Source organism: Chelonoidis abingdonii, chromosome 1, assembly GCF_003597395.2.
Source record: "Chelonoidis abingdonii isolate Lonesome George chromosome 1, CheloAbing_2.0, whole genome shotgun sequence".
NCBI classification, from domain to species: domain Eukaryota; kingdom Metazoa; phylum Chordata; order Testudines; family Testudinidae; genus Chelonoidis; species Chelonoidis abingdonii.
This window is the reverse complement of record NC_133769.1, coordinates 202010428-202082327: the sequence shown is the minus strand read 5'-3', so window position 1 is coordinate 202082327 and position 71900 is coordinate 202010428. Positions and strand designations below refer to the sequence as shown.

The 71900-nt window shown below is 44.2% G+C and overlaps 2 protein-coding genes across 5 annotated transcripts; one reads left to right on the top strand and one right to left on the bottom strand.

The window, feature by feature from the left end:
* Positions 1-12141: 12141 nt before the first annotated feature.
* LOC116828284 (trifunctional purine biosynthetic protein adenosine-3-like) lies at positions 12142-56323 on the bottom strand. Its single transcript, XM_075063803.1, has 21 exons — positions 56179-56323; positions 53199-53294; positions 49426-49600; positions 47262-47373; positions 46474-46542; positions 45412-45537; positions 42036-42123; positions 39164-39249; positions 38125-38293; positions 34788-35019; positions 34557-34651; positions 33485-33636; positions 28813-29011; positions 28085-28336; positions 27574-27726; positions 22171-22374; positions 21022-21171; positions 18187-18320; positions 14773-14914; positions 13095-13210; positions 12142-12423 (listed from the first exon to the last, which is right to left on the bottom strand). Exons 1-21 carry the CDS (start codon positions 56321-56323, stop codon positions 12142-12144), a joined length of 3177 nt encoding a protein of 1058 aa, XP_074919904.1.
* An 8745-nt stretch (positions 56324-65068) lies between these two features.
* DNAJC28 (DnaJ heat shock protein family (Hsp40) member C28) lies at positions 65069-70996 on the top strand. Of its 4 annotated transcripts, none has more exons than XM_032786413.2 (2): positions 65069-65146; positions 69629-70996. In XM_032786413.2, the coding sequence occupies exon 2, from the start codon at positions 69664-69666 to the stop codon at positions 70801-70803; it is 1140 nt and encodes a 379-aa protein (XP_032642304.1). In that variant the 5' UTR covers positions 65069-65146; positions 69629-69663; the 3' UTR covers positions 70804-70996. The 4 variants fall into 4 exon arrangements, with proteins under 4 accessions (XP_032642304.1, XP_074929694.1, XP_032642305.1 ...); XM_075073593.1 differs by having other exon boundaries at positions 65128-65146; positions 69641-70996; XM_032786414.2 differs by lacking the exon at positions 65069-65146 and adding an exon at positions 65311-65615 and having other exon boundaries at positions 69641-70996.
* Positions 70997-71900: the final 904 nt, after the last annotated feature.

Below are 71900 nucleotides of genomic sequence, written 5' to 3'. Positions count from 1 at the left end.
TCATAGGGGATGAAGCCTTAATCAAGGGCCGGAGGCCAGTATAGGGGTTTAAGATTGCAAGGACAAGACCAATTCTTTTCGGTCTCAAGAATTACCAAAAAAAGTTAAACCTGAACAAGACAGATTTTACAGGGTTGAAGAAGTTCTAGCTGGGGAAGGGAAAAGGGTTTCTGGTGAAATAGTTGGGTCAGCCCACTAAATTTAAGAGGTGAGTGGAAACCTCATCTCACCTCTCCAACCTTGTAGATGTATGAGGAGAAAAGAAAAGAGCTGTGGTGACTTTTACATCAATCCAGTGATGCCAGTTTGGGGATTTTCCACAAAACCCTACTTTGAATTTATACAGTTTTAACTATCTCCCAGGGGCCTGGGAGGTGGGGTTAGTGGAAATACAATCTGAAACAGCATCACCAAACAAGCCTTTTGAAATAACCTTTGGGAGCTAAGAATGGGCATTTCTTCCTGCAATGAGGCTATTAATCATCCATACCTGAATTGGTGGATTATATGAACAAAGCTAGGGCTAGCCAAGCTGAACAGCCAGAGGTGCTCCCAAGCTACGACATAGGGGTAGAAAAGTTAGTTAAATCTCCTGGTGGGGCTTATGCATTTTCTAGCATTGTGGCACTAGCCTAGAGTTTGGAGGAGTTGTTCCCTGGTCCTAATGTAAATAAATAAATAAATAAATCCCATTTTCCTCCAATGTTAGAGGAGGTTAGAACTTTTTATTGATACGTGGACATTGCAGAACACCAGTTTGTGCAGAAATTCTCTGTACCAGTTACTTCCACTGATGAGGACACTGTTTATCATCATCGCATATGACAAACCACACTGTATCCCTGTGAGCAACCATCACATTTTCTGGGGTGGTGATGTCATAGACAGAGCAGGACATCTCGTTTCACTTTGGCAAGGTGATCATCAAGCTGCGCCTGTCCCCCTGAAGTAAAAACAGAGTAGTAACCCTAAGAATTTATAGGGAACGCCCCCACCACCATAAACCAAAACTTACAAAGGCCAGACTGAATATTCCCTTCCTGGATATCATGGGGCACCTGTGATGTACAGAGCCAGCATGGGGACAGTATTCCATAGTCTCTTTTGAGAAGGGGGCTAGAGATTATTAACCCCCGTGTAAAAACAGCTGCTCAGAATACAGCCAGAAACGTGGGTAAAGTCGCATCTCCTGAGCTGTTCTGGATAAAGTGGGTATTCCAGCCACGCAGATGGGATTGGGCTGATACACTTTTACAAGAGCTGGCTTAAAAGAAAATGGAAGGTGTGATACACAGGGCTCCCAAAATCCTTTTTTAAAAAAAAAAACAAAAAACCCTCAAATGCTGGTTTAACCAGAAGTGAAAGGCCAAGAGGAAGCTGGGGCAAAGAGGAGGCACTGTTCACCAGGTAAAAGCTTTAAATCACCACGACTTCTGTTCACTGGAGGGGCTGAAGAATGCAGCAAATTCAAACTAGAGTCATTCTAAATAGTCCCGCAGCAGACCAGCATAGGAAAAAAATAGAGATGGTGCCTAACTATATATATCAGCCATTGCAGAAGCTTCCTGGTTGACTTTCGACAGGAATGGGAATAGGTTACATGGATTTGAATACATTACCGTATCTTTCTGTTGCAAGATTGATTCCATCTTTTACAAACCCAATGGGGAGCCCAAGGTGGGACTAGTGAATTACCTCAAGGCCTCCATTTTCAACCAGCTGGATGTGACTATGGGAGATAGCCTTTACAGCATCGATGCTCAGTTACAGTGACAACACCCTTGCCACACGATTTTTCATGAGCCTGTTTTACAAAGACATCTGGAGAATACGAAATAGAGCTGATGGTCATGAATGAAGGGTTTAGGAGGCAGATGAACCGTTCAGCTCAGAGCAGGAAGATAGCTGCCCCAGCAGCTTTACACAGTTACCTCTCTTTTCAAGATAAACTTGTAGAATGGCATGGATCTGAAAATTAAACTGACACACAGCAAAGAAACTTTCTACTTAAATGTGTGTACTCAGAGTTCACAAGGGTCTCCTATTAGACAGGTTTGAGCTCTGTCAAAACTTCCTCCATATAGAGTTCAGAAACAGTGATCCGTGTGTCCCTGCAGTTCTGGACCATCGTTGCTTTTCTGATTCTCAAAATATACACAGGTCATTAAACTGCCTTTGTCAGCTTCCAAGAGCTCCATCTCCCTCTACTAACTTTTTTCTTCAGCTGTTCAGAACTCACTTTGCTGTGTCTTTTCACTAGTCTTTTCCTGAAAAGGCTACAAGCCACTTTTCTTTCTACCATACTTGCTTTTGCTGCTCTTGGCACTTACTGGCAATTCTCCAGTCACAAATTGCACACACTGCCGCTATGTGTCAGTGCTGGGATTAACTACACCGCTGCCTCCTGTGGTCTGCTCAAGGACTTCTCTGTTGGTCTCAGGCCTCCAGCCATCACCTCTCTGGGGGTGGGGATCCTCTCCCTCAAGGCCGGAGATTTAGGTTTGTAGTCATCCTGCAATTCACTGTGACTATCGCAGCACATCTTACCTTTGTCTAGACTTGCTGGTTGCTCCCTCAATGGCAGATGGTGTTCATCCATTTTTTAAAAAGTGCTTGCATGTCCTTTGCACACCAGAGACTAAAGGCACGGTGGTATCTGTTTCTTCTGTTTCTCCCCCTGCTTCCCTACACACTTGTATTTATGTCTTCAGCCTAATGATCAACAACATTTAAGTTAATAATATTCCTTAACTGTTTAAACTGCATGTTTACAGAGACACACTGTCACAGGGTCTGCACAGCTTCCCTCCCTGTTGTGCTCCGTGCTTAGGCTGGCCAAAGAAATGGGTCCCGACGCCTCTCTCAGGTATTTCACCCATCTCTTTTTATTTACAGTGCTTAGTGCAATCCCAATTCGCCCGACACCGATCCCCCACTGACCCTTCCCTGGGTCTCTCACCCTTGAGGCCTCCTGCAGCCAGTAGAGACAGAGCTGCAGTCCCCCTGTCTTCTCCCCTGGCTAGCCTCCCACTGAGCCTCTCCCTGGGCTTATATCTCCTCCCAAGCACCAGCCCAGCTGGTTTCCCTGAGCCTGCCCTCGTTAAGGCCTGCAGCTAAGCTCCTTGCTGAGTGTCTGGCCCCCCAGCCGCTTTGCCGAGAAGCAGGGAGAGGGGAGCCACCCCTTTAGCAGCGCATCCAAGGGGTTTATCTTGCTGCCCTGCCACACGCACCTACAGCCTGTTCAAAAACAATATAAAACATATGCACAGTTAAAATGGCATTTTACCTTGCCCTGGTGAATTACAGCTTGAAGTTGCTGTTTCCCCACTAAACGGGTCACACCACAATAGAGAGAGAGAGAGAGAGAGAGAGTGTGTGTGTGTGTGTGTGTGTGTGTGTGTGTGTGTGCACACGCACAGCGCTAGGGATCAGATACAGTCAGAATTATACAATATACCTCACAGTCCAGCAGCCATTCCAACCCAGATGCTTTCTGTTGTAAGGAGATGGTCTCCAGTAAATACGACTTATCCCCAGGCACCTGTTTGTTTCAATCTAACTTTAACATCTGTACTTAGCATGTTTTGATACTTCAGTTCTTAATAGATATTTGATTAGGGTATATGATGAATTTATGCACCCCCACAGCTGTGGGTGAAAAACTGTCTACACAACAGGGCTGCTTTGGGGTTTTAGTTTCCTGTTTCTAATTGAAATAGAGCATTACAGCACCTTCTTACATTATTAAACACTAAACTGTCCTCCACTGCAACTTTGACTATTACTATATCCCCCTTCCTACTGACTCTGAAGCTGACAAAATGTGTCTTAGAGCGTTTTTTAGGTGTGGGTTGTTTTTTTTTTGTTTTGTTTTTTGGTGAGTAAACTTTTTGTTTTTTAGAGAAAACAAATCAGAAAGACACACTAGCACACACAGATCTTACATGCTCATGTCGTCACACAGGCTCAGTTAGCACTATCACTGTAGCCAGATGCCCCATTTCAGCTTCACTCGCAAACACCCTGTTTCAGGACTGGGCAAAAACAATTTTGGCCTAATTCTTCCATAGCCACAGATCTATGCTGTCCAGGTTCTGGGGCTCTCTAGAAAGTCACTGCTCAGCTGTTGAGAGAACCCACCCAGGTACGGCCCTATTTTAGATTTACATAGGTGCTGTCAGTTCCTATCCACATTACCCTCCTCAGTCCTTTCAACATTTTCTATTTTAGTTACCTGCAACTTGGCTCCGTGACTCGAATTGTTTGGCAGAGATGCCTCAGCCTTGTACGACATGTCCTGCCCCCTTCCAGTGGTTAAAACAGCAGCCAACCCCCCAACATTTCTGGGCGTGCTCTGGGTTCACAGGGTCTAACTCGAGCATGAGGCAGAGGTGCTGGAACAATCTGCATAGAAGGGTTGTTGAAAGCCATTGAACCAAAGTGTAAACCTTGTATATGATAGAAACCACTTCAAGTCAGGAGATGCTGCAGCACCCCTAGTTCCAGCATATATAGCGTGAGGCTGCCTGTTAGGTCATCAGGTTGCATTCTGGAATCTCCAGTGGCAGCTAGGCCAGAGGGCTCCCCGTGACCTCCCCCCTCCTCCTCAAGTACCACTGGAGCTAAAGTAAATAGGTCTTGTGGGAGTGGAACTGAGCTCTTTAAACAAGATGGCCTCCTTCACATCTCAAGGGCTTCTAGGGTACTGCTACCAACTAGCCAATGATTAAGCACTAGAGGACAAATTTCCAGCCTCGTTGCACTCTATAGTTGGTCGGGGCTTAGAGGTCGCAACTCCTACAACCTCCAGTTGACACTCACACCAGAGGGCCTACAGGACCAATTGGTGGAGAGGTACATGGACAGGTCACAAAGAGTCTGGCTTAACCCAGGAAGTAAAAACAAAACACTTTAGTGGATGCCCACGGGGTGGGAATCAGGAGACATGCAGAGTAGGGTTTCTAGCTCCATCTCACTACTGATCAGTCAAGGAGAGAGTCAAGCCACTCAAAGACTCACCTGCAGCTCATTCTGTAAGAGTGCACAGACAGTTTGACAGTAGATACTAAGACTGTTCTAACATATTAGCAGAAAATAATAGGTGAAATTCACCCATGCTACACATGCAATCTATAGGCATCAGAGGGTCCAGGATTCAGTTCCCTGTTCTGCCACAGAGTCCTTTTTAGGGTGAGCAGATATCCTGATTTTACAGGGACAGTCCCGATTTTGGAGGCTTTTTCTTATATAGGCACCTATTACCCCCTACCTGCTGTCCTGATTTTTCACACTTGCTATCTGGTCACCCTAGTCCTTTTTGATCTTGGGCAAGTCACTTGAGGTGAGATTTACAAAGGTATTTAGGTGCCTAAAGAAGCAGATGGCTTTTCAATGGGAATTAGGTGCTTAACTAGCTTTAAACGTCTGGCAGTGAGTGCCTCAGTTCTCAATCTGCACAAAGTGGGCATTATACCTCGCAGGGATGGTATGAAGAAAAATAAATTAAAGACTATGAGTTTCTTGGATACAATGGCAAGGGGGGACAGAGAAGTATCTGAGATACATAAATAAGAGTAAGGCTCCAGTTATAACTGTGTTAGATTTGAATATGTTCAAACAAGATTATACAATTCAAAACAATATACAGGACAATATTACTATACGGCTGCAGTACCATAAGAGAACAGAAGCAATAATCATGTGAGTTTATCCTGTGTCTATCAAAAGCATTTGCCAGTTGTCCTCAGCATAATCTGGGAGAAAGGAAAAGCCTAACATGAAAACAGAAGTTCAATGTTGTAATCATAACAATAAAACTCCCATCATTTGCTATATCGAAGCCATAAATGTCTTGTATGTTAAAGGTAGACAAGAAGTAACTGTAAGGAATAGTTTTCTTTACCTTCTCCAACTACCAACTCCACATTCACCACAGTACAAGCATGAATACAAAACTTGAACGAAATACCCCCTGCCTCGTAATGTAAATTATAATGGAGTTTGTCGCAGGCTTTGGAATATCTCACTAGAGCCAAGAGCCTGACCTAAGATAGGCCCCTAAAAGTACAGAACATGAAACTCAATTCCAAAACAAAAGTGTTTGTTCACTGAACCTTCGGGGATATAAATGTCCATGTTCTGATCTAATCAATCAGTCAGTGGCTCCTTCATCAGAAAGCTCAATTCTAGCTGTTTCTTTTTCCAACTACTCCAATAATTTCTTGGCTGACTTACCTCCCCACTGATTTATTTTACTTGCACATGGCCCTTTACTCTGACAGAGTTAAAATAAGGCTCCTACTTGGGCAAAGTGTTTAGTTAAAGGAAGAAGCCCATACTGCCCAGCCCGTCACTGGCTTGACATTGTGAAAATGGAGACTCAGCTTCCATTGCAAATCAAGTCTGGTGACTCCTTTGTCACTAAAATGGTTACTTACTTGTACAGTGCCTGATGTTCTTCGAGATGTGTGGTGCACAAATGCAGTCCACTGTAGACAGATGAATGCACTAGGCACACCTCCAATTCCTGAAGTAGCAGGGAAGGTGAGAGGGGTGTGGAACGTATATTTGACCAAACATCTAGAAGAATAGGTACAAAGCATTGTACAGGAAAGTAACCATTTTTAACTCCTTTGAGTGGCTGTGCACATAGTCATTCCACTGCAAGTGATTCACCAGCACTTTCCTTACAGATGGTGGAACTTCAGACTACTTGGAGATGGCCAAAGTTGGCATTGTCTTAGAAAGCCTAAGTAATGGCACAGTGTGTGGAGAAAGTATATACAGCGATGACCATGTTGCTGCTTTGCAAGTGACCACCACAGGACTGTTGCTCCAAAAAGGCTAGCCAAGTGGAATGAGCCTTAGTGGAGCGGACTGTTATCCTCAGTAGAGGCGAGACCTTCACTAGATCTTAGCAAAGACTGATGCAGTCAGAAATCCAATGTGAAATTTGCAGGACTGTAACAGGTAACCCTTTAATCCTTTCAGTATATGCTACATAAAGTCTAAGGGCTTGGCTACATTAGAAATTTCAAAGCACTGCCCCGGCAGCGCTTTGAAGTCACTGCCCCGGCAGCGCTTTGAAGTGTGAGTGTAGTCAGAGCCGCAGCGCTGGGAGAGAGCTCTCCCAGCGCTACTTGTAAACCACATCCCTTATGGGTGTAGTGTGCAGCGCTGGGAGCTGTGCTCCCAGCGCTGCCACCCTGATTACACTGACACTTTACAGCGCTGCATCTTGCAGCGCTCAGGGGGGTGTTTTTTCACACCCCTGAGTGCGAAAGTTGCAGCGCTGTAAAGTGCCAATGTAGCCAAGCCCTAAGAGAGGATCCAAAAGACTTTTTGCAGTCCAGGTAAAGTGTCAGAGCTCTCCGAACATCCAAGGAATTAAGCTTTTCTTTAACCTTGGTAGAATGAGATTTCAAAAAGAACACTGGAAGATGAATGATCAAGTTGAGGTGGAATGCAGAGACTGCCTCAGGCAAAATCTTAAAGTGTGGCCAAAGCGAGGCTTTGTTTTTGTGAAATACTGTGAAACCAGGGCGCGCTAGAAGTGCCGGGGGCTTTGACACCCTCTTTGCAGGGATAATTTCTACCAGAAAGACTGTTTTCATTGATGGCAGTGGCAAGGATGTTGTTGCCAAGGGCTCAGAAAGGTGGAATCCATCGAACAAGATAATACCAAATGCAGGTCCCATAAAGATACCGGATCAGACATAGTAATCCTTATCCATGGGTTACTCTAAGTAAATCAATCAATCTAGAAACCAATGGGGTAATGAAATGCTGTTACCAAAGTGTTGTAATTACTGTGGGAATACAGGGAAGCAGGACTATGCTCAAACTGTTCCAAATGAGAGGAGTCACCTTCAGCTGAAAGGATGTTGTTAAGCCAGGGGGTTGAATGCCAGAGGCCTGTGAAAGTAAGAGGGGTGGAGATAGGAATCCCCAGCCAGGAGGCTATACACCCTCATCAAGGGCCCTCCCTAGCCTGATTTAAGCTGTTCCTCCCTCTGTTCAAATAATAGAGCTAAATAGGCTTCATTAGGAGCCTCTTTGTTACATTAAATACCCAATCAGAGCTGAAATCAGTTGTGGTAGGACTGTTTCTGCCTGCTAAGAGCTAAAAATCACTGAGCGCTGAAATCATTTGAGATGGGGCAATGTTTCTGCCTGGCCTATAAAGAGCTGAAAATTACTAAGAGACTGATGTACAGATGTCACAGCAGTGACAGCAGAGAGGCAGATGGCAGCAGAAGGTGACTAACAGTCAGCTGGTAAACAAGTGGCCGGTGTGGCGAAGAGGTGTGATGAATGACCAGCAGGGTGGCTGGTGGAGAGGCATGGTGAGCAGGCGGGCAGCAGCAGAGAGCTGTGACAAGCAGCCAGTAGGGCAGCTGATGGCATGGAGAGAGCAGGCGGCCAGCAGGGCACAGTGAGAGCAGTGAGCAGGGTGGCCGGCAGAAAGGGGCAGCAAGCGAGTGCCCAAGCAGCAGAGCGAATAAGGTACCTCTTTATCCCACCCAAAATTAGCACTTTTCCTCTAAGAAGTTGCCTAATTTTTTTTCCATATCCCTCACCTGTCAAGTAGGAACCTAATTTTGATCTGACTGGATCTGTCCTTGGTGGTAGAATGCCTAGTGATAGCTTAACCCCCGGCCCTTGCTTCAATTCATATAGGGTTAATTTGTGAAGTTCATGGTTTTCTGGAATCAGATTAACAATCAAAAGGAGATACTGACAAAACTAGATTTCCCTTATAAACCATTGTTATTTTCACACCTTGAATTCTCTGGTTCTTTGCTTTATGAATATATATATGTGTGTGTGGATAGTGTTGTGGTTAAGAGAGCCGCCCTTTGATACGGGAGATTGCCCTTTGATACGAGAGACCGGGGTTCAAATTCTGGTTGGTACCCAACTTTCCAGTAGGGGTCCTTGGGCAAAAGACCCCCTAACGCTTCACCTGCCTACCTCAAATATGAGAGTGACACGAACTAGGCGAGTCATGACAGCTTGGACGTCGCCCGGATTAACAAGGTCCGCACCAGATGTTGAGGAACCAGGACAATCTGACAATACGTGGGCTACTGGAACAAATCATTCATGGACAAGACAAGAGAACCTGGAATTGATGGAATGCTACTACAACAGTAGACCTAATGAGAGGGGATATATGAAACGTATGAGGGGACTATGGATGGACAAAAGACCTACATCCACACTTTACTGAGAAACAGCTAGTTACCCAACGCTTCAACATAGTAAAGAGGAAGCTGCTCTCACAGCTTGAGATAGACCAACTCCACATTACATCCCAGACTCAAGAAGACCTGGAAGAACAAGTGGATGTGCAGCCCACACCTGAAGCTGAAACTTCACTGCCACCCCCTCCATTGCAGAGCACAGCAGCTGATATGAGGCATAAGATCATGGAGAAACTAGCTACAGTCAATCCTCGAGACCGATTACCAAGGCTCAGTGGAGAAGTACCATCAGATAGTATGTTAGAAGATGCCAATAGAGCCCTCATGACAATCCCTACTACCACCATAACTCAAACCAATGAACTGGTATACGCTACAGCCTCTGTATCCTGGAGATGCTTGGCTACACGATCAAGAAGAACAACAGTATGTACCCACCCTGGAAAATGAGGTTGGAGGATAAGATCAAGGCGACTCGGAGAGAAGTTAGTCAGCTGTGGAACTACAGAAGGGTGTAGAGATTAAGGATAAGACTCGGCTACTGAAAAAATACAAGGGCCTGACTCCATCTGAAGCCCTAGAGACTGCTAAACAAAGGCTCACAGCACTGGCTACCAGGCTAAGGAGATACACTAGAGAAGCAGAGGCCAAAAAAGTAAATGCCCTGTTCTCCAAAGAACCATCCAAGGTGTACTCCCAACTGCAGTGCAACAACACAATAACAGCAGAGCCACCAGCAGCAGAAACTGAACAGTACTGGGAAGAACATATGGGAGAAAGAGAAGACTCATAACACCAGTGCAAAGTGGCTGCAGGACCTGAGAACAGAGCACAGCAATCTCCCAGAACAGAAACCAGTCACCATCACAGTAGAAGACATCCAGCAGCGGGTCAAGAACATGAAGAGCTGGACAGCACCTGGACCAGACATGATCCACACCTACTGGCTAAAGAAACTAACAGCAGTGCATGAACGCCTAGCAGCACAGATGAACCAGCTGCTAGCAGCAGGCTCCCACCCAAACTGGCTAACACAAGGAAGGACAGTGCTGATCATGAAAGACCCCTGCAGGGAACAGAACCGTCCAACTACCGGCCAATAACCTGCCTCCCCACAACATGGAAAGTCCTATCAGGCATCATAGCGCCAAGCTACAGGACCATATGGGCCAGTACATGAGCACAGCTCAGAAGGGCATTGGAACAACACCAGAGGCTCAAAACACCAGTTGCTCATAGATAGAGCAGTCGCCCAAGACTCAAGGTCTAGACAGACAATCTGAGCACAGCCTGGATTGACTACAGGAAAGCCTACGACTCAATGCCGCACACGTGGATCTGTGAATGTCTGGCGCTATACAAAGTCAACAGGACACTAAGGACCTTCCTCAAGAACTCAATGGGACTATGGAAGACAACACTGGAAGTCAACTCAAGGCAGCTTGCACAAGTGCCATCAAGTGCGGCATATACCAAGGTGATGCACTGTCCCCCGCTGGTGTTCTGCATAGGCTTAAACCCCCTCAGCCAGATAATCACAAGGACTGGATACGGGTACAGGTTCAGGAGTGGAACTACCATCAGCCACCTCCTCTACATGGATGACATCAAGCTGTATGCTAAGAATGAACGAGACATCGACTCGCTAATCCACCTGACGCGGATCTACAGTGAGGATATCGGGATGTCATTCGGACTGGAGAAGTGTGGCCGGATGGTAGTGAAGAGAGGGAAGGTAGTCAAGACTGATGGGGTGGAACTACCAGCGGGCCACATAGCAGACATACAGACCAGCTACAAGTACCTTGGCGTCCCACAGTCACATGGAAACCACGATGAGGAGGCAAGGAAGACAGCAACATCCAAGTATCACCAAAGGGATAAGACAGGTCCTGAAGAGCCAGCTCAGTGGGAAGAACAAGATCCACGCCATCAACGGATACGCCCTGCCGGTCATCAGATACCCTGCCGGTATAGTGAGCTGGCCAAAGGAGGACATGGAGGCTGCCGATGTGAAAGACCCGGAAGCTCCTCACAATGCACGGAGGTTTCCACCCCAAGTCCAACACCCAGAGACTGTATACCAGCCGGAAAGAAGGCGGGCGGGGCTTGGTGAGCGTCAAAGCCACTGTCCTGGATGAAACCCGGAACATCCAGGAGTACATCAGTAAGATGGCCCCCAAAGATGAGCTGCTGAGAGAATGCCTGAGGCAGCAGCAGACATGGGAGGAAGACCAAGCAGAAGAAGTGCCATGGCAAGACAAGACCCTGCATGGGATGTACCATCGACAGATAGCTGAGGTGGCTGACATTGGGAAATCCTACCAGTGGCTGGAAAGGGCTGGACTAAAAGACAGCACTGAGGCACTGATCATAGCAGCACAGGAACAGGCACTGAGCACCAGATCCATTGAAGCAGGGGTCTACCACACTAGAGAGGACCCAAGGTGCAGACTGTGCAGAGAGGCCTCAGAGACAGTCCAACACATAGTGGCAGGATGTAAGATGCAGGCAGGAACAGCATACACTGAACGGCACAACCAAGTGGCTGGCATTGTGTACAGGAACATCTGCACAGCGTATGGTCCAGAAGAGTGCAGTGCTAGGAACAGCTAAGATACTGCGCAGAACCCTCAAACTCCCAGGCCTCTGGTAGAGGACCCGAGGTTGAGGAAGACACATACCACCCATAGGGGTGAGAGGGGAATTTTATATATATATATATATAAAATATTCCTTTAACAAACAGCTGAACATGCATGAACCCAACATGTGGTAATTTAGGTTCCAACACTGATTTAGTAAAGGAACTGTAACTTTAGATTGGGGAAGATATATCTCCGGTTCTGAATGAAAAATATGAAACCGGTCTGCCTGAAATCAGGATAGAAGAAACAACAGACAGAGAAAAACCAGTGAGCAATGAGTAGAACATTCATGCATTTGACTGTAGCCTACTGTACTGCTGTGGCTTCAGAGTAGTAGTGGAGGAAATGCAATCTTGCTTTTCATGATGAGTCAAGCTTTCGGTTCCTTGTTTCCAGCAGGTTTTACCATCTGCTCCTAGTCGCACCACTCCACTGGCCACCAGCTGCAAAGCAATGGGAAAGGCCCGGCACTCTGCTTCCTTCACCCTTTCCAACAAGGTCTCCTCGGTATCATCTGTGTTCACAGAGACAGGCTCCTGGAGAATTATTGCTCCTGTATTAGCTTCCTCCTAAGTGAGAGATATTTATAAATCTGTTGTTAGGAGAAGATGGCTGACAGCATCCAAAGTAGCAGAAAGGCCAAGGTGGAGGATGTGGATGGTGTAAAGGGCTTGAGATTTGACCAGGAAAAGGTCAGTAGGGACATTTTCAGTAGTGTGGAGATGGCAGAAGGCAAATTGAAGGGATGGATTCATTGCATCAGTTGCAGACCACACATTTGATGAGTGGAGATAAAAGGGAGAGATGGGGGTTATGTCAGAGATGCAGAAAGATAGTTGATGGATAGTTTTTCAGGATAGAAAAGACTGGGACATACCTCTATCGTGAAGGGAAGGAGGGTGAGGGAGGGAATGAGAAGAGAGCAATAGAGATAAGGCGATCTAAAGGAATGGATCACTTGGGAAGGGCATCAGTGGGATTATTCACATGCATAGGGTAAAACATGCACTGGGTCTTTAATGGACTGGGGCACATTTTTGCACATTCCTATTCATAAACTAATCTTCCTACAGAAATTTAACTTCCAACTCTTCCTATTTTATTGGTAATAATTCCAGTATTTCCAGGTACAAGTTCATTACACTGATATTATCTGGATAACATTTATGCATTTGTTATTGTGATACAATAATCATTTGCCTAGAGTTAGAATAATTCTTAGAAGCAGAACACTACTTACAAGTATAAAATGTACTGTACAGCCAGTGACTTTGACTCCTGCTTGTAGCACCTGCTTATGCGCATTTCCTCCTTTGACTGAAGGTAATAGTGATGGACAAATGTTCAAAATTTTACCTAAAAATCATTTAAAAAAATAGAACAAAAATTTAAGCTGAAATTCTTTTAAAATAAAAAACATAGATGATAGTCAATTAATAAAATATTTGTCAGCAAGAGCTCATTCCACAATCTGGAAGGCTCCAAACAGCAATCAGAACTTACTAAGGTGCACAAGGGTTAAAATGCAAAAGCAGAGATGCTGGGGCTAGGATCTGAGGAAATCGTTTAGGAAATATTACATTTCCAGGGCCAAGGATAGCGAAGTACAGCTGCTGCTGCAAGCCGAGCAAAATGAGGTTTGAGATAAAGGCAAGAGTAACTTGTCCTCCATGGTCACAGATAGGAGGAAGGGGTCAGAAGGTTCCCTCTACCTCCTAAGTTGCATACCCAGCTCACAACTCTGTGCACAAGGGGAGCTGGGAAAGAGAGAGACCACTCTGTAGGGATGCTATTGTGCCAGTGCAGAGACAGCAGTAATCTTCAGATGGGAAAGTGTGACACAGATCACTCCCCTGGAGGCAGGGCTGGGAGGAGATGTCTGAGTAAAGTCTGAATAAAAAGGGAGTAACCTCTCACTGAGGCCTGAGGAATTGGACGGTTTTTAACAGGACAGAGGGGTCGATGGCTAGAGAGTGTGCATTCCCAGCCTCTGTGACTGGAACCTTGGTCTCTATGAGTGCATCTCCACTGCAATAAGAACCCCACAGAACTGAGTCTCAGAGCCTGGATCAATTGATTCGGGATCATGGGGCTAAAAATAGCAGTGTAGACTTTCAGGCTCAGGCTGGAGCCCAGGCTCCGAAAACCCCCAAGGAGGAGGGTCTCAGAGCCTGGACTCCAGCCCTAGCCCAAACATCTACAATGCAATTTTTTGCCCCATAGTCCAGGTCAGATGACCTAGGCAGGGTAGATATACCCTGTGGGTCAGATTCTAATAGCCTGATTCACTCTAGGCTCCATCATGGTTATACCTCAAGCCCTGGGTAAGGGGCAGTGCATTGTTGTGCTGCTCATAGAGCAGCTCAGGAGGGACTTGAGAATTCAGTCTCACTCCCAGTTCCCCTGCTACTCTTGGCAAAGAGTAACTGCCCCAGGTCTATACCCAGCACAGCGTGTGCTCTTTGATGCACGGGCACAGCTATGCCACTAGGTGCATTTCAGTGAACAGAACCAACCCTCCACCTGCTCCCCAGCCCTTTTCAGCCACCAGCCTGGGGTGGGAGGAACTTAGTGACTCTGGGGACCCTGCTTTCCTTCCTCTTCGCCCCTCTGCCACCCCAATACCCAGGGCACAATTTAGCTCTTTGGGTAATATCTTACCCTTTGCAAAGTCCCATTGATTTGAGTGAATGAATTACATGAATGAAAGCACAGGATACTCCCCACTGATTTAAATACAACTGTATGCAGAAGACGGCGCTACTCAATATGACAAAAGGTGTTAGAATCTTGCCCTGTAGTGGTAATGCTGTGTGCTACTGGATAAGCCCCCAGACTCCTGAATGGGCCACAAGCACTGATATTTTTCATGCCTCTTTTACAGCTATTACTAACAATTGTTTATTCTCATTTCTTACCATACCACTTTCTGATAAAAGCACTGGACAAAATTCTCATAAATCCTGCGAGACAGATCAGTTCAACAGAGAATTCTTCAAGGACTCTGTCAATTGTGTGGTCAAATTCAGAGCGGCTTCCGTACAATTTATGGTCAATTACCTAAAATATTAAAACAACCAAAGCCAAAACACTAAAAGGTGACTCAATGTGTAAGAATGAGGGTAACTACTTGGAGAACAAAGGAAAATCAAAATGGCCCATGCCAAAACATACCAGTATTTTTAAAAAGTTATTACAGCCTTGCTAGTGCTCATGTGTACTATCAATCGGTGTTTGCAATTCACAGAATCATAGGAAGCAGAAATGGAAAAGATCTATATCATCATCTAAGTTCACCTGCCAGCCAGTGCAGCAGAATTCCTTAAAAGGGAGTTTTCTAGTGATTTTTTCATGTAAGAAGATATGATTGACAAAGTTCTTACTCCTATCCTGAATCCAGATGCACATGAAGAATGCATATGAAGTTAACAGATTTATTTTAAAACAATGTGGTTTCACCAAAAGCAGCACCATCATTTTACAGCCATTGACTTGTGTAACAGGGAGTGTATTTTAAAAGACACTGGACTGATCAGACATTGTGTGTAAGATGAGCGAAGATCGTGTTCTTCCCTACTCCAGACCAAAACCCAGATACCCAAGGAAAGTGTTTCAATTCATAGATTCATAGACTCTAGGACTGGAAGGGACCTTGAGAGGTCATCGAGTCCAGTCCCTTGCCCTCATGGCAGGACCAAATACTGTCTAGACCATCCCTGATAGACATTTATCTAACCTACTCTTAAATATCTCCAGAATCTCCAGCATGGAGTATTCCACAACCTCCCTAGGCACTTTAGTCCGATGTGTTAACTACCCTGACAGTTAGCGACTTTTCCTAAGTCCAACCTAAATCTTCCCTTGCTGCAGGTTTAGCCACCATTGCTTCTTGTTTCTATCATTAGAGGCTAGGTGAACACGTTCTTTCCCTTTCCTCCTTGGATGACACCCTTTTAGCATACCATGAAACTGCATTCGATGTCCCCCTCTCAGTCTTCTTCTGTTCTCTAAACTAGAAAGAACTGGTGTTTCTTTCAGCCTTCCTTCATAGGTCAATTTTCTCAAGCCTTTAATCATTTCTTGTTGCCTCTTCTTGCTGCACCCTCCTTCCAATTTCTCCACAATCTTTCTTGAAATGTTGTTGCCCAGATGGACACATACTCAGTAGGCCTAACAGTGCGAGTAGCGGAAGAATGACCTTCTTGTGTCGTTGTTTACAACCACCTGTTATGCTCCAGCATCATGTTTGCTTTTTTTGGCACGCTTCACACTGTTGATCCTTTGTTTGTGGTCACTATGACCCTTAGTAACTTTTTCTGCATACTCCTTCCTAGACAGTCTTTCCCATTCTGTCTGTGTTGAAACTTGATTGTCTCTTCCTCAGTGGAGCACTTTGCATTGTCTTTATTGAATTTCATCTGGTTTACCTGCCATTTGTCCAGATCATTTTGAATTTTGACCCTGTCCTCCAAAGCAGTTGCAATCCCTCCCAGTTTGGTATCGTCTGCAAACTTAATAAGCGTACTTTCTATGCCAACATCTAAGTCTTTGATGAAGATATTGAACAGAGCCGGTCCCAAAACAGACCCCTTTTATCAAGTTTAAAAGACCACTTTTATCAATACAGGTGATGGAGCAGTGTTCCTCGTCCCCATGAAAACCTTTTGAAGGCCCTTAACGCACATTTTTCAGACATGAGCCTATAGACTGTTGGAGAAAATTTAAGGTGCCTCCAGTTTAACAGTTTGGGGGAGCTAGCTCAAACTTTCAGCTGCATGGGAGAACCACTAAATGCTACTATGTCCTTCATTACTGTCTGGGCATAGCTGTATGAACAGAGCATGGTTCAGGATCTTAAATTTTATTATAAGAACATGTTTTTGGCTCACTATGTTTTAAGTCAGGAGTCTCTAGATCAGAGGTGGGCAAACTACGGCCCACAGGCCACATCCGGGGCCCTTGGGACTGTCCTGTCCGGCCCTTGAGCTCCTGGCCTGGGAGGCTTGCCCCCAGCCGCTTCCCGCTGTTCCCCCTCCCCCTACAGCCGTGGCTCACTGCGCCGCTGGCACAGTGCTCTGGGTGGCGGAGCAGCAAGCTCCTGGGGCAGCGCAGCTGCAGAGCCCAGCCTGAACTGGTGCTCTGTGCTGTGCGGTGTGGCTGCCTGTCCTGGGGCTAGGGCAGGGAGCAGTAGGGGTTGGCTAGAGGGCGGGGGAGTTTGGGATGGTGGTCAGGGGAAAAGGGTGTGAACAGAGGTCGGGGCAGTCAGAGGGCAGAGAACAGGGGGGTTGAATGGGAGCAGGGGTCCCTGGGGGGCAGTCAGGAAGGAGAAGAGGGGTTGGATGGGGTGGCAGGGGACAGTCAGGGGTGGGGTGTCTGGGGGCAGTCAGGGAGAAGGGATGGTTGGATGGGGCAGGGATCCCAGGGGGGCTATCAGGAAGGAGGGCGGGGTGATGGGGCAGGGGGTCCAGGGGTGAGTGGGAGACAGAGAGTGGGGGGGGGTGGATGGGGCAGGGGTCCCCAGCGGGCCATCAGGGAACGGGGGAGTTGGATGGGCAGGAGTCCCAGCTGTCAGAAGGCGAGAAGCAGGGGCAAGGGGTTGGATAGGCGTCGGGGGCTGGGCCTTCCCTAACTGGCCCTCCATACAATTTCAGAAACCCAATGTGGCCCTCAGGCCAAAAAGTTTGCCCGCCCCTGCTCTAGATGGTATCACTATTTTCATTGTGTGCAATTCTTTCTACTATATGCCTGTTATGCAATTGAAATCAATGGGACTCCTTGGGCAGTGAAGTTCTGCTTAATAATAACAACAACAACAGAATCAGACTCATTTGCTATTGAAAGTAATTGGGGATGGTGTGAGAGACAGGAGGTCTTCTTATGCAGATATTCACTACATGCTCAAGAAGCCAATGGATAAATGCAGCATAGGAGGGGAAAGTGTGCAGATGCAGTCCAAAAAAATGATGCTTTACGGATTTCTTCTTCCTCTTTTCAGTTAAAGGTGTAAGCTGCCTGGGGCTCAGCAAAGCAAGCACACATCTAAAGTCCCATTGATTTCAATGCACACACTTCAATCCTTCACTCAGTTGGGGTCCTAATGCCCATTGAAGTTAATGGAAAGATTTCCACTGATTTCAGTGAGCATTGGATCAGGTCCTACAAGATTCTGGATTTGATCATAGCTATCTGATGTCATTGATGTATACTTTTAGCTAGCAACTTAACGTAAGTTTAAATAAATGTGGGGCCAGAATTATTAGTGAAAACTTGTTCCAGATTTGTAAAAGCAGTAGCTGTTTCTCTGGTGACTGAAAGGAAATGGATGTCCTTACCCTGGTGGGAATCCCAGCCCGGGCTGCATTTCTCAATTCTTCCACATCTCCAGACTTATTAGAGATGACAAGAGCTATCTGTACACAGCTTGCTGGTTCTCTGGCATATGCGATAAGTGCCGCAAGGTTTGTACCTCAAATTAAAAGAGAAGAACAAGTCTTATAAACAGGATGCTGAAGACTTTACTCACTTTGTGAATTAACTGGCCCTGGACTAGCTGCACTGGTCGATGCTACGGCAGTGTCGGGCCACCGTGCCTTCCTCCCGCAGCAGCAGCAGCAGGAGTGTGGGTGTGGGAGGGGGCTCAGGGCAGGGGGTTGGGTCATGGGAGGGGGTGAGGGCTCTGGGTGCCGCTTACCTTGGGGCACTCCCCGGAAGCAGGGCTATTGCTCAGCTCCTAGGTGGAGGCATGGCCAGGAGGCTCTGCACACTGCCTCCACCTGCAGGCACCTCCCCTGCAGCTCCCACTGGCCATGGTTCCCAGGGAATGGGAGCTGCAGAGCCAGCACTCAGGGCAGAAGCAGCACACAGAGCCCTCAGGCTGCATCCCCCCCGCCCCCAGATTTAGTCAGGGGTATATAGTACAAGTCATGGACAGGTCATGGGCTGTGAATTTTTGTTTATTGCCCGTGATCTGTCCATGACTTTTCCTAAAAATACCCATGACTAAAATGTAGCCTTAGCTATCACCCTTTGGGGGATGAATGCCTGCAGCATCATAAAAAGCAATAATACAACCGGCTTTCCTTTTCAGGGCTCCAAAATTGGCATAGATATTGTAACAATCTCTGAACAATAAGTGACCAGAAGAGCTCAGACACATTAATGGGCAAAGCCTGTCCCCTCATCCAGAGGCATAGAGGGCCAGTCTTGGAACCTAGGGAAAGCTCACTACAAAGTACACAGAGTCCAGCTGCAGATGTGCACCGGGAAAGAGTAGGGTGGCAGGAGGTACTAATGTTATACAGATTACTCCAGCTACTATGCTTTATTATTTAAGGGGAGGATTCACCTCCTTTCCCCATGCCTAGCAAAGTTACTGAGTGAGGGCACTGGGGATAACATCTGCTCCTAAATAAACAACAGTTAGGAGTGTTCCATGTTGGCTGTTATTGAACAATGCCTTGTTTTCTTCATATTTTTGGCAATCTCCTTTGAATTCCTGTTTTCAAAGAGCTTTGAGTCCTTTTCATGTTATCCTATATTTCACCCCTCTGTAATGCTACACATTCTGGATTTCCATAATATGGAGAAATCTTGCTAACCACGTTATCCCCTTTTACTATTTTTATATCATTTTAAATATTTTTCAATTTTTATATGTGAAATTTGTGCCAGGTAGACGACCTTCAAGATCAAAGTCTTGTTTATCCATACAACAGGAATACCACAGCCGTAGCCAGTATAAGCTTCTCCCCCCACTACTATAGCAACATGTTTCAGACATGACCTGCTTGGAGGGAGCCTCTCTGGGGTGCAGGCACAGTTCAGTCTCCGTGTGTATTCAATCCCTGGCCTCTTTTGAGGGTTTGTCTAGACTTGAAATGCTACAGTGGCACAGCTGGGCTGCTGTAGTGCTTCAGTGTAGACACTACAGAGATAGGAGGGGTTCTCCCATCACTTTAGTGAATTCACCTCCCCAAGAGGCAGTTGCTACATTGATGGAAGAGTTCTTCCATTGACCTAGTATTTCTACACTAGGGGTTAGGTTGGCTTAAACTACATCACTCAAGAGTGTGGATTTTTGTCACCTCTGAGTGACATAGCTGGGTTCATCTAATTTTCTAGTGTAGACCAGCCCTGAGAGTGACAGTAGGGGGACCAGCTATAATGCCAGCTTTGGTGGTGGTGGTTTCTGTCCACTGAGAATCAGACAGAGCACTACTTCAGTTCACCAAACAGCCATTAGATAATAATTTGTGGTCACTACGAACATGAGTGTTGTTTGATTTGGCAAGGTAGTGACAATGTGTTACCGTCACCTAAGTGATCTAATCCTTGTATGTTTCATGAAAGTGTTTGGATGCATTAAAATACTATCTGCTTTAACAAGCATGCAAATGGAAAAAGACTAAAGAATTTGTGGATTAGCAGTATGCAACAAAATCAGTTGCCTTCTGCATGCCCCCTTGTAGTCAAGGGTGGCTCTGTGGTCCCCTACCTCAATTTCCCCTCTTCAATACTCAATAACTAAAAAAAAAAAAAAAAAAGAGACTCTCACAAGTCCAGTAACAGCCCATCCAGGGATCTGGTTTTATTAACAAAGTTCCAAACAAACACAAAAAACTCTTCCATTGAGCCTTAAGCTGTGCCCCTCCTCCTCGAGGTATTGTCTCTTCCTTTGTCCTTGGAGACAATGGAGAAGACAAGGCCTGGCCTGCCTTTTTGGCCTTCTCCCAAAAAAGAAAACAAATCTTCCATCTGGGTCTTTCTACCCAGCCCCAAGTTCCTTCCTTGGGGACCACTGCAGGAAACTTCTCTTCTTGTAGATTCACTCTGCAGTCCCCCATTGGCTAGATCTCTTTTCTACCCTCCCAGAAGGCTGCTTTAGTGTAATGACTGGCTGTCATGTGACTAATTCATTCTCTCCATCTGGGATGGCAAGACAACTGTGTCACATGTAGTCTAAGACTTATCTGCTGATAGAAGGGCCACCCACCCTGTTTCACACAAGTAATGTTTTTTAGTGGCTAGCACAGAACATCTTTTTGATCTTGAGTCAAATTCAGTTCGGGTTTAAGAAGGTACAAGTGTATTGAAGTAAATGGAGATGTAAATGCTTATGGTGGGGCTGAATTTGATGTCATCCTGTGCACTTAAAAATGCAAACTCACCTGTTCCAGAAATGAGAACAGCTACTTTCACTTTGCTTTTTGGGGGCTCAACATGCAGGTGACGATCCATATCAGCAGCATTCTGCAGAAACTGGGATCTATTTAACTGCAAGGCTTTAAGGAGATTCTTGACTTTGACATGAGAAGATCCTTCAAAGTAAAATATCAAAATACTTTTCTATTTAGAATCAACTAAGCAAACCTATCAGTTATAATTTATGCTAACATCAACACTTATCCAATATTTGAAATATAGAAATGAATAATTTAACTAATCTCATTAAGTTCATGTGTAAAGTTACTCACATGTAACAGTTTGCAAGACTGGGACCTAAAATAGTAAAGATGTATTAACAGATCTCTTCCATCCCATATCAAACCTTTCTCTTAGTCGTCCCCCACCCCACCTCGTACTGCCCTACAGGGGATGCTAAAAGTGATCTCAACTGAACCAAAACTTCCTTGTATCTCCCTTACTAAAGCTGCTGCTTGCGGATCATAAAGGGCCTGGTGAAAGTCTCACTGCATGCACACCCAAGTGGATGGAATTACTTAACGGAGAGTCACCTAACTAGGGATGATCTAGCTACCACTTGGCAGATCCACAAGCATGTAATAGAAGCCTCCTTCTACCCACCAAATTTGCACAAAATAACTGCTGCTATTGTCATATGGGAGTTTTGTTGACAACATGTTCGTAAAATATGACCCAAAGAAATATGATTTTATTGCAGTCATAACATAAGTAGTACTTATATGCCTGTAAACACTAGGGAGATTTGCCTCAAGTCTCAAGCAGTTTTACAGGAATATCTGTCCAGTGACTTAGTAAAGTCCATCTCTAGTAGCAAATTACTTCTCACTTGATCTATACTGAAGAATGAAGGACCCAGTTCTGCAGGGTGCTGAGTTGAGGAGACGTGCATGTGAAAGCATGTTGTCTCCTAATAAGTGCTCAGAACCACCAGGAAATAGACCCTTAATGATCTACTTTGTGTTGGTTTACAACTTAAATAGGGCATCTCTAAGGGCCTGGTCCAAACCCCATTTAAATCAATGAATGGCTTTTCATTATTTCAGTGGACGATGGATCAGGCCCTAATGAATGGAATTCCATTTTTCTTATTTGAAGTTAAGAGGCCTAGTAACCTGTGTGGCTTGGGACTATATTTCCAATCAGCCAGGCTTCCTCATGCCTCTGTACATCCTTCAGAACTTGCTGAGCCAGCTCCTTGTCTGCCATCAAGACAGCACCGATCCCGCAATTAAACGTTCGGGCCATCTCCTCTTCTGAAAGGTTTCCCTCTGTTTGGAGCCAGGAGAAGATTTCAGGTATTTGCCAACTATAAGCATCTGAAAGTGGTTGGAATGTTTATAGATCAGCAAAAGGGTTGGATATAAACCATTGTATAATCGATAATATCCTCTACCTTTTAAAAGCATTGGGCAGCTAAACTTCCTGTGCAACTCGCATCAAAAGTTATGGGAACTATTGAACAGCCTATTGAAAACATACTGCTGTAGATGAACCATGATAGAGCAAAGAGACATTTGTCCCAGGTCAGTCAGAAACCTCAAGCCCCAGGGCATTTACACCCACCGTGGAAAGTGCAGGGGTTGCCTTGTGCTGTGCAGATGGCTCAAAGTGACTGATTCAGAGAGCAGGGGAATTTGCTACTGACCATTGTTTCCCAAATTTTTAATAGGCAAACCATCACTGCACCTTTTTTTTCTTTGTGACACACCATTACATTTGTGCACCTTCCAACAGGGCCGGATTAACCTTTTGTGGGCCTGGCACCAAACATATTTGTGGGCCCCCATGGAGGCAATGGAGCATGGCACGGGGACGTCAGTCCCCGGAGCGAGGAGCAAGCCAGAGGCAATGGGGCATGGCATGGCATGGCTGGGGCACTATTTACAAACCGGCAGTTGCCAGACACACAGTGGCCCACCTAACCCTGTGCTGCCAGCCTGCCCCTTTCCCTGGGGGGCGGGCCCATGCTGTGCCACACAGCCCCCCCACCCAACACCGCAACACCTTCCCCCACCAATTCCCTATGGCTAGAGTCTCCTGGACCTGCTATGCCCAGCACCTCCCCCAGCTCCCCCCAAATGCACAGCACCCTGCACAACACCACCCTTGCCCAGTGCCTCCCTGCCCACAGCCTCACCACCCCGGCCATTCTTAGGATTTATGGAGCCTGTAACGAGGTGATGTGGCTCCCCTCTTCCCCAGGGAGGGTCGAGCCCCGTCAGTCACCTATAGGGGCAGGGCCACTGAGCGGTAGTCCCGCACCTCAGAGGGTCAAGCGGCGACCTGGAAGCATAAAAGCTGGCCCTCAGCCCTCAGTTGGAGCCCAGCCGCCATCAGAAGCAGACCTGCCAGCAGGTGCTCGTGACTGGGAAGTTGCTGAGGCCCGAGGCCGGTGCCCTGACTGGCCAGAGCTTCCCCGCGCTCTCTACGACGAGGAGCTGCCAGAGCTGCCCCGTCCCTGCTGCTACCCTGAGGAGCCCCCGGAGCAAGCCTGGCCGGACTTCCCGGGGGAGCTGCCGGACCTGCCGCCCAGCCCTGGCTGGGAGGAACCTATGGTGCTGGACTTCCCAGGAGCTGACACCATGGACCAGGTAGGCACGGAGGGGAATAGTGGAAGTAGCCCGGGGGCAGCCGACTCTAGTCAGGCTGCAGATGTACCGATACCAATGTCAGTGTGTTGCGGTCAGGATCCCCACTGACCACCTTCAGCGGTGACAGCCGCTACCAGGGCCCCGGGCTGGGATGCAGTGGAGTGGGTGGGCCTGCGTTCCCCCTGCCACCCTTCCCCGGGTGGCAGAATCCCCCTCTCCCCGGCCTAAGGAGGCCATTTAAGCGAAGCTGACATAACTGTGTGTTTGGTGCCCCGCCTGACCCAAGGGCTGGGCCCCCTTTGACTGTGCCACTGCTCGGTCCTGCCCCAAAGGGCCCGAGCTACCTAAACTATTGACAGCTCCACCCTGAACCAGGAGGGTCGGAGCTGATATAACTGTGTGTTTGGTGCCCCGCCCGAACCAAGGGCTGGGCCCCCTTTGACTGTGCCACTGCTCGATCCTGCCCCAAAGGACCCGAGCTACCTAAACTCTTGACCACTCAACCCTGAACCAGGAGGGTTGGAGCTGGTATAATTGTGGGTTTAGTGCCCCGCCCGAACCAAGGGCTGGCCCCCCCGTTGACTGTGCTGCTGTTCGGTCCCGCCCACAGGGCCCGAACTGCCCGAACTGTTGACGGCAGCCCCGAGGACAGAGGCCCTTGGACGACGGGTCGAGGCCGGTGTGGCTCCCCTCCTCCCCAGGGAGGGTCGAGCCCTGGCGACACCGCGTTACAGAGCCATACACAGTATTATTAAACTGGTGCCCCTATTCCCGACTTGGGGCACAGCCACCATCACCCTTGCCTGCAGACCCCCAGAAGACACCCCCTGCCAAATGCTGACACACACTGAGCTTCGTATGCAGCAGATGCTGTGGCAGCCTGGGCTCGCAGCCCAGAGGGGAGGGACGAGGCACCAAAGGATACTGAGCTGCCCAGCTCACCTCGCAGCAGCGGAGAGTCACAGTTCCCCGCAGAGACCCCTGTACCCTCTTCCTCACGCAGAATGCGCAGGTGCATTTGGCTCTGTGAATATGGCCCCTGCCTAAGGAGACTGCTGGGTGTGCTGGGTGTGTGGGAGCCAACCTGCTCTTACCTGCTGTCCCGGTGGTGCCCCAGATTTTCAGGTGCCCTACGCAGCTGTATATGCCTAAGGACAGCCCTGCCGAGCACAACTGCCATGGACCCCCTATGGAACCTCCATTCCCTAGTGCCCCAACACACAGCTCTTCCCTGCCACCTCACAGCCCAGCACCCTCCAGAGACCCACATCCCACCCCCTGCCTCCCGGCCACACTCACCAGCACTGCTTGGAGGTGATTGTGTCTGCCAGGCTGAGCCAGCAGCGCAGCCAGAACTGGTCCCGGGGCCAGGAATCACTCTGGCCCCTCAGGAGTGGTGTAATCAGCCAGGCCAGGGCCTGCTCTGCCCGGGCTCCCTCAGGACCTACTTGCCTGAAGGGGCCCAGGCAAGCAACCCCCCATACTGTCACCCCGCACACACCTGGCTGAGACTGGCCAGGCTTCTGCACCAGTCCTAGGCAGCTCAGCTCCGGGGAGACAGGAGGGGCCCCCAGGTGTTGGGAAGTAGAGACTGTCCAGAGCCAGAGGTGCACTGGGGTCTTGCCAGGGGGTAGAGAGGAGCAGAGGGGTGGGGTCAGGGGGTGGAGAAGTGTCCTTGGCCTGAGGAGCAAGTGGTGGGTGGTGGGGAGCCAGCAGGCTGACTGGTCTCGGGGCGCAGTGCAAGCGGAGCAGACTGAGGCCCCTTCTGAGCATGGGACTGGCTCCATGGAGCCACTAGCGCCATTGCAAACCTGGCACTGCTGGTAACCCAACCCAAATACTGGCCCCGTGTGGACAGGAGGTAGGAAAAGGGGGGCTAGAGGCCAAGCCCAACCCACACTGACACGGTGCCTCCTGTCTCACAGGGCTCAGCCTGGGAGGGATGTAGCATCACTCAGGCTTGGGGAGTAGGGTGACCAGATGTCCTAATTTTATAGAGATAGTCCAGATTTTTGGGTCTTTTTCTTATATAGGCTCCTATTACCCCCTACTCTCTGTCCTTATTTTTCACACTTGCTGTCTGGTCAGCCTACTGGGGAGAGACAGCCAGGCCAAACCTGAGTGGCGCTGTGACCCCATGCCGGGTCTCAATGCTTGGGGTGGGGAGCTGGGCCCAGCCCCGCAGGAGAGGTGCCACTGCTGCAGTCAGAGTGTGAGGCAGGGCCATTTTCCAACCCCCCGCCCCCAGGTCTCCCCTCTACATGAAGCTGGACAAGTGTATATTTACCTAGGGCCTCACGACTCATCTAAACCTTCTATCAGGACCCACCATTTGGGAAACACTGCCATACACTTTATGACGGGTAACTGTGTGCACTGAAGGGTGAATTGGTGCACTGCTGCTGAGCCAGCCGTCAGCATACTTTGTAAAGTTCATCAGCATCCTACTGATTTTCCCAAGGCTCATCAGGAGCACTGTAATGGTTGTCATAGCCTGCTGTGCCCCTCTCAAGTTCCTATTTGAACACTTACTAACCTTTAAAACTTGACTGTAAAAGTTCAGAAGCTTCGTCCTGTGAACCATATTGCAAATAGTGAGAAACCCAACAGACCTAATTTTATTTATCTCCTACTGGCCATTCTCAAGCTGAGATCTGGCAAAAGTGTTTTAGATAGAATATTCTAACTGTGACGAATACCGTTTTTCAGTGTTTTAATTTACAAACTTGTCTAATTAGCTCCAGCTTTGCTAGAACATTTCTCTATTGACAAGCCTCCCTTGCAAAAGTATCTCCACGGGAAGAGAACTAGAGACTTTTCTTTTTTAATGAGTTTGTCTCCTGTAGTCAGTTGATGGCCTATTTTTAAGCTGACAGAGCCAACATGCCATTCTGACATAATTATATACATTTCTAATAACTTTCAAAATTAGAATTTTATCATCTAATCTTAGATCCTGGGCACAACTAAATGAAAACAGTAAACTCGGGTTTTCATTTCTTTCCTTTCTATTTTCATTCTACTGAAGGACAGAGAATGAAGTTAGAAGACTTTGTCGACTCTGCTGAACACCTATATTTTTAATATCTTGTAATTTATAGATGCTTTGGTCAAGTTACTTAAAATCTGAGAGAAATTTTATCTCAGCTACAGACATGATGTGTTAATGTTATGTCTGATGTTCAGTTCTGTGGACTTTTGTCTGGTGGCCAAGATCAGACTTGTAATGGAAACCGAGATGCGTCCTTATCTGTGGAGAAACTACTGCCTTTCCATAACACTGTATTAGCTATATGTAGACTGTATCCCAAAGTGTAGCATTTCACTGCCTTACCAAGCTTTTAACATGTCAATCTGAAGCAGAAGCAGAAGCAGAAGCTGTCTTCATGAATTCTTAGTCTCCTCCTAGAAACGGATGCTCCTTAACAGCTACACATTTTGCTGAAACTTATTAAAACTATAAACACAAACATTTTAAGCAAGACATTTATAGACCATGGCCCCGCTTTTTGTGCCCATTAAGCCACTCAGAGGTCCAAGTACCTATAAATCAGGGTAAGGGTATGTCTACATTGCAAAAGAACAGCTGCAGCAAGTCTTAGAGCCCAGGTCTACAGACTCAAGCTCACACTACAGCACTAAAAATAACATTGTAGATGTTCCTGCTTGGGTGGGAGTCTGGGCTCCAATACCCAGCATGGGGGGCAAGTCTCAGAGCCTGGGCTCCAGCCCAAGTAGGAATGTCTACATTGCTAATTTTAGCACCGTAGCCTCAGGCTCTAAGATTCACTATTGGGATTTCCCCACTACGACCTTTGTGGAATATACACATACTTTAAATCTCCTAAAGACCAGGCTTAAAAAAAAATCAGGTCTATATTAGATGTCATTTACCGATAACAGAAAAAGTTCTTTTCAACTTACCCAAAATTACACTAAATGCTTCAGGTAGAATTCTGGGAATGCTTTCCAGTAACCCCCCACCAGTGATAGGGGCAAAGGCCTTCACATGCCTTGAATGAAGGACAGGCAACAGAGCCTTGCTGTAGATTTTGGTTGGAGTTAGCAATAGTTCTCCTGTAATCATAAAAGTTTACAAAATCATTAGAGATGAAAATCAGTGCAGAAGCACTTTTATCAGGCAATACAAGAAATGATGCTTTTATCAGCATTCCTCTTGCTATCTTTGGGACAGAGAACCTATCAAGAGTAGCGTGGGAAGACTGCAAGCAGTGTTGCCACACTGTGGGGAAATGGATGAAAGATCTCAGAAACCAAGGAACTGGACCATGGGCCTAAAACTGAGCTGGTGGCAACCATAACTAGGAAATTCAATCTTGAGGTCTAAAAACTCTGCCAGTGTCTATTTAAGAAAATAACTGAACTGGATTCACTTCCAGGAAGGTTCACCTTTAAAAAGCAGATATTATTATACCTAATGGCTGCTCGCCACATCCACCAGGTACTGGAGACGAGTAGTGTAGGGAAGACATTAAGAGAATCTTCCTTACAAGGTTAAAGCCATGACTGTGAATCCCAGAAGAAGCTAGTCCAATGACGACATCCCCCTCAGCAACTCTCTTCGGCTGCAGGAACATTTGGCCTCGTTCCACTGCACCAACTGCAAAGCCAGCGAGGTTGTACTCTCCAGGCGAATACATGCCTGGCATTTCAGCAGTCTCTCCTCCTAGGGGAAGGGAGAAAGCAGGCAGCACTAACTGTAAACACATCCACATTTCATTTCTAATGTGGAATCAATGACAGTTTTCAAATTGGGGACGTATTCAATGTTGCTAGGAAGACAGGCACAGTTTAAACTGCACGTTTCTTATTTCAAAGGACCACTGAAAAGCTTGTTAAGCTGAGAGTTACAAAAATGAACAGTGGGAAGGGGGAAAGTATTACCTGAGCATTGATTTCTGGGGAAAAAATCAAAATGGTGCCTCCTGGGTTAGGGAGGGGAAGTTCTATTTGTTCATATTTCTATTTGGAGAGGTAATGGACATTTTTTTAGTACATTAAGAATCCAGCGCCTCAAATTTAGCTCCCATTTGCACCAGAGTAAGTGAAAGAGGAGAATCAGGCTCAGTGTCTGCGTACTAATGGCAGTAATAATTTTCTATCAGAACCTTCAAATCCCGTACAGGAAGTGAGTGCTCCTACCCAAGAGAGTGCATTCTGCCTTTTTACAAGCTTCAGCTATTCCCGCTCTGACTGCTTGAGCCACTTCAGCGTCAAGTTTCCCACAGGCAAAATAGTCGAGGAAGAAGAGGGGGTCTGCTCCCTGAGCCAGGATGTCATTGACACACATGGCAACCAAGTCCTGGCCAATGGTGTCATGTTTCTTACACATCTGTGCAATCTGCAACAAGAGAGTCAGAGATCCAATTTATAGCTGTGATGGGAAGCAAACAGCAACTCTGACATGGTTGCCATTTCATAGGAAAGAAAAGTGGACAATCTTCTTATCGCCTGCACTGTCCACTATAGACATCAGAAATGGAAAAGTCCTGTCAGATCATCTAGTTCACCTTCTGGCTCTCTGCCTGTGCAGAATTTGTCCCTTCAGTATAATTTTTTAAAATGCTGTGTCCAGTCTAATATTAGATTGTCCTAAAGTGATGGGGCAGCCATCATTTTTTTCGTGATAACCACAGTATGTGCTTATCAATATCTGTATAAAATTAATCCATCGAACATGGTTTTGCGTTCTGTATTACTTAGGCCATTGTCTTCTTTTAACACCATAGCAAAACTCGAAAAGTATCATTAAATAGTTTTCTTTTGCTTTATTAGGAGTAAAGGGGATGAAAATTCCTCCTTCCAGTGATATTTCACTGACCCTCTATGGGTACGTCTACACTACGGGATTATTCCGATTTTACATAAACCGGTTTTGTAAAACAGATTGTATAAAGTCGAGTGCACACGGCCACACAAAGCACATTAATTCGGCGGTGTGCGTCCATGGTCTGAGGCTAGCGTCGATTTCCGGAGTGTTGCACTGTGGGTAGCTATTCCGTAGCTATCTCATAGTTCCCGCAGTCTCCCCCGCCCATTGGAATTCTGGGTTGAGAGTCCAGTGCCTGAGGGGGCAAAAATCATTGTCGCGGGTGGTTCTGGGTAAATTTCGTCACTCATTCCTTCCTCTGGGAAAGCAACGGCAGACAATCATTTTGCGCCCTTTTTCCCTGGATTGCCCTGGCAGACGCCATAGCACGGCAACCATGACTCTGTTCAGAACTTTTTTTTACTGTCACCCGAGTCTAACCTAGCCCGCTGACAGCACTACTGGCAGCACTAACACAGCATCACACTGCTTTGCATGATAGCAAAGACGTTATCAGTCCGTAATATCTGCTACCGTCCTGCTGCCATGTACAATTGCAAATGAGATACCTACTGTCCCCTGTACTGTCGCTGCATCATGCCCCTGCTGAGGTCGGCCCGTGATGCAAACGCAAAAAATGGGAATGCAACTCCCGAGTCAACTTCCTTATGGCTAAAATAGAGTCCAGTTCCTGCTAGAAATGGGCAAGTGTATGAGAGAACCAGTTCAAGACACGCTGCTCCAAGTCAATCCCTGCAAAATACGAGCTGCACCATCATCGGTTCCCTCAACCAACCCCCACCTTTGCTTCCCTCCCCAACGCCGCTACTACCGGGTGGCATGCCACCCATTGTGTCAGAAGTAAAAGAAGCAAATAAAAACAGTGACTTAGTGAATAAAAGAGGGGAGGCAGCCTCGCGCTGCATAAGTCCCATGCAGACAAATCATGCGGGGGAGAGGACCCACATCCCCGCGCATGAAAGTCAGCATGAGAAGAACTTTTCTTAAACACAGCCCCAGTGCTATAAGATACGTTACCGCCGTCGTACCATCTACTGGAATGACCGGGAACATTTCCCTCTTTAAACTCAGCCCCGACAGCCTCATCGAGGCGCCAAGAGCACCACGGCTGATGACAAAGGAACGGCAGCATCCTATTGCACCATACTGTCCACCGGCAGGGAAGAGTGGATACTGCCTTCACTGCTCAGCATCGCGTCTACCAGCAGCATTCAGTAGACAATACTACACTGAAAAAGTCAAGAAACGATTTCTTTCCCTTTCTTTCACTGTGGGAGGAGGTAAATTGTTAGCTAAACCTGACCACGCCGGACAGTGTGTTTGAACCTACAGCATTGGGAGCTCAGCCAAGAATGTAAATATTCGAGACTGCTGTGGAACTGTGGGATAGCTGGAAACCCTCACTACCTCCCTCCCTCCATGAGCGTCCATTTGATTCTTTGGTTTCGTTAACGTTGTCACGCCAGCACTGTGAGCCGGAGATTTTTTCAAAATGCTTTGCCATCGTCTCTGAACGGAGCTCTGATAGAACAGATTTCTCTCCCCATACAGCGATCAGATCCAGTATCTCCTGTACGGTCATTCGGAGCTCTTTCTGGATGGGACTGCATCCCCACCCAGCGATCAGAGCTTCACGCTGGGCAACGAATGAAATCAAAAGTTCGCGGCGTTCCTGTCTACCTGGCACTGAATCTGAGGTTCAGATTGCTGTCCAGAGTGGTTGCACTGTGGTACCGCCCCGAGGCCAATACTGCGATTGCGGCCACACTAACCCTAATCACATATGGTAATACCGAGTTTACGTACTCCTCTCGTTGGGGAGGAGTACAGAAACCGATTTAAAGAGCCCTTTATATCGATGTAAAGGGCCTCATAGTGTGGACGGGTACAGCGTTAAATCGGTTTAACGCTGCTAAAATCGGTTTAAACGCGTAGTGTAGACCAGGCCTATAATAAAGAAGCCCCATCTCGTTGTGATTGACAGCAACTTGAATCTGTTCCACTGGAATGCAGGGCCTTGAATGGAATCTTAAAAGTCACACTGTTGACTAACATATGCTGGCTAGATATAAATACAACACGTTAATAATATGTATTTCCTGCACCATATGTATATTAGTATGCATTAAACACCAATAACATTTAGCACAAATATTGCAACAACGATATAGCCTAAACTGGCCTCTCCCATAATCCTGGTCACTAATGCTAAGTATCCCATAACACCTTGCATTTGCTGAAGTAAGCATTCAGAATGAATGTATGTATCTTGATTTTGACAAATTTCCTATGCCTTAGTACAGTACTTGGAATGCTAGTATCCAAAATGACAATAAGGAAGGAACAGGACAACAAGTTAGGGAACTGGAGCAAACAGTTGGATTTTAGTGATATGTAAAGAAATGAAAAACTTGCAAAACCACATAAATAATAAGCGTGTGACTTGGGGAGCACGCTTTCATCATAAGGCGAATATAACATATCTGCATGGGACTGCTCTTTAGAAACTGGTATCACATAGAATCTTTTTCTTGTACCATATTAATAACCCTGACTGACACTGGTTATTTGGCCTTGAGTATATTTCATAACAAAATAATGAATCAATGCATGGTCAAGGAATTGATTGTACAATTTATCAACACACACAATGAAGTCTTGTTTTCCCAAGAAAGACTTTTAAATGCTTTTTTAAGATTACCATATTGCTTGCATCCATTCATCTCTGCTTCCCATAACAACTGTCACTGAGGGTTTCTCCAAAGTAGGGAAATTTATGCCAGTGTAACTACAAATGGGTTGCTTACATTGGTGAAGCTCTGGCAATGCAGTTAACACTGGTGCCAACTGCTAATGCAGACACAGTGCACTCATGTAAATCAGGGCTTGCATCATTGCAACTTACTCTGGGAACTGATAGCTACACTGGATGAAACTAGCAGAAAAAAATTCTGTGTAGGGCTGAATGTTAGGCCCTGTCTACAGTGGGGAGTTGCACTTGCGTACCTACACCGGTACAAAAGAATTCAGTACAGAAAGATTGAGCGGAAAACATAAGTAAAGACTCCCACTGGCTTCAAAGGGTGCTGGATCAGGCTCACATGCAAAATCTGGGTTTGATTTGCAAAGCCAGGCCTCTTTCAGCCCAGATCAGTGGGGACTGGGAGCACTATGGAGTTATTCAGCATCTTTTGTTGCACTGTAACAATTCCTCTGGTTCAGCTAGCAAACAGCATTGACGGGCATTATTCACAAACACTTGTCAGCCAAGGAAGAGTCTCAGGAGTGAGGGAATGTAAGACAGAGTTGGTACAGTCCTCTGATTTGTTGTGAGGAAAGAGTGGTACTAAGTTTCCCCAGTGAGATTTTTTGAAGTAGGAAACATTCAAGAACCAAAAAATCATCATGACTGTTCTAGAACCTTCATTTACTCCAAAATACATAAATGCACATACACGTACGTCTCAATTAGCTTAATCTAGGAAGTGCAACATACTTGTGGTGGTGAGGCTGTAGGGAGACAGGTGGTGGTGGGTGTAGAATGTTTGTTATGCGTGTGTGATAGCAGCATCTCATATCATTTGACTAGTGTGGACCCGTAGGGTACGTCTACACAGCAATTAAACACCCAGATCTGGCCCGGATCTGCTGACTTGGGCTCACAGTGCTTGGGTTGTGGGGTTGTAAATTTGCTCTGTAGACATTTGGGCTTAGACTGGAGCCAAAGCTCTTGGACACAGCAAGAGGGGAGGGTCCCAGAGCCCAGGCTACAGCCTGAGCCCAAACATCTACGCAACTATTTTTAGCCCTGCAGCCTGAGCCCAGATCAGCTGACTCAGGTCAGCTGCGGGTCTTTTATTCCAGCATAGACATACCTCCAATGTCTTTACAATGCTCAGAGTTGTACGCTGTACAATATATTATACTGTTTTTAAAATTCTCAGCAAACAACATAAGCTCTGGTATGGGCATACCAGCAGTTACCTGCAGTTTAGTTCCAATGCCTTTAGTTCGAGATACCAAGATAGGATCATCATAACCAGATGCTTTCAAGTCAAAGAGATCAGCAGAGCCTCCCAGCTCTGCATGGCTGCCTGCCAAGTACAAAAAATGCCCAGGAGAACTTTTAGGTAACTCTAAGGAAAAACAACAATAACAAGCGTTACTAGTGAAAATCATTACAGCTTGGACAACTTATTACTGGTCCCATCGACTAAACTAGAAACATGTACAATCATATGAAGTACAGATCCTGAAATCACGTATTTCATGTTGTTATAACTAACTTTTATGACCTAGTATTTTGTAAATTATTGTGTATCTACAGCAAAAATCACTGGTGACCAGTATTTACCAGCTGATCCCTTGTTAGCTGATAATCTTTCTTATTCCACTTTAAAAACTAATTATGTAACAGAAAGCATTCCTCCAACCACATGACTGTAACTAACAAAAGGTAAAGTGTGAACAGCAGACTTCAAAATTCAGTGTTCATTAGCAAGATCACAGATACCTGTATGCATATCATACTCTGCTAAAAAAATATATAAAGCTGGTACAAGAAGTACTGTAACACTTGACCAGTGGTAATACAGCATTACTTCAGAGGACACTGACATAATATTCTACTAAAAGCTAGTGGCAAGGTTTGTTATACTACAGTAATCTAGTGAAGTGGTTCCCAAACTTTATTGGCTTACATACTATCTTAAAAAATTGATGATCCAACAATTCACTTCCCAGCAACCTCTCTTTCCACAAGTTCCCCTTGTCTAGTGTGTTAAGCTCAAGCGCGGAGGTAACTGAAAGAGAATGTCATTCCCCTTGTTTAACTTAAGCAGATGATTTAAACAAGAAAGAGACAGAAGAAAATGAGAATTCTCGTTGGTAAAGATGACTTAAGCCCTGGTTCAATCATGTGCAAGTGCTATCGCCTCATTAGTGATACCAATGCCAGGCATTTCACCTGAGTGGAAAGGTCAGTCTGCTCATTTCTTAGGAGGAATTCAGGTTTCATTCAAAATAGTGGAAGTTTGCAGAACTGTTCTAACCTTACCTGATCTACTACCAGTTGCAGTTGGTGGTTCAGATTGATTAATCAAAGCACTGCTGGTTATAGCATCTACACTTACGTCGCCATTTATCAGGCCTCTGAAAGGGAAAAGGGGGCACATTGTGGTTATAGTGACATTTTCTGCATCACTGTTGCTCATCACAGAATCAGAACAATATGAATGGCTGTGGGCTAGGCAAGCATCTATTTCTGCTAGTGCCCTTGCTTACATACACAGACTGCTGCAGAAAAGCTATAGCCTGATAAGCAATGTCCTTTCTGTAAATGGCACCCTGGAACCGTATGGCTGCTACTCCTTTGTTGGCTTCTTCCAGTGCTGACATCAGATCCTCCTTGATAGCTGTGACTGTAAGGACTCTGCCACCGCCAGTCACCACTTTATCATCCTGCATGGTTGTGCCTGCATGGAACACCTTCACCCCTAGCTCCCGCGCTTGTAGAAGTCCTACAAAAATAAAAGCAAAATTAGATCTCATTATTTTAAATAAAATATAATGCTGGTGACAGTGCTGGCAGCTGAAGTTCTTTTTTGCCTCATAGCACAAATACAGCACAGGTGGTGGCCATACACGCTGCCTTAGACTTCCTCACTGATGTGTGTATCCTGAAAAGATCACTTCCAGGGTGAGAGAGTAGCTCACCTCACATGCCCATTCTATCCTAAACCTTCCTGCTGAGTCTGCTATCAAGAGCAGCAGTTCACAGAATAAGAGAGATGCATTAGGACCTCTAAAACTCACCCACCTGCCACGGCAAGATGTTTTCAACACCATGTTTTTGAAGAACTTGTCCAGTCTAATGTTAAATGACTCTAGAGACAAGGCTTCCCTTGAGATACTAGTCCGCACACCAGAAGAACTCTCTGTTTGGAATATTTTCTTGATATTCATCCTGTATTTTAATTTTCATCCTATTATATCAAGTTATACTGCTTAGAGCACCCTGAACCATTCCTTGCCCTCCATAGAATCTGCACCCTTCAAATACTTGTAGATGGTTGTCTCCTCACCCCTAGCCATTGTTTAAGCAAGTTAAAAACCTTAAGTTCTTTCGATACATATTAGGAAAATAAGGGGTTTTTCTGGGGCAGGAGGAGAGGATTTTTGAGGGTTTTATTGTTCAGGTTATTTTTTGAGGGAGAAATTTGCTGCTGTCATCGTTAGGCAGAAAAACCCAGCATAGCAACTCCCGATCTCACAATAAGCTAGGAACTGTTTTTACCAGCAAAAGAAACCCTTTCCACTTGCTGCAGTTATAATGTGTCACATTGCTGTGCAGGCTGCACTGCACTGAAGGTCAGAGCTGAAGTACAGTTGGCTGTGCTTCATGACTCTGATTTCAAATTAACTCTTATGCCTAAGGTTTTGAGATAACATTTTATTCTGGCATATGCTTTTCACATTCTACTTACAGTGTAAGCCACAGAAAAACACACAGGGAAATCATATTCTAGTTGTGATATGCAAAGATTCTCATTTCCTTCTGTCCTGAAGAGTTTAGGTATTGCAGGGAGTTACATGTATATACACTAAGCAATGGATTACGAATAAAGCGTCAAACTTAACCAGGGATTTCTTTGCGTTTATTGTTTTTTGTCATTACTCATGTGTAGATTTAGGGTTCCTATAACTGAAATATACACTTTTCCAGAGCACCACAGGGATAAGCAAAATAAAGACACTGGTTGCACGGGAAAAGGATGAGGAGGGGGAATGCAACAGCAGCATTCTCTGATTCAGACACAATTTCTCCAGGAACACATGGTGCAGTGAGAGCTTTGTAACATGAACTCCTCTCTGCACTGCTCAGGCTTGCTAGCTGGTGCAAAGGAAGGACTTGCAAACCAGATCTGGTGTAGGGAAGTGGCTCTCAACCTTCCCAGACTACTGTACCCCTTTCAAGAGTCTGATTTGTCTTGTGTACCCCTAAGTTTCACCTCACTTAAAAACTACTTGCTTACAAAAATACAAAAGTGTCACAGCCCATTGTTACTGAAAAATTGCTTTCTCGTTTTTACCATATGATTATAAAATACATCAATTGGAATATACATATTGTACTTACATTTCAGTGTATCGTACAATAGAACAGTATAAACAAGTCATTGTCCATATGAAATTTTAGTTTGTACTGACTTTGCTAGAGTTTTTTATGTAGCCTGTTGTAAAACTAGGCAAATATCTAGATGAGTTGATGTACCCCCTGGAAGACCGCTGAGTACCCCCAGGGGTTCATGTACCCCTGGTTGAGAACCACAGGTGTAGGGGAAGTGCACTCTGCTCCTGTTAAAAAGGTTAATAATTTTCAGTATTACACAGGCCACGGTGGTGGTGTTCCAATTTTAGCATGGCGTTGTCCGGCTGAGACAACTGGCTCACCGTATCTACAAGCCAGCAAAGCTCAGCTAGTACAAGAGCACATGTGAAAAGGTGACACTCCAGTTTGTGCTCCTCACAAAGTCTTTGGAGGAATTCTGAATGGGTCAGCCAGAATTCCACCAGGAATTCCTAACGCTCTGGAGTAGTGGTTTACAAACTTTTTTTCTGGCGACCTAGTTGAAGAAAATTGTTGATGCCTGTGACCCAACGGAGCTGGGGATGAGGGGCTTGGGGTGCAGGAGGGGGCTCCGGATTTGGGGGTGGCTAGGGCTGGTGCAGGGAATTGGGGTGTGTGAGGGGGTCAGGACTCTGGGCTAGGGATGCAGGCTCTGGGGTGGGGCTGGGGATGAGGGGCTTGGGGTACAGGAAGGGGCTCTGGGTTTGAGAGGGGCTCAAGGTTTGGGCAGGGAATTGGGGGATAGGGTCAGCGTGCGGGCTTACCTTCAGTGGCTCCTGGTCAGTGGTGCAGAGGCAGGCTTCCCGCCTGTCCGGGCACCACAAACCATGCTGCGCCGCAGAAACAGTCAGCAACAGGTTCAGCTCCTAGGTGGAGGTGCACAAGCGGCTCCACGCAGCTCTTGCCCACAGGCACCATCCCCCTCAGCTCCCATTGGCCAGGAACTGGCCATTGGGAGTGTGGAGCCAGTGCTTGGGGCAGGGCAAAGCGTGGTGCCCCATGGGCCCCCCACCTAGGAGTTGGACCTGCTGCTGGCTGCTTCCAGGGCACAGCACGGTGTCAGAACAGGTAGGGACTAGCCTGCCTTAGACAGGCAGCACCACCAACAAGACTTTTAATGGCCTGGTCGGTTGGCGGTACTGACCAGAGCCGCCATGACCCAGTGCCTTACATTCTGTGACCCAGTACTGGGTCGCGACCCAGTTTGAAAACCACTGCACTAGAGCCCTCTTCTCATCCCAACTCCAAGCCACAGTCTGGTCCTTAGAGAGTGCTGTTTGAAACTTCTAGCCCCTGTGGTACTTTGGACAGGTCTGTAAACCTACATTTCCTTGACGATGACTGTCCCCCATGCACGGGTTCAAGGAGTGATGAAGGAAGGTTCCTTTCCCCCATGCACCTCCTCAGGAACAGTAACAATATGACTCTCTGCTAAATCAAACTCACTGGGCCCCTTGCAGTAGTCCTGGTCTGGAATTAAAAAAAAGAAAGTTACCTGTTACCTCCATGCCTTTGACATATTCTCCTGGGTACCCTTCACTTGCCATAACCACAGACACAGCAGTACGGTTTTCTGACCAAGCTGGCATGCAGCTACAGAGCTTGCCATCAATTGTTGCTTGAATCACTTCATAAAAGTCATTTTTAAGCAGTGGAAGAATTACCTGCAAAAGTATGCTAAACAATTTAGTTAAATGGTTTTTGTTAACTGTTGAAATGTCGAAGACTTATTAAGCTTTTCTTCAAAAATTAAAACTCACATGAAGCCCACCGTAGTGAGCAAAAACTGTGTTGGAGTACAGGAAATATTTTGCTACATTTGCAGATTTGGAAAAAAAAAATCAGTGAACATTAATTTGCAGCAATTATTCCCAGACACTAGAGCTGAGCAAATAATTTTTATGTTTGGTGGCTGGACAAAAAAAGTCTGAAAACAAACAAAAAAATTGGCTAGTTTTGAAAAAGAACTGTGTATCAAAACATTTTGTTTTGACATTTGTTTCAAAACTACATTGTCTAAACAGCTCATTTTGACATTTTCTAAACGAACCATTTTGACATTTCCAAGAATTTTATTTTCAGGGTTTTTTCAGCTGAACTATTCACTGAATTCAACATGAATTCAGACAGTTTCAGTATACCAAACACACATTTTTAGCAAATTTACTATCACTAAGAAAATTTCATCCATCATTATTAGCAACAGGCAGAAAGCAACCATCACCTGTAGAGACCAAGTATGATACTACTGAGCACAAATTTGTCTGGGCTTCTTTACTACTCAGAAAATCAGAATTTGAGCAATAACTTCAATTGCAAACTAAGTCAATGAACATTTCACAGAAAATAAATGCTAACAAGCAAATTTCTAACAGTTACTGTTACATTCTCTAAGTTGCTCTTTTGTAGATTTCCATATTTGTGGTAGATATGATACACATCCTGTTAAATTATGTAAATTACATTAGTAGCAAGTTATTAGATTCTGGTATGGAACATGGAGCATATTTAGGTTTCCAACATCTCTCACTCACCTGGCACTGTGGGTCACCAAAGTGGCAGTTAAAATTTATAATTTTCACATCATCTTTAGTACGCATTAATCCTGTTTGCAGCACACCTGAACAGAAAGCAGAACTATACAAGCTAGTTCAAAAAGGTTTGTTCACTTTCTTTAAAAGCAACAAACTGAAATGTGCAATAAACTTAGGTAAACTGTAGGGTATCTGCACCTGGGTTCTGCAAAGTGTTTGTATTCTATGACAATCCTTTAAAAATCCCATAAAAATCCAGCAAACTGCATAGCAATGCCATAACAAATATATTCTGTCATAGATTACCGAAGATACCAGAGAAGTATAGAGCTGGTTCAGAAACATTTGAGTGTCTCTAGAGTCTAAACACACAGGGGAAGGTTCTGCCCTCTGACAAAGCCCATTAATTGCAGACACTCTGAAGGTATAAAGGGGCTTTGAAAAATGCACAAATAGCTCCCAAAGAATACCTCCTGTCAGGGCCAGCTCCAGGTACCAGCACAGGAAGCAGGTGCTTGGGGCAGCCAATGGAAAGGGGTGGCACATCCGGGTCTTTGGCGGCAAGTCCCTTGGTTAATCTCGGAGGGAAGGACCCCCGGCTGCTGAAATGCCGCCTAAGAATGAAGTAGCGCGGTAGAGGTGCTGCTGAAGTGCCGCCGATCACGGCTTTATCTTTTTTTTTTTTTCCCCCTTTGCCGCTTGGCGTGGCAAAAAACCTGGAGCTGGCCCTGCATCCTGTACAGGGGAGACTTCTGTTTATTTATGTTGCATTGTATAGCCAGGCTCAGCAGAATTCAGTTTTATTTTTTATAATTTCAACAAAGAAGGTAAAAAACCTTAAAAATAAACTTTAAGCTATTTGCATTTTCAATGTTGTGAGAACTTATGAGTGGGATCAGACAATTATTTAATGACAGAAGATGCTGAGATTCAAAAAGTTGAAGCTTTATAACTGTTAAAATACAAGTTGTCAGCTTCACGCCAACATATACAAAGTGAATGTCCTTAAATCAAACTCTAATGCAGGGGTTGGCAACCTTTCAGAAGTGCTGTGCTGAATCTTCATTTAGTCACTCTAATTTAAGGTTTCATGTGCCAGTAATACATTTTAACGTGTTTAGAAGGTCTGTTTCTATAAGTCTATAATATATAACTAAACTATTGTTGTATGTAAAATAAATAAGGTTTTAAAAATGTTTAAGAAGGTTCATTTAAAATTAAATTAAAACACAGAGCCCTCTGGACCGGTGACCAGGACCTGGGCAGTGTGAGTGCCACTGAAAATCAGCTTGCGTGCCGAAGGCTCTAGCAATTTCAGCGCCCAAGCACGGCGGCACGCCGCGCGGGGCGCTCTGCTGCTCGCCGTCCCGCGGCTCCGGTGGACCTCCGGCAGGCGTTTCTGCAGACGGTCAGCTGGTCCCGTGGCTCTGATGGAGCTGCCGCAGGCGTGTCTGTGGACGGTCCGCTGGTCCTGCGACTCTGGTGGAGCTGCCGCAGGCGTGTCTGCGGGAGGTCCACCGGAGCCGCGGGACCAGCGGACCGTCCGCAGTCACGCCTGCGGCAGGTCCACCAGAGCTGCCTGCCGCCCTCCCAGCAACCAGCAGAGCGCCCCCCGTGGCACGTCATCCCAAGCACGCGCTTGGCGCGCTGTGGCCTGGAGCCGGCCCTGGGCGTGCAATAGGTTGCCTACTCCTGCTCTAATGGGTTCTCAAGCAGCATTTTACTTACTTTGCCTATATGTAAATTTCAATTATACTCTATGAAAATATTTTCTCATCAGTTTGTGTGTACAGCAACACTGATGTTTACCATCATTTACTGATAAAAATCTAATCTTTCCAAGCCTATGCATAGTTAAGTGAAGTCTCCATGGCATATTGCAATGCATAGTAGTTTCTGTATTTTTTATTCAGTATTACAAGACAAAAGTCCCAACCAAAAATCCACTGCCAATAATTTTCATTAACAAACAAAATCTAAAATTATTTAACCAAAACAGTAACTAAAATCATTATCAGTAAAACCTGCAACAATACGTACAAACATATAGTGATCTGAAATGAATCCTTCATTGCTAGGTTCCTGAGTACAGATTTAGAGAATGATATGGATGAAAGAGTCAACCTTGCAAGTGCCTCTAACATGGTACTGAGCATTTTCACCACCTATTGATTTAGTAAATAAGAGACACTTAGCACTTTGCAGGATTGGGCTCCACTTCCTTACATACATGATCCTGATGCTTTTGATGGCAAGTGCACCCACTGGCATGAAGAGATGGCTGACAGTGCTTTCATATAGCATCATCCCTTTTTTCAAATTAATTTCTTTACAGCACTGAAGAAAACTTTCATTACTGAATGTAGATGTGAACTGTAGAGCTTAATTTAATATAACAAACATGCAGAGTTAAGGATCATCTGTCTCCATCTGGTATAATACACAGGGATCAACTAGAAATTTAGTTTTATAAAAAAGAAAAACTTGAATATCTTTTGACTACTATAGTTCAGTTCTCTCCCTTTGAGGAAAGTGACTGATCAAATCAATGCAGGTTTCCCTACTGTTCAGTGCAACTAACAAGTCCTTCACAATCCAGTTGGTATTTCTGTTTTATAGCTCAGAAATTCATAGTCCCTCCACTTCTCCAACTATGAGAAAAAAAGCAAGCACAATAAAACTCCTAAAATCTCATCCAGAGTAGAAATAATGCTGTTTCTCTCAAAGGAAAAGATATATACAATCCTGGGGAGATTTAAAATAGCATGGGAAACTAGTGCATTCTTCTTTGATGGAGATAATTTGGAGTTCAAACATTATTCAATAGAATTAATTGGCATGTTCTTACTCTGCCATTCAGGTGAGCACTTACCTACATATGTTGTTCCCTCTTGTCTCATACCATCCACAATGGGTTGCAGGATAGAGTCTTTAATTTTCTCTAGAAGAGCTTCAGGAATCTGATGAGCAATTCCAAATTGAGAGCGTAAGCCAGGGCTCAGCAACCTTTCAGAAGTGCTGTTCCGAGTTTTCATTCATTAACTTTAATTTAAGGTCTTGCGTGCCAGTAATACATTTTAATGTTTTTCGAAGGTCTCTTTTTATAAGTCTATAATATATAACTAAATATTGTTGTATGAAAAGTAAATAAAGTTTAAAATGTTTAAGAAGCTTCATTTAAAATTAAATTAAAATGCAGAGCCTCTCGGACTGGTGGCCAGGACCCGGGCAGTGTGAGTGCCACTGAAAATCAGCTCGTGTGTCACTTTTGGCACCCATGTCATAGGTTGCCTACCCCTGGCGTAAGCCTTGTGTGGTATGTTTCCTCTTATAATTAATTCATCTCGTCTCTTAAAAAGCACTGAACATAACCCATTTAAGTTGCCGTGGTTTCAGAAGAAGTGCCTGAATTTAAATTACAGTGAAAATGTATTAAGATAGCACCAAGATGTTATTTATTAAAAAGCTCTTTCTCTGTTTAAAGATCTATCACATGACATTTCTTTTCAACACTGTCTTTTTTCCTGAAAACCATAACATTCGCTTGCTATATGCCTATTTTCACCCAACATATTTTGTTATTTCTGCAGGATCTTAAGAAATCATTGAGTCCAGCACTTTGAATTGAGGCAGGTTCAAGTATACCTAGACTATCCCTGACAGGTGTTTGTCTAACCCAGGGGTTCTCAAACTTCATTGTACCGCAACCCCCTTCTGAGAACAAAAATTACTACATGACCCCAGGAGGGGGAACTGAAGCCTGAGCCCACCCAAGCCCCACTGCCCCAGGCTAGGGGGGGCCCAAAGCCAAAGCCTGAGCCCCACTACCCTTGGTGGTGAGGGGGCAAAGCTGAAGCCTAAAGGCTTCAACCCCTGGCAGGGGGCCTATAACCTGAGCCTCACCACCCAGGGCTTGGGCTTTGGTCCAAGGCGGTGGGGCTCAGACTTTGGCTTTAGCTCCAGGCCCCAGCAAGTCTAAACCAGCCCTGGTGACCCCATTAAAACAGAGTTGCGACCCACTTTGGGGTCCCAACCCACAGTTTGAGAACCCCTGGTCTAACCTATACTTAAAAACCTCAAATGATAGGGATTCCAAAACCTCCCTCTGTAACCTATTCCAGTACTTAACTACTCTTATAAAGAAAGTTTTTCCTAGTCTTCCTTAAGTCTTCCTTGCTATAGATTAAGCCCATGCTTCTTTGCCTGACTTTAGTAGACATGAAAAACAACTGATCACAGTCCTCTTTATAAAAACCCTTACCATATTTTAAGACTTACCAGGTCCCCCCTCAGTCTTCTTTTCTCAAGACTAAGTATGCCAAGTTTTTTTAAACTTTCCATATAGGTCAGGTTTTGTACACCTTTTATTATTGTTGTTGCTCTCCTCTAAACGCTCTCTAATTTGTCCACATCTTTCCTGAAATGTAGCCCCAGAACCACAAGTACCAGCTTCTTCCTGTCCCTGGGGATGTTCAACCCCCACACAGCCCCAGACCCCACCCCCCCTTTCCCAAGTTCCTACCTCTGCTCAGCCCGACCCACTCACCCTTCCCCCCAGGCTCCACCCCCATCCCACCTCCACCTCACCTCCTCCTGCTCCCTCCCCTAAGCATGTCCCATCCCTGCTTCTCCTCCTGCCCCCCACCTCCAGTGCCTCCTGCACACCACGGAACAGTTGATTGTGGCAGGCAGAAAGCACTGGGAGGGAGGGGCAGGCGTTGATCGGCAGGAGGCGCTCGGAAGAGGAGGAGGTGGGAGGTTGGCTGCCAGTGAGTGCTAAGCATCGTTGGCGCCTATGCCCAGAACTGTATACAGAACTCCAGGCAGGCCTCAGGAGTACTGAGCAGAGCAGGACAATTACCTCCCTTGTCTTACCTACAACACTCCTGTTAATACACCCAAGAATGTTATTAATAGATCACAAATTGAATATGAATCAACAATAACTTCCAGATCCTTTTCAGCAGTACTACCATCTAACTAGCCAGTTATTCCCCATTTTGCAGTTATGCATTTGATTTGTCCTTCCTAAGTGTAGCACTTTGCACTTGTCTTTACTGAATTTCACCTTGCGGATTTTAGACCAATTCTTTACTTTGTCAAGGTCATTTTGAATTACAACCCTGGCCTCCAAAATGCTTATAGAAGCCCACCCAGCTTGGGGTCATCCACAAATTTTATAAACATAGTACTGGACCCAGAACAGACTCCTGCAGCACCCTACTCGATATGTCCCCCCGTTTGACAGCAAACCAATGATAGCTACTCTGAGCATGGTCTTTCAACCCTTGTGCACCTACCTTATAGTAATTTCATCTAGCCTACATTTCCCTAGTAGTTTATGAGAATGTCACTTGGAACTATGTCAAAAGTCTTACTAAAATCAGCATACAATATATACATCTACTTCTTCCCCTCCTTCCCCTGCATCCACTAGGCTAATAACCTTGTCAAAGAAGGAGATTCAGTTAATTTGGCACTATCTATTCTTTACAAATCCTTGTTAGTTATTACTTATCATACTACTATCTTCTAGGTGCTTAAAAATGTGTTTGATAGTTTCTTTCAGTATCTTCCCAGGTATCAAAGTTTGGCTGACTGGTCTATAATTCTCCACGTCCCCCTTTCCCCACCTTTTTAAAAGATGTTTGCCCTTCTGCAATCTTCTGGGACCTCACGCATCCTCCACAGGTTCTTGAAGATCAATGTTAATGCTTCGGCTAGCTCCTTAAATATCCTCAGTCATCAGGCCCTGTTGATCTGAATACATCTAACTTATCTAAATATTCTTTAACCTGTTCTTGCTTGTGTTCCTTCTCCAGGTTAACGTTAACTGCATTAAGCAGCTGGTCACAAGCATTCTTTGTTAGCAAAAAATATAACAATTCTGAAATCATTAACTAAGGTCATGTTTAAGATACAGAAAGCCTCCAGACATGTCGCGAATTACACAGGTCCACTGTTTTAAGTGTATGGTCATTTCCAAAGTTGCTAACAGCTTGGGAGGCACACCATTCCTAAAATTAACAGAAAAGCCACAAGGGAGACCATTTCCCAAACTCAGACCTGAAGTCCAAGAATGAATAATAGGACTGGGTCTCCATATCCTTATGCAAACAAAGCACTGACTTCACAGGGAGTTTTGCTTACATAATGGCAACAGAATTGGGCCCTTATTAACAAATTCATCAATGCTTAATTACATTTTATGAGTAGATTTGGAAAATAAAATCAAAAGATCACTACACCTGTGGTACTGGGCAATAAGCTCCCATCCCTGCAGTGTATGGGCCCTGGTCTCCATCCATTAACTGTTTGTGGGCCTGGACTAGTGGCATGGGAGCAACAGTGACACCATCAGTGAAGCACAAGCACTGTAAAGAAAAACAAACACAGAATGTACTCAAATGGTTACGTTCTGTATTAACTGAAATCAGCTCAGAAGGCCACAGATTTAGCCCTGTCATTAGTATTTAAGGTTAAAAACTAGAAAACAGTGGGCCAAATTCATCCTGTTGTAACTCCATTGACTACAAGGAGTAGCCTGTCTTAATTATATAGTTAGGTATTAACAAAGATTTCTGGAGACAATGGTTTTGACTGGTGAGGGCCACATATAAGAATTCCCTTCTACCATATTATCAGGTCTGGGCACATTAAGGTCCTGATCCAACAAGCCCACTTAAATTTATGCTTATCTTTAGGCATGTGAGTAGTCCCACTGACTTCACTGGAACCATTCAAGTGCTTAAAATTAAGCACGGGTGTAAATATTTGCAGGATCAGGGTCTAAAAAGAGAGCAAAATATTATCTTTGGTAATGGAATAAAATCTTGTGTAGAGAATTCATCTTGTAACTGTGGCACAACATCCAGACCTGTGCTATATAGGTAAGCTTAAATTTTGTCCTGCAGATGAGTAACATAGTCTACAGCAAGGAAGGCACCACAACTTATTTACAGATATGAAAAGTGAACTAAGCATTGGGACAACAATCTAGGATGTAATGTAAGAATTACAGCAAAGTGGATATATTAAAAATCAGCAAACTCTTTCTCCTCTAGAGAATCAATTCACCCCCACAGATCACAGTTACTGCGTATTTATGGTTAATGTAGAATAGAGTTGTACTGAGAATATATATTGACTACCTAGACATCAGACTGCATGTCTTACATATTTATGTGGTTGCCATATAAAACACAGACTAGTTAAAATGAAGAATTCATGCTTTTAGGCAAAAAGTGTAACAACAATACAAGTGCACAAAAGGATTTGTGACCAAACTATTGAGCCAAAACTGAACATACTGATAGCTCTTCCCCTTCGAGAAGTTCTTCAATGACAACCGTCTCTCCAGTCTCTCCAAACACTTTATCCTGCATTAAAAATATTCTTTAGTTATTAGCTGTGATATCCATCAGTTAGATCATGTCTTCTCTTTAGAAAAGAAAAGCATCGCAAAGAGAAGGAAAGACAAAGTATATGAAAAGAGCTAGTTTATGTTAATCCTGGGATTCTGTGCAGAGACAACCAGAGCAATGAAAAGACCACCCCCCTCAGATCAGAGAGTTGTCACAGAACCCAGAACTTAACTGATTACATACAGGACAAAAAAACAGGGGTGAAGATCACAGATACAAAATGAGGGATCTAGAGGGGGAAACCGAGCAACGAACACTGGTCAACATCCATTGCCATGAGAAAGGGTCAAAGGAAGCAATAGATGCCGCCCAGAAGAACTCTGCCCAGATATGTGCCTGGGCAAGGCATCAGGAAATTGGCCCACAGTCACAAGAAACAGACAGTTTTGGTGACTAAAGCCTTCCTTTTACCCAGAGAACAGGTACAGCATAGACAGCAGCAGAGTAAGCTTCCCAGCACACCAGCCCTGAGCTGGAGGGACCTCCTTAGGTTAAGAAAATAATTCAGTTTCAAGGTCCATTCAGCTCTCAGGCAAACAAAGTGGTGGGTTTTGTGATGAAAGACACTTGTCTCCTCGGCCTAGAGAATGGAGTGAAATCCCCAAATTCATTTATTCCAGGTCACCGAGCAACGAGAATCAGACCTCACAGTAATTAAACAAAGGGTAGCTTACCTGCAAAATCTCTTGCACAGCTCTGCAGGCTTCCTCTTTGCGGGCTGCAATAATTATTTCTTTTCTAGCAGCTTGGCCACTCGCCTTTATAACCAGTGCAGGAAAGTCTGTGCTATAAGTGATGGCAGGGCACATTAGAGTCAGGATCAGACATCTCCAATGCATCATCTAAAAAGGTACATTTCTAAGCTGAACACTTCTAAAATTTTCCCCTTTTCCTGAGGAATAATACATTAAAATATACCTGCTTGTGTCAATCTTACATGTCATATTTTCGGATAGACTTAATGTGGTCTTGTGGCCTAAGCACAGGACTGGTAACCAGGAACTCCTGAGGACTAGTGTGGGCTCTGACATTCGCTCACTGTGCAGGTCACAGTCATAATTAATGCTGAGTTTTGCACTTAAAGCAGGGATTCTGCTACTTTGTTACATGAGGATTATGGTGTATTTTACTCAACATTATAGCATGTATTCTTTGAGCATCAGATGATTTATTATCCAATTCTGAAATATAGTTTAACCACATTTTATACATCTTTCCTCCTCCCTCAGATACTGGATAGCAAAACTAAATGGAATATTTGAACAGATTATTCATAACACCAGCATGCAAACAGACACACATTTTCTGATATAGCATGTTTTCTTTTTCATATTTTAATCCACTGACACAAAGCCCAGTTCTTGATTTCAATAGGAGGGGGAGCAAGCACAAAAAGCTTATATTCTGCAGTGCATGAATGCCGATCTGGGATTGCTTTTCTTCTTTGTGTTGTAGGTTCTTTTATTGTTTACATATCAAAGTTCCTTTGCATAACTGTAATAGAAAATAGTGTAGTAGAACTTGTTTGGGCAAAATTAGTATGAAGAAAGATTTTATTTTTAAATGCCTGTTCTCATTGATAGTACCACATGTAATACCCGACATAAGAGAAAACACAATTTGTGGATCCAACGCATGGCTGCAGAACAGAACAGTTGTACAGCCGTAGCTTTCTTCTGTGGTCAATTGCACTATGGTAATGGAGCATTACTACTCAAGGCCAGACTGTGAACCCCTTTCACAACTGAGAGTCACTCCCCCAAAGAATCCTACTGACTTCAGTGGGACTACTTAGAGTCACTGCTCACCAACATGAGTAAGGAATATGCAATCTAGCCTTAAATGAGTAAGAAGTTGAGCTTCAGCTGTGAGTATGTGTATCCTTTCATAGTGCTCCAGGAATAAGATTGTCATCTGTGATTGCGCACAGGATAGCCTGATCCATATATGAAATAGCTGAAGAAAACTTTAGTTAAATACAATGTTATTTTTCTTAGATCAGTTTTTTCCCTTATCATGGATGGCCAACTGTTATCCTTATGTAGTTAGTTTAACAGACAAAAACCTCTATGACCACTGAGCTGAAACTTGAAAAACTGCCATTGTGGCCCTCAGTGCTATCACAGTTGCCCAATGGCTACCCTTGTCTTTGATTATTAAAGCATCTTAATGACAACTAGTAGCTAATAAAGTATCAACAAGTAAAAGAAAATATCATGAGGTAAGACCATGGGCGGCAGGGGGACCCCCCCACATATATTGAGGAGGCTAGTCCCATGGCCCAACCCCTTCCAGATGAAGCCCCGCTCCCCCACGGCAGGAGCCCTGCGCCCGTCCTCCCATGGCCAGAGAAGCCCTGGGCTGACGGAACCCCAATCCAATCCTATCACAAATGGAGGAGACCCGGGCAGGCCCTTGCTGTGCTGGCTGACCAACCCGAGCTGGAGAATGGGAAAGGCAGTGTGCCTCGCCTCCTGAGACCCCCAGACACCCAGCAGGTGAATGCTGCGCTTTTTATATGTGCTATGCAGGTTCCGGGCAGCTGAGGAAGCAGTATCTGCTATTCAGCTTCCCAGGTTCATCAGTAATCGCTCTGGAGTCCAGGGAGATTATTGATGAACCCAGGAAACTGAATAGCAGATACCGCTGCCTCAGCTGCCCTGGAACCTGCATAGCGCATAATAATAAGCAAAAACCCACAACCCACTGTTCCGCAGCAGCAGCTCTGCCAGGGGAGGTTTAGCCTTTCCTGGCCTATTATACTCGCCACCCATGGGGAAGACCAAATATACAAGATACTTCAAAAAGTGAATAAGCTTCAAGTGACGGATGGTTTACCTGGTAATAAAGCTACAAGCTTCTTGAGGATTGGCAAATGCTTTCCCTCTTGCTGTTGGGATCCTATGACAATCCAGAAAGGCTTTGGCAAAGCTTGTATTGGTCTCTAGCTGAGCTGCCTTGGCTGAGGGACCAAAACATCTCACTCCAGCTGACATCAAGTCATCCACAATTCCTAGTAATTGAAAAATGCCAAAAGATAAATGCCCTCAAATATTCAGATGTCTACCTAAGATGGCCTTTTAGTCTATAAGACCCTGGTTTTCAACTTACGGTCCGCAGACGCCTGGGGGTCTGCAGACTTTGTCTCATATTTCCATACCTCCATTCAAAATGTTTTAGAGGTCCACAAATGAAAAAAAACAAAAAGGTTGAAAACCACTGCTATAATAGAAAAAAGGTGAGTGAGGTAACATCTTTTATTGGACCAACTTCTGCTGGAGAGAGAGCGACAAGCTTTCGAGCCTATACAGAGCTCTTCTTCAGGTCTAGGAAAGGTATTCAGGAGTGTCAGAAGTAAATACAAGGTGGGACAGATTGTTTAGCATAAGTAGTTAACACATATTCTAAGAGACCATTCAAGGTGAAGTGGCCTGTTAACAACTCTCCAGTCATAGGACAAAAAAAAGAGGGTGGTGGTTAATGGGTTATACATTGTTGTAACAAGCTATAAATCCAGTTTCTTTATTAAGACCATAATTTTTAGTGTCTAGCAATGTTATAGCAGCAAAGAGTCCTGTGGCACCTTATAGACTAACAGATGTATTGGAGCATGAGCTTTCGTGGGTGAATACCCACTTCGTCGGATGCATCCGACGAACAACCGAGTGGGTATTTCACCCATCAAAGCTCACTGCCTCCCAACTATGTTTACTGATAGGGCGAGTCGTATTAAAGCTGCACAAGGACCATCTTTTGCTTGCTTTAACAAGATTTCCAGACACACCGGCTACCCCTCTGCGAATACTAGCATGTTTATTGACCTCTAAGCTACCAGCGGCTCGTCTTCTGAAGCTGTGTTGTGCAGTAGTTTCCTTCTGAGGATGAAGAACTAAGAGGTTTAGATATGGAGTGGTCCATTTCATGACAAAAGTGCTTCACCACAACGGTGACGCTTCGGTGTTATTCTCTGGCTTTTGTTAGTTTCTCTGTGTGACATCCAAGTGGGACATAGTTGCCTGCTCTGGTTTCCAACCCACTCATTTCTGTTATTGGGCCACTTTTAACTGCACTGTGCTGGATTAAAGGCTACAATTATCAATATTTTAGAAGGCATGTGTAGGACCAATGGATCCTTGAAAGGATGGCATATGTACTGGAAGATTTGATCACCTACGCAGTGGATCAATATGGCATGCCAGGTTTTCGCATCTGTGTTATGCAGTGCCGCTCTGGTGCTTCGCTTTGATGTTGGAGTGATCCTGACCTGTGACGGCGAGGCCTTCTTTGAACAATTGAGACTCTCTGGACAGACTTGCGTGGATGTTTTGAGATAAAGGCCAAGAAGATGGGTTCACGGAAATATTTCTTTTCATGAGATTGTGCAATCCCCCATCAAAGATTAATAAACTGTAATTTGTAATTCGATTCCCCCCTAAGTGTTTGTTGCCATTGTTGAAAGGGTGTTAAAGTTGACAACTAGGAGTTGGTTGTGTTTGGCATGAGTTTCTTTTTCTCTGTATTTGAATCCAGGTTCTCTCAGCGGATTTGCGAGGAACCCCTTCCATAATGCAATCTAATTTCCTCATAGTGGAGCTGTCCTTTGTTTGGATGGATGGCAGTTATCATAAGACATCTTTCCCAAAATCTGGACCTTATGCGTCCGAAATCTGCGGGGTCCTCAGCATGAAACCCTTTCTAAGCTTTAACATTACCAGCTTAGCTTTTGACTCTCGCTCTGCCACCATACAAAAATTCCAGATGAGTAGGTTTCTGGCCTCCCTCTGGTCTCCTCAAAACACTCCTGGAGCAGACCCACGACTCAGAGATTGAAGTCCATCAACAAAAGGGAAAATTAAACCCACTTTCCCTTCCCCCTCTCTCTCCCACCCCACAGGACATTTCCTCTCCTCGGCGCCTCACCTATGGGAATTACTGATGCAATCTCTACATCACAAACTAAGCAAGACAATGTCTACCTCTTTCCACTAAAGAGACAAACCCCATACATTACAATGGAAACCAGAAACTCGATATCTATCTCTCCCCCTCACCACCAATTCCCTGGTGCTGCAGAGCATTACTCTCCGTAGATTCTTCTAATAACAAAGAATGAATCGTCCCTCCCCTTTGTTCCTTAACCTACCCATCAGAGAAAAAACTCAATATCCAGTTTAATAAAAGAAACTTATATAAAATAAAGAAAAAACGACATAAGAATCATAATCTCGTGCATCAATGACCATACGGGTACTTGCTTGTTAAAGAAAAAATATGAAATAAACAGTCTGATTACAAAGATATCACATGACACACTATCCATGCAATCTACCACACTATGTAAATATACAATTCAAAACAACATAAAATGCACTATATTTTGTTTTCTTCTTACTCTGAACTAAAATGGGAACAGAAGAGATTAGAAGATAGAAAGAACCTTCTCATAGCTGAGAGACAGACAAAAGACTCAGACCCCAAAAATTCCCTCCCTGACTTTGAAAAATCCAGTTTCCTGATTGGTCCTCTGGTCAGGTGTTTAGTTTCCTTTGTTAACCCTTTACAGGTAAAAGAAACATTAACCCTTAGCTATCTATTTATGACAAGCAGTTATTCTATAATATCTTTACATTATTGATAGGTTTGTGTGCTTTATTGCCATTTTATTTTTTTTCTCATCCCTCATTTGAAAATTTTCAGGGTGCTGTTAGCATGGAAGCCTACATTCATTTGGTGCCCCCTAGTTCATCTGTTATGAGGAGTAAATAACACTTCCTTATTTACTTTCTCCACACCAGTCATGACTTTATAGATTTCTATCATATACCCCCTTAGCAATCTCTTTGCCAAGCTGAAAAGTCCCTAATCATTTTTGTTGCCCTTTTCTGTACTTTCTCCAATTCCAATACATCCTTTTTGAGATGGAGCAACCAGATCTGCATTCAAAATTCAAGATGTCATTTTGTATAGAGGCAAAAAAGAGCTAGATACATTCATGGAGAATAGATTCCATCAAAGGCTATTAGCCAGGATGGGAAGGGATGGTGTCCTTACCCCTGTTAGCCAGAAGCTGGGAATGGGAGACAGGAGATGGATCACTTGTTAATTACCTGTTCTGTTCATTCCCTCTGAAGCACCTGACATTGGCCCCTGTCAGAAGACAGGACACTGGGCTAGATGGACCATTGGTCTGACCCAGTAGGGCCGTCCTTATGTTCTTAAGTACCTCCTAAAGCACCATCCAAGCAGCCTGCCATGTCCTTTGCTATAGTGAACAGCTTAATGCTCAAAGTGTTATTTTACAAATGGATTAAGCTACCTGTTTCATCATTTGGTTTCAAGAGACCTTTAATCTTATTTTACAAAGCCTTGTAGTGAGACCATCCAGTTACTTTACATTTCCCACATGATGTCTAACATGTGCACAGCAATGAAGCAAAAATTAGACATAAAATAATCTTATATGTACAGTATAGAGAAAAACCTAGAATATTCTTACAGTTCAGTTAAATTAAGGTAGAATACAGTTTAAAACTTCAATACAATTATTTTTCTTTTAAGATAAATTCAAGGCATTTGGCTTTTTCTAACAAGAGAATTTATTCTAACCTTACCAGCTCCCAAGAGAGCCTCTGGTCCAACTACCACAAGTCCAATGTTATGGTCTTTGCAGAACTGGGCAAGGATAGTATGATTGCTGACTAACACAGCTAAAAAGAATAAAGATATATAATTAAGTTACAAGTATAAAACACTTGTATACTGAATCAAAGACAGGGGGTTATAATTCCACGCCCAAACAGTGACAATACAGTGTTGGAATAGGATATTATAGGCAAAAGGAGAGCTGACTTAAAGGGTGTTAAGCCCTTACAGACATTATCAAAACTGAAACAGAACTATAAACAGAGTCCAGAATAGGTAACTGAAGGTTATGCACAATATCTGATAAATATACAGTCATTAAATATTAATTACGCTATGTTTATTTTGGGTAGCCCAAGTAAACACTTTAAAAACATGTTTATACAAATGGACTAGCCCATTTTAAAAATAGAAAGGTGTCCTAGCACCAGAGCTGCCTCTGATGGGCAGAAGATGGAACTGCAGCACTTCTTAGGCAAAATGTATTTCATGCAGGAAAATGCAAAATTCTTTACCCAGTGCTGTAGAATTTCCCCAGGAGTAAAAGTTCATCACAGCACCCTGTACGCAGAGCCAGGTTAGGACACAGTGGGGCACACAGGGCTGTGGGGGTGGAGGGGGCACAGCCTGCAGTTCAGAATGGCTACTCGGGAGAACAGACTGGACCATGGGCTCAGGAACTAGTGGGTGACAATGTTGAGCCTGGGGACGGTGGAGAGGAGCTGCAGAGACCCATGGAGATGAGGGGTGTGGGGACAGGGGTAGATGTGCCTGACTGAATGGGAGAGGCTTGGGGTCAGCCAGGATCTGCATGGGGGCAGCTTCCCAACACCCTAACAATCCCCCCCTCAAAGCAAAACCTTCCACCCACACCGCTATGCTCCTTCCCTCTCCCTCTGCTCCCCCAATACCCCTGACTCCCCCAAGTCTTTGCACTGCTTCTGATAGGTGCAGGAAATACAATTCTGTATTGTCATTTAAATGAATTACACAAAGTTCTGTATTAATATGCCTTGTGAGGAATCTATTTGTCAAAAAAACAAACCCAAAACAAAACAGAATCTTTTTTTTTTGTCTGGATTGTTAGACATACTTGCTGACAGATATTTTGAAAAAATTACCAAAATAATTTTAATTGGCATGATTATATTGTGTTATTTTGACAAATAAAATATGCAGAATTTTCAAATATTGTGTGCAGAACTTTTACTTTTTTGGTGCAGAATTCCCCCAGGAGTAAATCATGAGCCTGATCCAGTGACCACTGAAATCAGCAGAAAGATTCTCATTGATCTGTACTTTAGGAACAATGGCAAGAGAAACTATTCTCACATAATCAAGCATTAAAACACATACTGATCAGATTCAGTGACAGTGAAGTAAATCTTTTACCACTGAAGAAAGTAGAACCTAAAATACATTGTGAATTTGATAGATTTATCAGTTTCACTCTATTAATTTTTGGACCTCTGTACTTGTTTTTGGGAGTGGTGAGTATCCATTTAGACCCAGCTGTCCTCAAGTCTCATGTGTTGTTTACTTTAATTCCTGACACTATATCAAAACACATGTGATACAGGGTTTATTCCTGAGGGCATTCTGCACCAAAAAGTAAAAATTGTGCACCAAATATTTAAAATTCTGTATACGATATTTTAAAATTCTGCAAATTTTATTTGTAAAGTAAATGTGGAGGCTCCAGCATGGCACTGGGAAGCACAGGCCACTGGCTGCACAGAGATGGGAAATCACTCTGCAGCTTCCCCCCCAGGACATGGACTCAGTGGTGAGGCTGCACCCAACCCTGACACAGCGCAAGGACCATGCTTGCCCCAGAAACACCTCAGGGTCCCTATGTGGGCAGGCAGGCTCAGCAAGGCAAGATCCAAGTATGGAGGGGCTTAAGGTTAAGAGGGTTCTGTGTGGGGCAATCTGGGTGTGGACGGCTCAGTGGGGGATCCGGTTGGGGGGGATCTGGATGCACAGGGACTTGTTGGGGGTTCTGGATGAAACATTAATGGGTCTCTGCGGGGTGTGCAGGTGAAAGGTGGTTTGGGATCAGTGGGGGAGATTCAGGTGTGTGTGGAGGGGGACAGAGCTCGGTGGGGGGTTCAGATGCTGGAGGAGTGGGACTCAATGGGGTAGGGATCCAGGTGCAGTGAGTTGGGGCTCGGTGGAGTAGGGATCCGAGTGCTGGTGGCTTGTCGGGATGGTCCAGGTTCATGGGGAGTAGGGCTTATTCGGGGGTACTGAATGTGAGGAGGTGAGGCTCAGCAGGAGGGTTTGGGTATGAGGGGATTTGGATGCACAGGGGTTGGGTGGATGGGGGAGCAGCTCTCTTTGCAGGAATCCCTCCCCCTGCAGCTGAGGAATGATGAGTGCAGGAAGTGGAGGGGGGTGGGCAGGAGTTTTAGCAGAATTTTCTGCAACCAGGGGAGAAATCTGGGGGCGGGGTCTGACCCAGCCCCAGATGCCATACAGGGGAAGAGGAAGTCCCATCCTCTCCAGCCCAGCTGTGACTAACAGCTGAGTCCAGCACAGGATGGGAGCCACCAGCCAGGTCTTCCCCAGTCCCGTCTCCTGCCCCACAGTGATTTATGTCTCTGTCAACTGCCCTAGGTACCTGAAACATACTGCTGGGCAGGGTTGCATGACCACTGTGGCTTCCCTTTGCTTCCCTGTCAGAAAGTCATTGTTCTGTGGGGAAGCAAAGAAATCTGCGGGGGACATAAATGCTGTGCATACGCAGAATGCCCCCAGGAGTGTTTTATAAAATAATCTGACAATTCAAAAAAGAAAAAACAGCAAAAATTATTTACATGTGGTATAATTTGTGGTATCTTTTGTGGAAAAGAATAAGACACTGTTAATTTCTATTGATTTAACATATAATATTGAACATCTATATATGTGCACAGCTTGAAATATCATTTATTTGCTTTCTATTACCTGAATTTGAAATCTTTCCATTATTGGCTGTTCCTGCATTTCCTGGAGCAACTAGCACTTGTTTTACATGTGGAGATTGTGCCAATTTCCAGGCCAGAGCATGCTCTCTGCCTCCACTGCCAATCACAAGCACTCGATCAGCCATCAGACTGTGAAAAGCCAATCACTGTACTTATTTCAGAGTCCTATGGGAAAAAACAAAACATATGAATTATGTCTCTAACAGCCACTCATAACTGGTAGCCTCAGTCTAGTTTCCAGTATATAGGTATTCAGGTGACAAAAATACAGCATTACACATAGTATTGATTGGCAACAGTGTTGGCCTTCTGGGTGATATCATGGACCAACTGAAGTCAGTGGAAGTTTTACCATTGACTTAAATGGGGTCAAGATTTAATCCCTTAAGTATACAGGCCAACGTGTAGAACAGGGATTGGTAACCTTTGACAAACCCCCTGGCAGGTTGGGCCAGTTTGTTTACATGCCACGTCCACAGGTTCGGCCGATCCTGCCTCATGCTGCTTCCTGCAGCCCCCATTGGCCTGAAGCGGCGAACCATGGCCAGTGGGAGCCGTGATCGGCCGAATCTGCAGACGCGACAGGTAAACAAATTGGCCCCGCCCCCCAGGGTGCTCACCCTGGTGGGCCGCGTGCCAAAGGCTGCCGCTCCCTGGTGTAGAGACTGAACTACCCATCAAGGTCTAGTTCCTCCACAGAAGTACTGAGGCATGTTGGCAGTGTGGGAAAACTTATATAAATGCTGTTTTAAACTTACCTTTAAGGTAGTCTTCAATATGGAGGATGTCAATCCAGAAACTTTAATGAGCTCTAAAATATGTAATTTTTTAAAAACAGCAATTGTCAAGCTATAAAAATCAGTGAGAATACTGCTAAGATAGAATAATGTGCTGAATACACCTGCTGTTCCCCCAGTACAGTAACTCCCCATTTAATGTCCTCTTGCTTAACTTTTTTTCAATCTTATGTCCCTGCTCAATTACAGAACATGCTCTATTTAAAGTTGTGCAATGTTTCTCTATAATGTTGTTTGGCTGCCGGCTTTGTCCACAGCTGGCAGCCCCCCATCAACTCCCCTATGCCCCCCCACAGTGCCTCCCGGCCACCAGCAGACCCTGCAGATCAGTGCCTTCCCCCTCCTCCCCCCGCCTCCTGCCCACAACAATCAGCTGGCTTGTGATGTTCATGGGGCAGGAGGGAGGGGGAGGAGTGAGGACTCAGTGCGCAGGCTCCCTCTCCCTCCCCTGCCTCCCAAACACCGCAAACCAGCTGATTGCCATGGGCAGGAGGCAGGGGAGGGAGGGGGAAGGAGCAAGGATGTGGCATGCGGAGTAAGGGGTGAGGAGGGGGGGAAGAAGAGATGGGTTAAGGGTGGGGGCTTGAGGGAAGGGATGGAGTGGGTGGGCTAAGGGTTGAGCCCCCTGCCGTTGGTGCTTGCAGAGTAGGGGAAGCTGCCACTGCGCACCGTGTTTCTCCTAGCCTACAGTGCCTTCAGCCTCCTTGCCTGCCTCATTGTCTCCAGTGCCAGTGGGCTGTGCCTGTGTGGGGTAAGGCAGGGCACCTCCCAACTGTACTGTACTGTCTGGCAAAAAAAAATTTCCCTGGAACCTAACCCCCCCATTTATATTCATTCTTATGGAGAAATTGGATTTGCTTAACATTGTTTCAGTTAAAGTCACATTTTTCAGGAACATACAACGTTAAGTGAGGAGTTACTGTACACTGACATTTAAAATTATTATCTCAATAGTATTTCTTGGCAGATGTGTTTTGATGTATTTCAGAAACACTATAATATGCAATGTATTTTACATCTGCTGGTTTAATTTTTCCAATATGAAATTAAAATGGGCACATATAAATGTCATGAACAAAACCAATCCCAGAATATGACCTTTAAGATAGATGCTATTGACATTAACCAATCCATAGTCACGAAATACATAATAAATTAAGAACACCATAAAAATGTCAGCTTTCCAACCAACACAACATTGCTCTTTCTCAGGAACAGATGATCTGTGGGGAGCTTACTGTATAGCTTACAAACAAAATCAGAGACAATATTTAAATACAAAAGCATTATGTTTAAGAATAGATTTTAGTAAACTGTAACATTTGAGGAAAGAGATTTTGGTTCCTAGCAGAGATGGCACCAATATCGATAAGATAATTATTGATTATATACATTTTCAAAATCATGGAGCTGATCAAGTATAATGTCCACTTAAAGAAGTTTTATATACACTCTTTTACGGGACTTTATCCTGCATCTACAGGGAAAAGGATTATTTATATAATAAATCTTTTCCATTTTTTTTTCAGAGTAAGGGTACTATACATTAGACACACTAAATACGTACATTAGATTACCTTGAAATAAAGTTTACCTTGTGCTAATTTTTTTAGAAGTTGGGTTCTTCCCTTTTTTGCTTCTTTATGAAGTTTTATTTTTCCTGCCCCTCCCTCCCCTGCCTTTTGTCTTAGCTATTTCAGAAATGTTAAGTCTGATCTTCCCTGTTGTTGCTGGAAGACTTTCCTGGGGTGTGTGTTTAATAGTACTGATGAAAGGATGAGAGAGCTCTCAATAAACAAAAGGTTGAATTTGATGACATTTTAACAAAAACAACATTTATCCCAAATGCTCATTACACTCTGGAATTAAATAGGTGTTAACTAAAAAAGTTTTTATAAAATTGAATTAAATCCTCTCCCCTCACAATTATTCAGTTTTCAACCTTTTCTTGACCCATCATAATTCCACTAGTTCAGTAGAGTCTTTCAAGGTAGAATCGATCTAAATTTCTAATGGAAGGTGGGGAGCAGAGAAAACACACACAAGCAGAAACCCCTTCATGCTTAAAAAAATACGTTTTCTTTTTCTATCATACAGAAGAAAAAAAAGGAGGGGGCTTTCCTCTCTCTTCCCCCCTTCTTGCAGTCAACTTAAAGGCATCTTGGCAGGAAAGGGAGCTGGTGGAAGAACAGAACTTACTTTAGAGCAGATATGATGGGGACTCGCAGCTGAGAGACCTCTACTTGCCACATCAGGCACTATTGCTCCATCTAAGGATTCCAGAAACTCTCCAGCCAGAGACAACCACTTCCTCCTGCTCCCAGTTCAAATTTTTCTGTGTGATGAGAGCTGATCTCATAGCCAAGGACGACAAGCTCTTGGGGAGCTAAGCTAAGCTCTCCAAGCCACGGAGAAGGACAAGAAGGAGGGCATGTGCTCCATTCTCCTTTTAGCAGAAGAGCATGAGCTGTACTCCTCCTTACTTTAACTCCTGCTGGAATGCAGGTGACTCACTTCTTTAAAAAACAGGATGCCCGCCCCAAACCTATGTAACATTTGCTAATCTTCATTCTTTGGCTTTCTCACAGGAGACTAACAAATAATATGGCATTACTTCTCCACCAATCAGTTCTGTATTTTTCCTGGTAATAAACACAAACTCTATATTCCTCATTTCCTATAAAAACAAAGATTATAATTTCTGAAACTGAGACATTGGTCAATGTACTCATCAGTCTGTGTCATTTAACGGCACATGTATGGCCCTTTTCAAGTAATGAATCTCAAGGCAACTTTCTATAACAATAAAACAAACATCTTTGGTAACAGTACAGAAGTTAAAAACTGTTCTTTTCTGATGTCAGAGGATGGGAGAGATTCTTTAAATTAATATTGAAGAGTCATTCCTGGATGTGAATATGTAACTCCCCACTATCTCAAAATCAGTAATATCAATACACATTTTGATTAGTTTAAAATCTACTTTAATATCTATCACATATTAAACTTAAGTGTTTTTCCTTTAATCCTGAATTAGGACATGGAATCTTTTAACCTTGTGGAAAATAAAATGAGGTATATTCAGTGTTGGAGATAGGTGCACAATAAGTAATATGTTCTATTCCATTCCTTATAGGTTCTTATACCATCCTCACCGCCATAGTATTTGAACAGCTTCCAATAGTGCATTAAGAGATGTGACTAACACCATGTTTCCAATACTACAATTGTTTACAGAAAAATAAATCAAAACGTGCTGATATATCACTGAGCAAGACCTGTGTGTGAACTTCTTAAAAGCAAGCACACACTGAAGCAGTGAGAAATAAAAGTTTGTGTTTATAAAATGCAATACATTCCTCTCACATCATTAAAATAAATACATTTACATTAATAAACAACAGGATAATCCCACACATGCAGACCTTCCAATTCCTTACATATTGATGGACAGATGCCAGATTTTAGCATCACAGTGAAAAAAAGCCATGCACGTTACAATAAGCTTAAACATCACCTATCAAGTCACCCGTCTCTTTTGCTTTCTTCTAGGGAATGACAAACAGAGGGAGATTATGTAGTTGGAGTCTGATCAAACAAGCATACAACTGCTGAGGCACAATTTGGTCTGTAGATATTTAAGTCATTTCTTCTTACATTCACAGGGATCCTGCAGTGTAGATCACAACAAGGATCCTCACAATTCTGAAACCCTGTCTTCTTCTACCCAATCACATAAGAGGGAGATACTGAAAATTTGCATTCATTCTAACTGCCCACAACATACTGCAATCATCTGACTTAAGTCATTTTCTTAGGTAGGGTAAGAAAGAGACAGACAGACATACAATAATAAACAGAGAGAACAATAATAGACACAAACTGTTGAAATGTCTAACACCCAAACAAAAACATTTCTTCCATGGCATCATTTCCACTTCATGTAAATGTTTTGGTTTGCTGCAGTTTTCATATATATATCCAACAAAAGGAGAACAAACTGACTACACAGGGCCAGATTCAGAGGGGATGTAAGTGGCGGTATAAATTGCATATTCATAAAACAGTATAAGCAACATAAATTGGTGTAATTTACTCCAAAGAACAAAGTGGTAAAAAAGCAAGGGGAAAAGCAACATATCAGGATACAATCCAGACTAATGAGTTGCTGTATTCCTCCTGCCCTCTAACCTGGGGTACCTTTTACAATGCTTTGCTTCTGTAGCCTCCAGCATAAAAGTCATTCCAAGCTACATCTGTGTGTGTGCTGCAGCCATCCACACCTGGGCTCTTACTACCCTTAGTTATACTGCAGGTGACCCCGACACACCCCAGTATTAGATTTCCCCCCAGAAATGTATGTCCTGTAATACCCACCCCTCTCTTGGACAATACAAGTTTATATAAAAGTCTGTTATTGCTTTAAAATGAATAATTTGCACAGAACCTGCCATCCCAAATGGAGTTTCCCAGACACTTCAGTTTAAACACACTGGCATAGATAAAACAATAAAGTAAGTTTATTCACTACAAAGGGAAATTTTAAATGATGTACAAGTAATGAGGCATAAGTCAGAAATGGTTACAAGAAAATGAAGTTACAACTCTGATGTTGCTTGATTTAAACTATATCAGAATCAAGCAAAGTAATGTCTCACCATATACTTTCAGCAGTCTTACTGACCAAACTTCTTAGGTCAGGCCCATTCCACCAGTTCAGCACTGCTTTCTTTGTCCTTCAGGTGCTGTGAATGCATCTCCAGATGACATTCAGGAGACAAGAGAGTCTATATGGAAGGATATTCCCTGCTGCTTTTTCCTCACCTAATTGAGGATACTTTGTTTCCCTACCTGCTTGATGACTCTGTTTATTGCTTAAACACAAATTAAGCAGAGCACACTTTCCTTTGAGACAGACCTGTCTGCCAACTGCAGTTTGGAATATGTGTTAATAACATCATAAGTGGAATATTATAACTTCACATATGACGTTGCCACACACATTTTATCAGGACAATAATGACCAGAAAATTATGAGTTTTCAAATAACTCACAAGGCATACTTTGTACAAAGATTATTACAGTAGTATGTATGGTGTGGACACATGAGGTACATTCTATCAAGTGTGTAAAGAAAGATAAAACAGGCATCCTTTTACACACTTGTGTAGGTGCATAGGTGCTGACTTCTACTGGCACTGGTGGGTGCTTGACCCCCTCTGCCCCAGGCCTCACATCCTCCTGCCCCCATTCCAACTCCTTCCCCAAATCTCTGCCTCTTCCCCTAAGCGTGCCTCTTCCCCTAAGCGTGCCACGTTCCCGCTCCTTCCCACTCCTCCCAGAGCTTGCTACAGCTGTTTGGCAGCAGCAAGTGCTGGTAGGTAGGTGGAGGAGCGGGGACTTGTCACGCTCAGGGGAGGAGGCAGAGGAGGAGGTGACATGAGGTGAGGAGAGGTGGGGCGGGGAGCTTGGCTGCCAGTAGGTGCATAGTACATACTAATTTTTCCCTATGGGTGCTCTAGCCCCAGAGCATCCATGGAGTCGGCGCCTATGTGTTAGTGGCTTTTCTTGCTTCAGTGTTGCTGTCATTTCACTGACTGGGTGTACAATATTGCTTACCCCTAGCATTCAAAATCATGAATTGGGCTCAACAAATCCCATGGGATTGGCTTAAAAATCATGAAAATTAAAAAAAATAGAGAATTTTTTTGGGGTGGAGTTATTTGCCTTCTGGGTTCTGAGCCGTTAGAGGTGCAGTTAGTTCACTTTTTCAAGCATTTCTCTGCAACCATTAGAGCTAAACACTTAATTTTTTTAAATAAAAGCTGAGAGTGTCATGTAATCAGCTGACGTCAATAAGTGAGCCATTTAAGAAAAACATCAAATATTGAAAACCTTGCAATAAAATCACAAGACATAGCAGCACTGAAATGTAATTTACAATCTGATACAGCAGCTGATGCCCATTTACAAACATGATACACCACCAAGTAATAAAAAGGAGAAGTCCTTGTGGTACCTTAGAGACTAACAAATTTATTTGGGCACAAGCTTTCGTGGGCTGGAACCCACTTCATCAGATGCATGGAGTGGAAAATACAGGAGCACGTATAAATACATGAAATGATGGGAGTTGCCTTACCAAGTGTGAGATCAGTCTAATGAGACAATTCAATTAACAGTAGGATACTAAGGGAGGAAAAATAACTTTTGTAGTGGTAATGAGAGTGGCCCATTTCAAACAGTTGACAAGAAGGTGTGAGTAACAGTAGGGGGAAATTAGGTTTAGGTTTTGTAATGACCCAACCACTCCCAATCTGTATTCAGGCCTAATTTGATGGTGTCAAGTTTGCAAATTAATTCCAGTTCTACAGTTTCACACTGGAGTGTTTTTGAATTTTTGTTGTTGAAGAATTACCATGTTTAGGTCTGTTATTGAGTGACCAGGGAGATTGAAGTGTTCTCCTACTGGTTTTTGAATGTTATAATTCCTGATGTCAGATATGTGTCTATTTATTCTTTTATGTAGGGACTGTCCGGTTTGGCCAATGTATATGGAAGAGGGACATTGCTGGCACATGATGGCATTTATCACATTGGTAGATGTGCGGGTGAACAAGCCCCTGATGGTGTGATTGATTGAATAGGTCCTATGATGGTGTCCCTTGAATAGATATGTGAACAGAGTTGGCACCCGGGTTTGTTGCAGGGTTTGGTTCCTGAATTGGTGTTTTTGTTGTGTGGTGTAGTTGCTGGTGAGTATTTGCTTCAGGTTGGGGGTAGGGTGACCAAATGTCCCGATTTTATAAGGATAGTCCCAATATTTAGGGCTTTGTCTTATATAGACACCTATTACCCCCCACCCCATCCTGATTTTTCACACTTGCTGTCTGGTCACCTTAGTTGGGGGGCTGTCTGTAAGGGACGACTGGCCTGTCTCCCAAGGTCTGTGAGAGTGATGGATCATCCTTCAGGACAGGTTATAGATCCCTGATGATGTGCTGGAGAGATTTTAGTTGGGGGCTGTAGATGACGACTAGTGGAGTTCTGTTACTTTCTTTGTAGGGCCTGTCCTGTAGTAGGTGACTTCTGGGTACTTTTCTGGCTCTGTCAATCTGTTTCTTCACTTCACCAAATGGATATTGTAATTTTTAGAACTCTTGATAGAGATCTTGTGTTTGTCTCTGTCTGAGGGATCGTAGCAAATACAGTTGTATCTTAGAGCTCGGCTGTACCCCCATGTACATCACTTCTGAGTTTGGCACACATTATCTTGAAACCAATATTACACACACAAATAAACTGAAACCGCTACCCCACAAAAAATATTATGCTTCAGTGCAACTACTGCTGCACAAACCAGACTTCATAACTATACTGCCTAAAAGATATGAAAGTTCAGCATCTATGAGGCAGAGTTCATTTGTTAGCGAGCAAAGAGATAGACTGAGGGTATCACCTAGGCCTGAAGCATTCATGGACATCACTGAGAGTTCAGTCACCCAGCACCTGTCTCAGGATAAGGAATGCCCAGTTCATTCCAAGTTACCATGTTTCTAACCATGATAAATTAACAGCTGGCTGGCCGTGACAGTTTTGTTCTGAATCCCAGGGAACTGCATAGGGCATTTAGGTCCCAACGACATGGCTTTTCAAGTAAGTTGCAGGCGTTTCGGGCTGCTGAGGGGGACACTTTAAACACTGTCTGGGGGCTGGAAGTACATTACAGATGCACGGGGGGGGCGGGGGAATTTATTGTTTGTTGCTGTATCCGAACAGCCTTCAGAGCCCCTCTCCCCAGCCCCTCCCACTGGGGTCTCCGGCCCACGTGGCACCCACCCAGCCCCTGTGAATTCTCTCTCGCAGGCCGCGCGTCACAACACACCCACACCCTGTCACGTGTCAGGCGGACGCAGAAGCGATCGGGGTCACGCGAGAGGTCTCTGTCTATGCTCGGGATTACATAGCCCACAATCCCAGGCGGCACGTTGGAATGGGAGGGGGCGGGGCCGCTCCGCCTGAGAGAGTTGCTAGGAGCCGTCCCTGAGCGCGGGGTGAAAGGAGCTGCCCTTCCAGACACCGCCCCTCAACGTGCGCGTGCTTTTCCGCTCCCCTACGCATGCGCCAAGCACGGGGGCGGGAGGGGGCCAGGTGAGGCGTGGTGGGGTCTGGCATCCGCGGCGTTGACTGGCGGGGGCAGTAGGGGAGGGGCAAGGGGCGCTGCAGGGCCCGGCCCCGGGGACGGGGGGAGTGACCCCAGGGGGCTGTGCCCAGGCCTTGGCTGGGGGGGTGGCTATCAGTCCTCTTCCCCGCCGCCCCCTGAGCGGGGTAATGCCGGTTAGTGGCAGCGCCACCCACAGGCGGCCTCTTGGTTGGGGCTACACAGCCGCGGAAGTGGCTCGTCACCCTGGCGTCTGAGCCCGTCTGGCCGCGGCCTGTGCAGCGTGTTTGCTCTCACGCGGAGCTGTTAATCTGTCACTGTAGTGCGGTGAGCCAGAGTCACCGGTCTCTAGGGTTCTCGCCACACTATTGCACAGCTGGCATTCCCTGCTGGGAAGGCATTGCTTGATCTGGGGGAAAGGTAGCGCTTGAGCTGGATAATCAAGTTTTACCATAAATGGTGAGTCTAGAGTAACCCTTTTACTGCTGTGAGCAGAGTGAGGCCAGGTCTACGCTACAGATCTATATTGGTGTATTAACTATGTCACTTGGGTGTGAAAAGTCCACATCCTTGGGCAATGTACTTATACTGACCTATCCCCAGGTGTAGGCAGCACTATGATGACAGAAGCAGCTCTCCCATTGATGCAGTTATACTGCCTCTGGGGGAGGTGGATAACTATGCCGACAGGAGAAGCTCTCCCAATGGCACAGGAGCATCTTCACTTAAATGTTCAGTGGCACAGGTGCATTTGTGCAGCTGCAGAGTTTGAAGTGTAGACCTGCCCTGAGTGTTTGCAGATGGAAGTGTTGATTTAATTTTTCTCACAGATGCCTGTAGCGCATGATAGTACAAAATACGATTTTGCATAGATCTTACATAACTATCCTGTATAAAGCACCACCCACCGCTGTATATAATATTATACATAATTGTAGCAGCTTTTATTTAAAATGATCAACAATCAAATATTACTTTTAGATTTATAAAAACAGCAAGGAGTCTGGTGGCAACTTAAAGACTAACACATTTATTTGGGCATAAGCTTTTGTGGGTAAAAAACTTCACTTCATCAGATGCATGGAGTGAAAGTAATAGATGCAGACATTATATAATGACACATGAAGAGCAGAGAGTACCTCACAAGTGGAGAACCAGTGTTGACAGGGCCAATTCGATCAGGGTGGATGTAGTCCGCTCCCAATAATAGATGAGGAGGTGTCAATTCCAGGAGAAGCAAAGCTGTTTTTGTAGTGAGCTAGCCACTCCCAGTCCCAATTCAAGCCCAAATTAATGATGTTAAATTTGCAAATGAATTTTAGTTCTGCTGTTTCTATTTGAAGTCTATTTCTGAAGTTTTTTGTTCAAGGATAGTTTTAAAATCGGTTATAGAATGTCCAGGGAGATTGAAGTGTTCGCCTGATGTCCGATTTGTGTCCATTTATTCTTTTACGTAGGGACTATCTGGTTTGGCCAATGTACATGACAGAGGGGCATGGCTGACACATGTTGGCATACATAACATTAGTAGAGGTGCAGGTGAATGAGCCCTTGATGGTGTGGCTGATGTGGTTGGGTCCTATGATGGTGTTGCTAGAGTAGATATGGGGACAGAGTAGGCAATGAGGTTTGCTACAGGGATTGGTTCCTGGGTTGGTGTTTCTGTGGTGTGTGTAGTTGCTGGTGAGTATTTGCTTCAGGTTGGGGGGGGTTGTCTGTAAGCGAGGACTGGCCTGCCTCCCAAGGTCTATGAGAGTGAGGGATCGTTTTTCAGGATAGATTGTTGATAATGTGCTGGAGAGGTTTTAGCTGGGGGCTGTACGTGATGGCCAGTGGTGTTCTGTTATTTTCCTTGCTGGGCCTGTCCTGTAGTAGGTGATTTCTGGGTACCCATCTCGCTCTGTCAGTCTGTTTCCTAACTTCCCCAGGTGGGTATTGTAGTTTTAAGAATGCTTGATAAAGATCTTGTAGATGTTTGTCTCTGTCTGAGGAATTGGAGCAAATTCAGTTGTATTTTAGGGCGTGTGATGTGTGCTGGATGGAAGCTGAAGGCATGTAGGTAAATAGGTAGATTTAAACAATAGTAACAAGAGTAGTGGATTGTACAAGTACTTTTAAGTAATACAATACTTAGAATCTAAATTTTTTTCCCAACCAGATTGTAATTATAAAGCAGGTTTAATTCTGAGCCTAATCTTAATTTGACAGCAACTCAAAGTGGCTAATGGGCATAAAAACTTTCAACACACTATTTTGAGTAAGCATGAGTATATGAAAAACAGTTACACAGAGTTGTAGAGGATTCATCCTCTGACTAATGCACTCAGTTCTAAGAGGTGGTCTATTGATCTTATTTAACACATTTGTATTCTTTTTTTAAGGCAACAAGAGACTATAATCATCATCTAGTCCAGTGGTTCCCAAACTGGGGTTTGCAAAATGTTACAGAGTTTGTTTGGAGGAAAAATTCCATAATGGTGGACAGAGCTGTCCCTAGGGACCCCAGGCAGCACAGGGCCAGCAGCTCAGAGCCCCTGGACTTCCCAGAGCTAAGCAGATCAAAGCAAGCATATCTATCACAGGGAGGAGATTGACACTTCAAGACTCCGTATAAGAGATGGAAAGGGAGGTGGATATTTTCTGCTGTTTTTAAAATTAAATAGGCAGCTAGTATTGTTTTTTAAATTATTATGAAGAACAAGTTTAAGCTTTGTTGTAGCATGGGTTGTTTGCCTGGACTGCTGAAGACCTGAATGCTTGTGTAGGAGAAACTCTTTGAGTTGGCATCTTAAATACCTTCATGCTGTTTCACATCTGATACTCCATGATGAAACATAGGAGCCTTGTCTTATAATAGGCTTATTCAAAGTGATACAAGCTACGAAACTGAGATCTTGGAAGAGTGTTGCCATTTTCATAATGTAATAAAAATACTGTAATGATAAATAATAAATAGTGTGCATGTCATAAAAACAAATTTTATACCTCCAAGATCACTGCTTTTATAATTTATACTCAGGTAAAGGAGAAAAACCCTGGAAATATTCATTTTTAGGAGCGGGTTCGCAAGACTTGACATTTTAGTGAAAGGGGTTTGCAGGTTGTTAAAGTGTGAGAACTACTGATCTAGTCCAACCTCTTGCACAACCAAAGCCATAAGAATTCACAGTGGTAGTGTTTATAATAAGAAAGTAAAACAAGGCAAGGTGATTAGAAAATAAAAGAAACCCCTGCTAATCTTACGTTTAAAAACCCATTCTTTGATCCTGCATGTGTGCAGTTGTACCTTTACAAGGCATTCAGGACAGATGATCAATATTGAGTGCTTCTAATCTTGCCTCTTTTCAGAAGGTTCTTCCAAATAGATAGCCTGCTAGCTGCATAAAATTTAAGTAACAGTAATTGATTCAACCTGTCCAGTTTTATATCTTGTAATGCAAGCTGACACAAACGGTGTGGTGGCTATGAAAGTAAAGATGATCTTAGTGTACTGTACATGGAATTAGGCTGATGATTCTCATGAACAATAATGGGTTGTTTCAGTGGTGTATTTGGTGTATAGTTTTTGCTTGCTTCCTATCTTTCTATAGTTGATTTTTGTGTGAAAAATCATCTTTTATGTAAGTGTTTGAAAAAAAATTGCTTTGGGATCCCAGCACTTTCAGCAAGCAGTCTTCTCAGCAGAATCAAAGTTAAGGCATTATTGCTCTTTTCTATTCTTATTAAAAACTTAATGTTCTAGATTTATTTTATCTTACTAACAGGAGTAAAAGAGGTTGGCATCTCGGATGTTTGAATCCTGCTGGGGTACAGCAGTTTGCCATCTAAATAACTGAATAATATGAATATGGCTTTAACTTATGCTGCAAAATGCACTAGGGTCTGGTCCAATAAACTTTTAAGTACACAATGGAAAACAGATCCTGGGGCATTCATAAGTGTGAATATAGAGTCCAGCTGGTGGGACTTTATATTTAGAGCCTGACTAAAATGTAACTGTATTGGCAGGGCTCTGTTATTACAGAATTATGTCTTCAACATAGTTGTAAGGCACAGCTCTCTGCAATGTAGAGAGGACGTAACTGTGTTTTAAGAAACATGCTAAAACTTCGTCCCTGTGTAAAGCCTAGGATATTTACCCTGCAAAAGAGAACTGCTTTTTTGTGATACTAGAAGAGCTGTATTGCAAATGAATTTTCATTTGTAGTATATACAGGATTCTTGTGCGTGTAAACAGTGCTAATCTGCTGTTACATTATATATATTTTGGCAAGTGTGTGACTGAGAGTTGGCCTCTAAAATAAAGATCTTTGTACATAAAAAATAATCTGTATTTTGATAATCTTTGGAAGTAAATGAAAACTAGTTAATGTCAGAAGTTTTTAAGAAATATTGGCTTTTAAAATTCAACATGTTAGTTTCATTTTATGTTCAGTGTTTTTGTTTTTGTTTTTTTTATTTATTTTTTCCAGGTCATTGTTTAGGATGTAGCAGCATCTGAAGAAATATGAAGTGGCTTTGTGTCATATTGACAAAAAAAATTGGATGTCATCTCTGGGTACTTTCAACAATGATTCCCAAAAAAGTAAAAACATTTCCTTATCCCTATATAATTGAGCAGAGAATGTTGTCAAGTTACAAATCTAAAAATAACATCAAAGACTCTTACAGACTTCTTAAACTTCAGGAGGGGTGTTCCCTAGATGATGTAAGAAATTCATTTAGAAATCTTGCCAAACAGTATCATCCAGACAGTGGTTCCATCACAGCTGATTCCGCAACGTTTATGCAGATAGAAGCAGCATACCGAACTGTGCTTTCTGATGTGGCCAAGAAAATGAAATCAAGTGAAAATGAAGATGAAGAGGAAACCAAATTCAAATCCAAAGCACCTCAGCACAGGCAGTATTTAAGTTTTGAAGGTGTTGGTTTTGGGACTCCAAGTCAAAGAGAGAGACAGTACAAGCAGTTTAGAGTAGACCGTGCAGCTGAGCAGGTGATGGAATATCGAAAGCAGAAACTTGAGAGCCAGTATGCTATGAACGCTATGATAGCCAAAGATATAAGGCAGAGTAAGAAGATAAAAATAACCCAAGCAATTGACCGTTTGGTTGAGGACCTCATCCAGGAATCAATGGCTAAAGGAGACTTCGATAACCTCAGTGGTAAAGGAAAACCATTGCAGAAATTTTCATACTGTCCACATATTGATCCTATGACTCACAACCTGAACAGAATTCTAATAGATAATGGTTACCAACCAGAATGGATTCTGATGCAGAAAGAAATACGAGAAACTATTGAGGAACTAAGAAGGAACATAGTAGCATCTAGGAATAAACTTGGAGAGCCAATGACACCATGTAGACAGAAACAATGGAGTCAGATTTGTGAACAATTAATAGAAGATATCAAGAAACTAAACAAAAGAATTAATGACTTTAATTTAATTGTTCCCATTCTGAACAGACAAATGGTTCATTTTAATGCAGATAAAGAAATTGCACGAGCACAGGCAGCTTATGAGATTCTGATGGAAAAAACAAAGACCGCTGATGTGGATACAAAGGAAAATGAACAGGAAAAAGTTAAAATATTTAGGCTTAAATCTAGCTTTTTGAAGTGGATAAATCTTATGCTGAAATAAAATAAAACGGATATACCAGTTTTGATTAAATATTCGTAATACATTTCGTCGTTTGAGAGAGAATTTTTCAGGTTTACTGAAAATATAAAACCTACCTGTTTTAATGTTTAGAAGGAATCTAGCTGCTTAACCTAGCTGCTTTCCAAGTGGTCAATATGAAAGCTGCTTAAGAATAAATCATTTTTCTCAGCCAGTTTTGCTTTTGTCATGCTTATTCTTCTGCATCTGTCGAACCAGTGTTTTACTTGGGTAAATCAGAAATAATTAAACCTTGTAAAAGTACCATTATCTTTGCTTTACAAATTAGGAAACTGAGGTGCAAAGAAATGACAGCAAGTTAGTGACAGAACCAAGAACAGAATCTATATTTTCTAACTTCCTATCCTGTGCTCTATTAATTTTGAACCATTCTACCCTCTTAGTTTGAATGCTCACAGCAAGGAACAGTGGGCAGGTTAAAAAAAAAAAAGCCCTTTTAAGTAATACATTTTTCTTATTTAAAAAAATATTGATGTTAGAGACTGTTTTCTGGTATAAGGAATTGTGACTAATATTAGAGTCCCTGCTCGCATGAGCTAGTACATATTTCTTTAGATAAGTAGATTGAACATTTTCCTGAGAATACTGGGAGCATAGTTACTAGTTCCATTTTTCTAAATGCTTCTTATATGTTAAAAGAACACTGAGAAAGCTGACAGGCCCAAATGTAAACCTTATCACTACAACAACTTTTCATCCCCTGATGGTTGCTTCTAATATCTGATCAGTCCAAATGAAAGCTGAAACAGTTTTAAAATCACAGCTCCTTGACAAGTGATCTAGCAACAATCAAACCTGAATTTATTTCATTTGTTTACACATATACTCATTTTGTACTGTGCCTGTGCTGTCCTTGCATTCTCTGTTTTTGTGATAAAGCAAAAGACTGAAATTGGCTCTCAGGTTTTTCAGAGACCAGGATTCTTGTCCGTTTCTGTAGTCCACCCCCCCCCCCCCCCCCCATAAGAAATGAGCAGACAGAGCAAGTAAACGACTGGTGTGATGTGCACAAACTTGTATGCAATCCCACTGAGCTGAGTTTATTGGTGTTGGGTCAT

Coding starts and splice junctions, on each gene's coding strand:
- LOC116828284 (XM_075063803.1), bottom strand. CDS start 56,323: ATGGCTGATCGAGTGCTTGTGATTGGCAGTGGAGGCAGAGAGCATGCT. Junction 35,020..38,124: donor CAAAGGCATGGAGGTAACAG/GTAACTTTCTTT, acceptor TTATTTTTGTAG/GACTTCTACAAGCGCGGGAG. Junction 29,012..33,484: donor GCATTGGAACTAAACTGCAG/GTAACTGCTGGT, acceptor CTCTTGTTGCAG/ATTGCACAGATGTGTAAGAA.
- DNAJC28 (XM_032786413.2), top strand. CDS start 69,664: ATGAAGTGGCTTTGTGTCATATTGACAAAAAAAATTGGATGTCATCTC.